This window comes from Dipodomys merriami, unplaced genomic scaffold (genome assembly GCF_024711535.1).
Source record: "Dipodomys merriami isolate MVZ:Mamm:240054 unplaced genomic scaffold, mDipMer1.0.p SCAF_17, whole genome shotgun sequence".
Classification (NCBI taxonomy): Eukaryota; Metazoa; Chordata; class Mammalia; order Rodentia; family Heteromyidae; genus Dipodomys; species Dipodomys merriami.
This window is the reverse complement of record NW_027203048.1, coordinates 25677922-25749491: the sequence shown is the minus strand read 5'-3', so window position 1 is coordinate 25749491 and position 71570 is coordinate 25677922. Positions and strand designations below refer to the sequence as shown.

The window sequence follows — 71570 nt, the reverse complement described above, 5'->3', positions numbered from 1 at the left end:
CAAATGGGAAGAAAATATTTGCAAATTGTGTGTCTAATAAAAGCTTTATAGTCAGAATACAAAACTGTAACAGGCGCTTAAACAGCTGTCACTGAAAAGCACTAACTCCTTATTGGGACCCTTGAAATAACAGGAGTAAAACTTAGCATCCTTGCCTCCATTGTCCATTTTTTTTCTTTCTTTTTTTTTTTTTTTTTTTTTTTTGTCGGTTATGGTGCTTGAACTCTTGGCCTGGGCGCTGTCCCTCAGCTCTTCAGTTCAAGGCTAGCACTCTACTACTTGAGTCAACTTCCAGTTTTCTGAGTGGTTTATTGGAGATAAGAGTCTCACAGCCTTTCTTGTCTGGGCTGGCTTTGAATTGCAATCCTCAGATCTCAGCCTCCTGAGTAGCTAGGATTACAGGTGTGAGCCACTGACACCCAGCTTCCATTTTCCATTTTCTATTCTTTGCTCTGAGACTTTCACCTTCAGGTCTCCTTGGAATCCAGGAAGGACAGGACTGATCCAATAGCATCTAGGAAAACTTCCTGAAAGAAAGGGAAAAGCAGAGCCTTCTCAGGACAGTCCACTCTCCAGGAAGCAATGACTTGTTTATCCTGATAGTGCTCCCCTGAATGCTGGCTGAATCAGAAAATAAGCAACTCATTTTTTTAATGGGTGGAAAATTTAAATAGACACTGCTTCAAAGATAAACAGATGACCAGTGAAAGGTCGTTGGAGAACGTCACTAAGAAATGCAAATTAAAATTATGAAGAGAACTCATTATGGATCTACAAGGATGACACAGATATAAAAGACTGTTCTAAGTGTTAGCAAGTATGGAGAACAACTCAAACTCTCATATACTGTTGCTGGGAGTATGAAATGGTACCATCGCTTTGGAAAACAGCTTGTTAATTTCTTATGAGGTTCAGCATTCATCTACCAAATCATCCAGCATGGAAACAACCACAATGTCCATCAACCAAGGAATGAATAAAGGAATTGTAGTATTTTCATACAATAGAATACTACTCAGCAATGCAAAGGGATGAACTGTTAATACTGACAACAGTATGAATGAATTTCAAAACAATTATGCTAAGACAGGAGTAGTGGGTGCATGTCTATAATTCTAACACTTGGAAGACTAAAATGGGGAAACTGAGCTTGAGGCCACCCTGGGCAACACAATGAGTTTTACCCCATCCTGGGCTGGGCTCTAGAGAAAAACTCTGTCTAAAAACAAACAAACAAAAAAATCATCGCTGTTATTAAGGACAAGATGGACCAACTCCAGATGGAGTTACCTTATCACCTGGTAATTTGACTTGTGGAGGTATTCCCAAGGAAATGAAAACATAAATCCATACAGAAACTTGTTCAAAATAGCCAAAAAGCAGAAACTAGCCAAATGTCTACCAACTGATGAAATGAAAACAAAATATGAGATATCTGCAAGAGAATAGTATTTGGCAGGAAAAAAAGAATGTAGTGGCAATATACACCATGTAATCAAACTGAAAGAGACTACACTAAGCCACAGAACCTGTCACAAAAGACCACATGCCACGTGATTCCATGTGTGATGACATGTCCAGAACTTAAGACTCTATAAGGCCGGGCACCAACAGGCTCACTCCTGTAATATTAGCTACTCAGGAGGCTGAGATCTGAGGATTGAAGTTCAAAGCCAGCCTGGGCAGGAAAGTCCGTGAGACTCTTATCTCCAATAAACCAAGAGAAAACTGGAAGTGGAGCTGTGGCTTAAGTGGTAGAGCGCTTGCCTTGAGCTGAAGAGCGCAGGGACAGCACCCAAGCCCAGAGTTCAAGCCCCATGACCAACCAAAAAGAAAAAAAAAAAGACTCTATAGGGACAGAAAGGCAGAAAGGAGATTACTTGCTGGGCTCTGGTGGCTTATGCTTGTAATCCTAGCTACTCAAGAGGCTGAGATTTGAGAACTGTAGCTCAAAGCCAGCCTGGGCAGGAAAGGCCATGAGACTCATCTCCAATTAACCACCAGAAAACCAGGAGTGGCACTGTGGCTCAATTGGTAGAGCACTCACCTTGAGCTGAAGAGCTCAAAGACAGAGGCCAGGCCCAGAGTTTGGCCCCCATGACCTCCAAGAAGAAAGAAAGAGAGAAAGAGAGGAAGGAAGGAAGGAAGGAAGGAAGGAAGGAAGGAAGGAAGGAAGGAAGGAAGGAAGGAAGGAAGGAAGGAAGGAAGGAAGGAAAGGAGGGAAGATTATTTCAAATTTAGGGATGGATGTATTGATGGGAAGATAGGGAGGTGACAGGTGGAGGGTCTAAGGTTTCTTTGTGGGGTGGTGAAGATGTTCTAAGATCATGACAATGGTTGCACACCTCTGTGAATATACAGAGAACCATTCAATGATACTCTGTAAATGGGTGAATTGTGTAGTGTGTGAATGAGATCTCCACAAAGCTATTTAAAAATAAAGAAGGAGGTGGTGTGCCCAGGAAGGCACAGCTCTGGCTTGGTGTGTGGAGAGGATGGTAGGCGATGGCTCCTTTTCCCTGTTAGGTTACCAGTATGGATAGGACCCTGTCAACTGTGCCCTGAGAATAGGGGTGGCTCCAGCTGTCCTGCAGAGAAGAGGCCAAGGGCTCCGTAAGCACCCTTAGTTTGCGCAGATCACCCTGGACTTGCACAAGCAAAGGAAGGGATGAAAGCAGGTTGCTGTCAAATCCCTGCAGCCCACAGCAGCGGGGGCTCTGGCTGCTGCCTTGAGCTGTACCTAGCGACATGACATCCCCCAATTGCCTCCCAATGATAATACCTTCTATTTATACCAAACACCTCTCCTCCCAGGAGAGCACTGTGTTTTCCCAACATTGATTTAGTCATCCAGACAGACTGAATTGATTCAAAATGCATAGCAGCCACTCACAGCATGTCTACCCTTTTCCCCTGCCCGCCAGCTCCTCTCCCTGTGGTGATGTTCCACAGCAAAGTTGGGGGAACTAGGAATTCTGGACACTTCCACACATGCCCCTGGAGAGACCTCCACCCCAATCTGCTCCAGGCCTGGGGGGAGGCATGGAGAATGGTGCCATGTAGGGCCCCTGTATCTCAGCAGAACTACAGCCAGAAGAGAGGGGTCTCCAAGAGTGACACCCTCCCTCACCTTCCCATGAGCACATCTGTTGGAAACCATTAAAATCCAAAAGTAAAACTTGCCAAAGAAAGGACATCAGGCACACAAGACAGAATTATACTGAGTGACATTGACACCAGTGTGTGTGTGTGTGTGTGTGTGTGTGTGTGTGTGTGTGTCTGTGTGTCTGTGTGTCTGTGTCTGTGTGTGTGTGTCTGTGTGTGTGTCTGTGTGTGCTGGAGCTTGAACTGAGGGCCTGGGTGCTGTCTCTTAGGTTTTTTTCTTTTTGTTGGGTCATAATCTCAGTACCTGATGCTTTTGCTCACTGGAGAGCATTCTATCAACTAAGCCACACCTCCAACCCCTTTCTTAGCTTTTTGCTCAAAGTCAGAGCTCTACGACTTGAGCCACAGTTCTACTTCCAGCTTTATATATATATATATATATATATATAGTTTGTTATTGAGATTAAGTGATTACATAGGCAGAACAGACAACTGTGTTAAGAATTTGAAAAGACAGGAGCAGTGGTAGAGTGCTTGTCTAGCATGTAGGAGTCCCTGGATTTGATCTTCAACATAAGAGAAAGAAAAAGGATACAGAAAAGACTCCAAGGTGGGCTCCCAGTGGGCATGAGTGGAGGGCTCTCCACTGGGTAGAGACTGCCTGGAGCACTGGATGAGCAGGATAGGCTGCTGGGCCCTTGCCCCTTAGTGCAGATCAGGCTGGCCTTGGCAGTCCAATCTATAACCTTAGCCTGAGGGACAGAAAGCTGTGAAGACCCAAGGAGGAACCTGCACTGCTCCCATTGGGTTGTTGATGGATGCTTCCAAATGTCCATCATATTCTCTCTCTCTCTCTCTCTCTCTCTCTCTCTCTCTCTCTCTCTCTCTCTCTCTCTCTCTCTCTCACACACACACACACACACACACACACACACACACACACACACACACACACACAAGAATGCCTGAGGCCACAGGGGTAAGGATAGTGCTGAGGGCAGGGGCCTCCTGCATGTGCCCCATTTGTCACCCTTCAGTGAATCAGCCAAGGATGAGAAGATACTGAGGGTCTGCCTCTCTCCACCTTCTATGGTGGCACCTGCCCTGCCCAGGTGGGGAAACCCAATGTTCCCATATTGAGACTCATCTTGAAACTCATCTAAGAAGCTGTCAGTTTACATCCCTTGGATTTATGAGGTGCAAAATAGTAACAGTATTAATAACAAAATCCCTTACTCTCTTCTAGCACTTTTGCATAGTTATATGTGCCCTAGTGCAGAACGAACATTTGGTTTGAGAGGCCTTCAAAGTGAGTAGTTAGTATGCAAAAGTACATGTTCCATGACAGCAGTTGGTGTCAGAGAGAAAGAGGTCACACCGGTAGCTCAGTCCTGTAATCCTAACTACTCAGAACACTGAGATCTGAAGACCAAGTTTGAAGCCAGCTTGGGCAGGAAAGTCTTGAGTCTCTTAGCTGCAATTAATCACCAAAAAATCTGAAAGTAGATCTGTGGCTCAAATGGTAAAGATCTAGCCTTGAGCAAAACAGCACAGTGACAGTGCCCAGGCCCTGAGTTCAAGCCTCAGGACCACCTGGGGGGGGGAGAAAGAGGGAGAGAGAGAAAGAGGGAAGGAAAGAGAGAGAAACACCCCAGATCCTCAGATCCTGCTCAGTTCCAGCACCCTGGGAGTGGGCATGTGTGTAGGAGTGATGACAACACTGCTGATGGCGTGGGTGAGCCTGATGTGCCCAGGCTTTGTATTTAAACAGGATGCTGACTCCTCCTGCAGTCCCAGGAAGCTCCAGTGTCACTAAGGGCCAATTGTGAGGAGCACATCTCAGCACCCTTCTGCCGATCATCTGTGATGGCCTCTGCTTGTGCACATAAAGCTTCTGGAGGAGCTGCCGCTGGTGATGAAGGCTTCTACAAGCCACGCCCACACAGTACTCAGTGGATGAGATCAGCAACCCCACTGGAAAAAGAGCCGGAAAAGAGGCCAGCCAAGGTGAGCTGGATTAGCCCCAGGCCTCTAACCAGCTGACTCTAACCAGAGTCAGAGAGAGAAAGAAAGCTTGGGATAAAGGCAAAGGGAGAGGCACAGAGCCTTCAGACTGTTAGTGAACTGTGATTAGGCCCTTCTCTTTTCTTCCTGTTTCTTTTTATTCTCTCTGTCTCTGTCTCTGTCTCTCTGTCTCTGTCTCTGTCTCTCTCTCTCTCTGTGTGTATGTGTGTGTATGTGTGTGTATGTGTTGGTACTGGGACTTGAATTCAGGCCTTTAGCTCTTAATTAGCTTTTTATTTTGCTCAAGGCTGGAGCTCTGTCACTTGAGCAATGCCTCCACTTTTAGCTTTTTGCTAGCTCATTGTAGATAACAGTCTCTCAGCTTTGCCTGCTCGGGCTGATTTTGAACTGTGATTCTCAGATCTCAGCCTCCTGAGTAATTAGGATTACAAGCGTGAGCCCAAAACAGTGCTGACTTATCTCTCTCTTTTCACCCTTGAGAAACAGACCTAGAGGCAGGAAGGGAGTTGCTTAGGGTCGTATCCAGGGTAGGTGAGGCAATCCTAGCTACTCAGGAGGCTAAGACCTGGAGGATCAAATTTTAAAGCTCCTCTGGGCAGAAAAGTCCTCAAGACTCTATCTGCAATTAACTAGCAAAATGCAAGACTAGGGGCATGGCTCAAGTAAGTGTACCAGTCATGAGCAAATAAGCCAAGCATGAGTGTAAGGCCCTGAGTTCAAGCCCCAGGATCACACACACAACAACAACAACCTGGGTATAAACCACTCGTCTGTGGACTCCTAGTAAACGGATCCAGGTTCAAGTCAAATCTCACATCCATGGCCTATCTCACTAACAATATATGGGCTCCATTTGTTGAACAGACTCCAGAGCTAGACAGGTTGCATTCAAAGTCTAGCTCCATCTGTGGTTTCCACAATAAGAAAATGATCCCTTGTGTGTGAAGACTTGAAAAACCTATTTAGTCCCAATCTACCTTGACTCTGAAGGCTGACTTCTCTTCTAGCTGGTTTCTTACTAACCCTAGTTGGGTGTCTAGCCATGTGGGTGGATAGATGGATTGGATGACACACAACAGTCTAGCAGCTTCTCCCTTTGGAGTTTCCACCCAAGCAGGAAGAAGACAAACACAAGTAGCAAACCCCACTTACTGAGGCAACTAGTTGCAATGATTTATTGTAGTTCAGATGTGGTGGATGACTGGGTCAGTTCTCCATTTTAATCAAAATGGTGGCCAGTGGAGAACAGTTAGGAAATGGGATTTGGGTCTAGGCTAAAAGCAAATTCAAAACAAGAAAAAGCACTTTATTATTCATTCGTTTCTTTATTACATTTCTTTTTCTTTTTTGGGGAGGGGTCCGGTTGTGGGGCCTGAACTCTGGGCCTGGGCACTGTCCCTCAGCTCTTCAGCTCAAGGCTAGCGCTCTACCACTTGAGCCACAGCGCCACTTCTGGCTTTTTTCTTTTTGCTTAAGTGGTGCTGAGGAATCAAACCCAGGGCCTTGAGCATGCAAGGCAAGCGCTCTACCACTGAGCCATCTTCCAAGCCCTCTTTATTACATTTCTATCAAAAGATAAAATTACATTAAATATGGTTAATTGATCAAACTGTCTTTAATTCTAGATTCCTGAGTTGGGGTAATATCTCCCCTAAAAATATAAAAAGCTGTCCACAGGTTGGTGATACAGGCAAAATGGGCTGAAGAAAGAAGAAACTGGGGGGCTGGGAAGGTGGCTCAGTGGTAGAGCGCTTGCCTTGCATGCCTGAGGCCCTGGGTTCGATTCCTCAGCACCACATAAGCAAAAAGAAAAAAACCGGAAGTGGCGCTGTGGCTCAAGTGGTAGAGCGCTTGCCTTGAGCTGAAGAGCTGAGGGACAGCGCCCAGGCCCAGAGTTCAGGCCCCAGGACCAGACCCCCCCCCCCCAAAAAAAAAGGAAAGAAAAGAAAAGAAAAAAAAGAAAGAAAGAAGAAACTGGTAGAAAAGTAAATCTGTTAGTATCAGGGCTCAGAAAACAGCACCCCAAAGGCTAGCACAGTGGCAAAGCTGTGTTCTTTAAATGAAAGGAAATGGGAGTGAAAGCCTTAGGGGCCTCCTCAGGACTAATTTAGGTACCTTGTTTCTTCCCCAAGTACACAGAGGAACTTGTCTCTGAAATTCCCTGTCTGAGGGAAGGAACTTCTTCTAACAGGAATGTAATGGTCTTAGATTCGCTCCCTGACATCTCATTAACCAGGGAAGATTAATCATGAGGTCATCACCACACCTGCTCAAAGAGACTTCATCTGTTCTTCCGAGGGCCGTTGCCTAAATGACTTTTTATGTAGCAAGACAACATTTGTTCACGGGTAATTCTGCTCCTTACGCACAAAATGTCACCACCTCCTGCAGAGCCCAAGGGAACTTTGTCTCAACCTATTGCCTATTCTTTCATCATATTCATTGTCACTAAAAATCATTTATACTTCCTTTAAGATGGCCTCTAAAATTCCCCCACAGTCCTCTCCCACTATGGAGAAGGCATTAAACCTCAGTCAGTTTACCCTCTGTTTTATATGGCTTCTATGCCTAGCACAGGACTCAGTCTAAATCAATTGCCTCTTATACATTTTATTTAACTTTTTAAAAACAAAACCATCATTAAAACTCATTAACCCAACAGTCACTTTTAATTAAAGCATATAGTTCAGTAGTTTTTCCTGTATATACAATATTGTGAAATTGTTACCACTATCTAATTCCAGAATATTTGTATCACATCTAAAAGAAACTTTGTACCTGCCACCAACCTGCACCCAGATTTCTAACCCCTTACCATCCTATTGTCACCAAGAAGAAGTCTGAAAAGAGAAGAATCCCCAACAATGAGTAGACACTGATTCAGCTCCTCATTTACCCTCTGGTACCGAGGTTTGTGGATTCAATGACAAAAAGAATTTCAAGATGATTCACAAAAGGAACTTATAAAATAAGAAACCAATAAAGATTCAGTTAATAGAGCAAATTAAGACAGGGGAAAAAGAGCACTTCTTAACATGCAGAGCTCCGACATCCAGAGGTTGAAAAATAAGAGACTCAGGCTGGGAATGTGGTTTAGCATGTCTAGCATGCATGAAACCCCAGGTTCAATTCCTCACTACTACATACACAGAAATAGCTTAAAGTGGTACTGTGGCTCAAGTGGTAGAGTACTAGCCTTGAGCAAAAGAAGCTCAGGAACAGTGCCCAGGCCCTAAGTTTAAGCCCCAGGACTGGCAGAGAGAGAGAGAGACAGAGACAGACAGACAGACAGACAGAGAAAGAGAGGCTCATACAGGTGGTCTTCATCCCAAGAATATTGACACCCTCGAAGCAGTAGGATTTCTGTTTAAACATTTTCTAGATAAGAGTGAGCCTGGCAACCTTCAACAATTCTAAGTTCCTGTTTTTCTGTGGTTACCCAAACATGGAGACACTGGGTCCAGGGTGACTTTATAATCAACAGACCTTGTGACATAAGCATCAGCTTCTTGTGACCTTATGCATTCCTCTGTAGACAAAGAATTGCCTTTTATTCTAAGGCAAACTACCCATCTAAGGAAACTATAACTCACTTAACACAGAAGGGAAGGGGGAATGTGATTCCAGGAATGCATGCTGCCGAGTGCTTCAATAATGAATTCAACTTTTGCTGCTCTAGTGATTTTTTTTTAATCTCAGCTTCTGACTCTGGCTTATTTTCAGATGTTTTTGGATTTCTAATTTACCTGACACCTTGCCCTATCCATCCTGCTGTGGCATGAGCTGCGTTTTATAGAAAGATGCTGCTTGTTTGTAAAAGTTAAAGCCAGATACTGATCCCCACAGGCTCCCAACATGGAGGGGTTCTCCAGATTGGCTTCAGGGGCTTCGAAGGCCATATTGACACTCCAGATGACCTTAAACTCATTAAAATCCCCTGGTAATGATTTAAAACACACCCATTGGCACTATGAGAGATCCAACCATGCCCAAATTAGGAAAGAAAAGAGATGGCAGCCTGACTCCTGGAAGCCTCCTCCCTTTTTCATGAAAAACTCTGATAACAGCCTGTGTATAACACCCCCTCATCACCAGATGTAGTAAAAAAAAAAAAAAAGACTACAGAGCTGCTCAGAGACAGTGACCTCTCCTACTCAAGTCTTTGACCAAAAGAATACAATTCCCTGCCTGCTCTAGGAACTACTTGGTTATTTGCCAATAGTATTAAGTAGGAAAGAACCTATAAATTCAGTAACATAGCTTCCAGTCCTCCATCCACCCCTTCTCCCTGGCCTCTGATCTGTAAGGATTTACCTATTCTGGAAATTTCATATAATAGGAATGTATGCTGTGACCTTTCCTGTCATCATTTCTTGAGTACCTGCCATGGGCAGATACTATATGAATGTCTGCCCTTGGAAGGTCAGGGAAAAGGACCAGTAGCAAAGGACCAGAAGTGTTTTGCCTAGGAGAGCTGATGATGTCCTGACAATTTTGTTGCTATGTGGACAATGTAAAAGTCATGTTCTAGGGATGACAAGGAAAGAGCATTCCAGGAAAGAGAAACAGAGATGCCATATGTATTTGGGAAGGTGCAGAAGTTTTCTGGAGTGTAGCATTAAGTGTGGGGTTAAAACATAGCATGTGGGAGGTAGGAACAAGGAGATAAGGCAGTTAGGTCTGGTCAGAAAGAGCAGAGCCTTGGAGGCTCCCATAACAAGACAGAGTTTCTGGGCCCTAGGAGAAGCCAGCAAAGAGATTGAGGCTAGGCACAGATCGGCTATGTGTTTCAAGAAGGATCAGCTGTGGGTTGCTGAGAGAAGACTCTTAAATGTTAGGCTACACTTGTCTTGATGCACAGACCTTGGGATAAGCCAAGGCAGACTTGTCAGTGCAGTGCCCTCTGCATAGTACACATGACTTCCTGTTTGTCCTAGGTATTCCTATGGTGCTTGGAAAGCCCTGGAGGGTCAGGCCTCTACCTATCCCCCTCCCCAGACTCTCAGTGGTCTTCAGCTCTGCCTCTCATTGATGGCATGTGTGGCTTGCTGTGCAAAGTTACTCTCTGATACATACCCTCTTCCTGGCTACCACCTATGCCTATGCATCACCATCAGTGTCCCCAGAGCTAACAGTCTGCCTTCATTGCTATTGTCACTATGATCACTGTGTGTGTGTTTGTGCGTGTGTATATGTGCATGCACATACACTAGTGCTTGTGCCCGTACTGATACTGGAACTTGAACTCAAGCTATGGGCTTTGTCTCTTAGCCTTTTTGCTCGAGGTTGGTGTTCTACTTGAGCCACAGCTCCACTTCTTGTTTTCTGGTGGTTAATTGGATATCAGAGTCTCATGGACCTTCCTGCCTGATCTGTTATTCTCAGCTCTCAGCCTCCTGGGTAACTAGGATTACAAACACCAGCCATCAGTATCTGGCAACTTCCATATACTTACATAATCATCAGGTCTGAAGTTCCTTGATGGCAAGCCATTTTCAGCTCTTGTAACCAGCCTAGAGCAGCATATGTGGCCTGTAATTGGTGTCCCATTTAGAAAAATTAAAAATGAGCAAAGGAAACTGAAATGTTTTCAATAGCGCAGCCTGGGCCTACCACTACATAAAATCTGCTTATGAGGAATGCCAGGGTAGTGGCAGCTCCCAGGGGATCCAGCTAGTGCTTTGCTGGCTTCTGACCCTCAAGTCACAGTATATTATGCTTTCTACATATAACATAATGAGGACGCTTATAATGACAAACACCTCCCACATTGCAATTGTGTCTGAGGAAGAGAATGTATTCAGCACTTTCCTTTTTGCTCAGCATGCTCACAAAGACTTGAGTTTTCCCAGCAAACCTTTGGGGAGTTGGTCCCTCCATTCTCTGTGTGTACGCTCCCTCATCGCTCTACCCAGAAATTCTTCTATGAGGGAGTTGCTGAATGTACTGCACAGGGGGCCCATTCACTCAGAGCCTTAGGGGAAAACAGAGGTGGGAGACAAAATGGAGTCCATCAGCCAGTCCAGTGGGGGTTGGAGACTGCAAATGTGCCAAGGCTGAATGCTTCTCATCCACCTTTGGGTTTTAGCATCCCCAAAGACACTTTCCGCTCTCCCTCCAACCTAGTTATTATGACAGAGGCAACCAAAATTGACTTGGGACCCTGAATAGCACAGTGCTTGGCACAGAGCAGAGATCTGGCGGGAGAAGGAAACAGGGAAGCAGAAGACCATCCGCATATGCTCAGCTTTAAAGTTGACCCTCCATCCTTAGGAATATTCTTGGCCCTAAGAGCCCTAACGGACTTATATATCCCCCGGAAAGGTATATCCAAGGTATATCTCTTCCCCACCCCACCTCCAGCAGTCCTACCCCTGTAGCCATCATCTCCATTGTATACCCCTCCTTCAGCTTCCACACCCTCAAGGTTCAGTTCTGGGCCAGCCCCACTTTTCCTCTCTGTTTTGAAAGCTTAAGATATAAATGTTCTGAGCTATGATCACTCTCAACACAAGAGTTCTTGTTGCCATTGAATGAACTGATCTCTTGTCTTTTCATGTTTCACAACCCACAGCTAAGTTTATCAGATGAAGAATGGTTTGCTTACAAGCACAGTTGCTTTCATAATTTCTGTCCACATGGGGCTGGGATGGTGGCTCAGTGGTAGAGTGCTTGCCTGGCATGCATGAGGTCCTGGGTTCAATTCCTCAGTACCACATAAGCGGAAAAAGCTGGAAGTTGCGCTGTGGCTCAAGTAGTAAAGTGCTAGCCTTGAGCTGAAGAGCTGAAGGATAATGCCCAGGCCCAGAGTTCAGGCCCCATGACTGACAAAAACAAAAACAAACAAATAATTTCTGTCCACAGTCCGTCCCGTCCAGTGCTGCTTCCATTCCTTCTCTTCAAGAGGCCTCACCCCCTTCCCTTTTGAAGAAAAGCTTCCCATCTAAAATAAATGTTCTAACTCCCCTAAAGCATCAGTCCAATATTGCTAGACCTCCAACTCCTTCCAACACTTCAAAGTTAGCTAGAGCAATCCCAGAGCTTCTTTCTCCTGTGCTCAGCACTCTGGCTTTGTTTTTGTTTTAGGATAAAAATAAATAAATAAAAGTTACTGATATTCATTTCTCCCAGTTACAAGAACATGGAGGAATTGAGTGGGGACAAACCACGATAAGATCACAGGGCAGAAAACATCTGAGAGAAGGGAGGTTGGACAATAACGGGAAACTCAAAGCAAATGGAACAGATAGGCTATCTCATACTCATTTCAAGTGAACTTTTGAGCATCCAGAATATTCAATTAGTAAAAGAAACTTGAGCAACAGTGAATCAAATACCTGAGGTTAATTCTCTCCTATAAAAGAAGAATAGATATTATTACATCGTCTTCCTCATTTATGTTGTAGCTTTGATCTCCAAAGAGATCAATATCTCCTGATTCAATATGGTAGCTGGAGCCCTAGCCATCACATTCACATTCTAGGAAGCATATCCAAGGAAGAGAAAGGATAAAAGGACCACTTTTCTAATGGAATTTGGGTTTCTTTTCGTAATCTTCCTGGAGTCTTACACAATATTTTGCCAGATCTTAAAAATACAATCTCCTTTGTTGGAATGACAAATCCTTTGTACAATTACTTAAAGATTTGGGGTGGAAGGGGGGGCCTAGGAAGGTGACTCAGTGGTAGAGTGCTTACCTTGCATGCATGAGGCCTTGGGTTCGATTCCTCAGCACCACATAAGCAGAAAAATCCAGAAGTGGCTCTGTGGCTCAAGTGGTAGAGTGCTAGCCTTGAGCTGAAGCACCCAGGCCCAGAGTTCAGGCCCCATAACTGACAATATTTTTTCATTAAAAAAATAATCTAATGTCTGGGGTGTGACTCAGTGGCAAGGGATGCACCGAGTATGTGCAAAAGCTGGGGTTCAATGCCTAGCACCAAAACAGAAATAAAACAAATACAGTTCCACCTAAGTATGGTGGAGACAGGGAATTAAGGAAGTTGGTTGTTGATTTTTGTGCCACTACTTGGGCTTAAGATCAGGGCACTCTCCCTTAGCTTTTTTGCTCTTGAGTCAAAACTCCACTTCTGGAATTTTGCTGGGTAATAGAGATAGGCATCTCACTGCCCACAACAGGATCTTCAGATCTCACCTCCTGATTAACTAGGATTACAGGTATGAGCCGCTGGCTCCAGATTGAAAATAAGGTTTTTGGTTAGGTCCATTGATATCCAAATAAAATGAGCACTTTCTTGCTGAGAAAGAGGTGGAATGTGTATTGGCATGGGAGTTAGTGGTCTCCTCAAGAAGCCAAACCCATACACTTATTGATATTTTAATGGGAAAGTATAAGGAGAAAAGGACAGGAGGAAGGAAGTGAAGGAAATCTTAAAAAGAAAAATCTAGCAATATCTGCCAAGGAGACTCAGCTAAAACTTCATGTGGGAGGATATCAGGCAAATAGATGATACTTTATATATAATTATTAACATGATCCACCCAAAATCCTTTAAAAGAGTGCTTACATGTAGTAGGCACTCAACTTGTAGTTTTAAATTGAGATATCTGAAAGATCTGTGTAATGCTAAATGTGAAAAAATTGGTGGTACTGGGGTGTAAATCTTGTTCTACAATCTTATTCTCCTTGTTCTACAATTTGTGTCACACCTGCAACCCTTTTTGCTTTATTTATTTCTTAATAGAGTCTTGCTTTTTGCTAAGCCTGTTCTGGACCATGATACTCCTATTTAAACTCCCTGCAGTGCTTTGATGACAGTTTGAAATAGGGTCTCCCTTTTTTCCCAGGATGACCTTGAACTGTGATCCTGCTGACTTCTGCTTCTCAGGTAACTAGGATTATAAGCATGAGTCATGCATTTGGCTTAAAAATAATTTAAATTTTTATTAACATGCATTAGTTGTGTAAGGGGGTTTTCATTGTGATATTTCCATACATTGATTCAATGTACCCCATCCACCACACTCATGCCTGTAATCCTAGCTACTCAGAAGACTGGGATCTGAGCATCATGGTTTGAAGCCAGACTGAGCAAGGAAGTTTGTGAGACTCATCTCCAATTAACTTTAAAAGTAACTTTAAAGCAATATGCGATGAGTTAGCCAGGCACTGGTGGTTCATACCTGCAACCCTAGCTACTCAGGAGACTAGATCTAAGGATTGCAGTTTGAAGCCAGCCTGGGCAGGAAAGTCTGTGAGACTCTTATTTCCAATTAACTACCAAAAAAAAAAAAGGAAGTGGAGCTACTGCTTAAGTAGTAGAGCACTCCTTTAGTAAAAAAGCTCAGAGACAGTATCCAGGTCCTGAGTTCAAGCCCTAGCCCGCGCGCATGCGCGCGCGCGCGCGCGCGCGCGCGCGCACACACACACACACACACACACACACACACACACACATTGATTTCAATCAAGTCAATTCATATGCAACTATATATAGTCAGAGCCATTCAACTGGGCAGAAGAGTCATTAAAATGTTTGATAGTGGTAACTGTGGACAATAGGATAGAATTTGGAATCATTCCTATTTTCTTTTCTGAAATTTCCAATTATTCTAAGTTAATAGTGCATTACTTATATAGCCTTCAAATTTTATAACAAAAGTCCATTTGAGAGCTGGGTATGGTAACTTATACCTATACACCTAGCTACTCAGGATGCAGAGATAAGGTGCAGTTTGAAGGCCAACCTGGGCAAAAAGTTCATGAGGTCCCACCTCTACCAATAAGAAGCTGGGCTCAGTAATGCATCCTTGTGTGGTATGTGAATGGGAAGTGTAAGTAGAGGATCATGGTCCAGGCCAGCCTAGGTAAACAATGAGATCATATTTGAAAAAAAAAACAAACGATGAACCAAGGGGCTGGGAAGGTGGCTCAGTGGTAGAGTGCTTGCCTTACATGCATGAGGCCCTGGGTTCAATTCCTCAGCACCACATAAGCAGAAAAAAGCCGGAAGTGGCACTGTGGCTCAACTGGTAGAGTGCTAGTCTTGAGCTAAAGAGCTGAGGGACAGTGCTCAGGCCCAGAGTTCAGGCCCCATGACAAGCAAAAAAAAAGATGAACCAAGAATTAGGAGGAAGAGGAGGAGGAAGAGGAGGAGGAGGAGAAAGAATGGCAAATAGACACATAGACACTAGAGCAAATGCTTAACAACCCTGGCCATAAAGGAAATGCAAATCAAAACAATTCTGAGATTCTTACTCTTGTTAGATTGGCCAACAGCAAGAATTTGAACAACAGTAAACACAGGCAGGGATGTGGGGAAAAGGAACCTTATTACACTGTTGGTGGGAATATAAATACAACCACTCTGGACAGCAGTTTGGAGGTTCTTCAAAAAACTAAAAAGAACTCAAAGACCCAGCCATACCATTCTTAGGCATCTACCCAGATCATTACAAATCAGGATATAGTAAAGACATGCATCCATGTTCATTGCTGCACTAATTCACAATAGGAAAGATATGGAAACAGCCAGATGAGTGGATCAATAAAATGTGATATATATATATATATACACAATGAAATTTTACTCAGCCATTAGAAAGAGTAAGATTATGTCATTTTTCAGGTAAATGGATGGACCTACCACAAATCATGCTAAGTGAGGTAATCCAACCTCAGAGAGATGAACACCCATTTTCTTTCATATGTGGAAGCTAGACCTAAAATATAACGGATATAATCTAAACCAGACTGTAGTCAGTTACACAAAAACAATGAGAGTAAAGGAGGATTTCTTAGGGAGGAACACAACTTTTCTGTATAGTTAAAATTCCATTTATTGAAACAAATTTCAAGAAATGGAAAAATGAGGTTGTTGTTGTTGTTTTGCTGGTCCTGGCACTTGAACTCTGGGCTTGAATGCTGTCCTTGAGCTCCTTTTGCTCAAGGTTAGCACGCTACCATTTGAGCCACAGTGCCACTTCCAGCTTTCTCTGTAATTGGAGATGAGAGTCTCACAAACTTTCCTGCCTGGGCTGGCTTCAAATGTTGATCCTCAGATCTCAGCCTCCTTAGTAGTTAAGATTATAGGCATGAGCCTCCAGCACCCGGCTTGTTGTTTTTCTTGTTGTTGGTGGTGGGGGTGGTGTTTGTTTTTGCTTTGGGTTGTTTCTTTTAGGGGTGACTGGGAGGGGGAAAGAAAGGGAGGGAGGAAGGGTGAACAAATGCAATCATACAATTCAGTATATACTATGTGAAAAATGACCTATGTAACTTGTGGGCAGGGATGGGAGGGAAAAACTGGGGGAACGTGAAGGAAGGACTGATATTGTCCAAAAGGAGAAATGTACTCATTACCTGACTTATGAAATGGTAATGCCTCTGTACAACACCTTACTAGTAACAATAAAATATTTTTTTAAAAAAGAAGGTAAAAGAGGGCTCCCACGAATACATTTTGACAGGGAGACCACAGCTTTCTGCACAGGAAGATTGGGGAGGTTTTTTGTTGTTGTTGTTGTTGTTGGTTGGTTGGTTGGTTGGTCTTGGGCTTGAACTCAGGGCCTGGGTATTATTCCTGAGCATTTCTAATCAAGGCTAGTGCTCTACCACTTTGAGCCACAGCACCACTTACAGTTTTCTGGTGGCTAATTGGAGATAAGAGTTTCATGGTCTTTCCTGACTGGACAGGCTTTGACTCAAGATCCTCAGATCACAACCTCTTGGGTATCTAAGATTACGGGCATAGGCCACCAGCACCTGGCTAGACAGGAAGACTTGAAGATAAAACTGGTCTCTAGTGGCCTTGAAGCTCCTCTGCACCCTGTGACTCTGCCTTTCACTTCTAAATCCTTGTAAACACAGAGTTATTAGATGCCTCATTAGTTCACAAGCATCATGGCAACATGAAGATATATAGTGCATTCTTCCCACAGACAGATGTGGAAACTGGAGAGATGCTCTTCCTTGGTCCTTCTTCTCTTCTGCAAACACAACTAATGCCTCACCACGTAGAAAAATGCACGTGGAGAAAGTGAAAACCTATCATGAAACTGCCTTCATCAAGTTCAATTCCACTTGTATGTGATATCTGACCCCACCCCCCCCCGAAAGGAAAAAGACCCTCATCTTTCAGTTGTGCAGTTCACATTAATAAAATAATCCATCAAGAAACTGTAATAATGCTAAATAGAAATGTACCAAACAACTGAGTTCCAGATGAATGATGCAACATTGATAGATTTGAAGAGAGCAACAGACAGATTTACCCTAATAGTTGGAGACTTCAATATCCTACTTTCAATAATGTCTAAGTATGAGATAAATGTATGAGATAGAATGTCTAAGTATGAGATAAATAAGAATAAAGACTAACATTCCTCATAAATTTTATTGAATCTAAAGGAGCTCTCCCTTCAAATATCAGTTGAAAGAAAAAGAGTAAGACATATATGTGCTCTTATGCATGCTCTTGTATGTGATGTTGTACCATTTGTGATATTGCTTGTGTCTCTGCTCAGTTGCACTTTTCCATGAAGCTCCACTTTGGGCACCAAGGCTACCCAATTCTATCTCCAAATTTCATACAGTTCCTGGGCAATGGGCCTATAAGACATCTAGTATTCATTATATCTTACACCACCCTGAAGCATTTAGACTCTTGTCTGAGTCCAAAACTCGAGCCAGACTTTCTTTTCTTGGAATAATTTTATTTCAAGGGGCCTACCTCCCATGTCCTGTCTCAAGAGGATCTTGTTATAAAACCCAGGTTGGCCTCAAACTTGAGATCCTCCTGTCTCTGCCTCCCAAGTGCTGGAATTACAGGCATGTGCCACTACACCCATCTTCTTGTGTTTTATAAACGATGGAAAGGCACAGAGAGAAAAAGTGATAAAGAGAAATGCTGCACCTGTTCAAGTGTTTTATGTAATGTGCTTGAATATATGGCAGACTCAAGAATCTTAGATGGAGATGATGGCAAAATGAGTGGGTCAAAATATTCTACAAAGTTTCCTGGAAAATATCTAAGCTGAGTAGAGCTCTCTATGTGAAGAACTGGAGAAGAGATGAAGATATCACTCCAGTATGGGCTACAACACAAGCAAAGTGCTGATGGCTGATTTGAAAATAAGTAAGAGATAGCAGGCAAGGCTGAAGTGATTGGCCTAGAATTGCATCATTAAGGGTTTTGAGTGGCAATTTCAAGGGTTTAAACGCGAAATGCCTGTTATACCCTTAGGGAGCCACTGGAGATTGTGGTTTAAGAGGTATCAATCACAGACTTAGATCAGATGGGATCAAAGCTGGTACAGGCAGGATGGACCAATGTGGAGGAATATTTGCAGCAGCAAGCCTTGTCCTTAGGAGGGCTGAGGTAAAAGCTTTGAGGATGGCCAGCTGGCAGTCAATGGCTTAACTATTGACTTAGCAGGCAAAAGCCACATTCATCATGGGCCTTATTTCCTAGAGGACACATGTCTATGTGCAGGGAACTCATTATTTCCCTATTATATAAATTGATTGGGTCATTCAGAGTTGAAATGGCTGCCAGAGGTTTGCTGCTAATCAAGCCAGAATAACAAGTTGGAGGACAGGCATTCCTTCTTCCAACTGTGCCCGCGAGGAGCTGGCCCCAAAGGCACAGGACACTGCAGCAGAGCACCTTGTCCCTGCTCTGGGATTCTGGGCAAAGAAGCACAGGCCTGGCAGTGTCCTCTAACTGCATCTGGAGGTTTTAGGGCCAACTCCTAAATGACACCTCTCAGCACTTCTTTCTAAGCTGACCAGCCAAATGGAATTCAGCCCCTGAGGTCTATGGCTAAGCTAATCTTGTCAGCGAGGGGTATAGTGTCTGGGTCAACACCTGTGGAGAGCCCAGGACAGGCAAAGGGTGGGAGAGCAGTTGACAAGAAGGGTCTGCACTGACTGTATTTTATGTTTGTATAAGGCTGCCACTCTGCTTCAGAAAGAGAGGAGGGGCTCAGACATCAGTGGATGTTTCTCCCCCTTCCCTCATTCGAAGACTCCCTTGCTTCGTTTCTTTAAAAAAAAAAAAAAATGGCTGCAAAACTAGCCTTCTGTGCCATCCAGTGCAACTCAGTGCAGTTCTGACCCGGGTGGCGGCCTGTCTGCACCAAGAAAGGAGTGCAGTCCGTTCCAATAATTAGTGGACCGGCATTTCTGGAAAGATCAAATTCCCAGCCCCTGGTTTGCCATAATCCACATGCCAAGTCAGGCGCCTCACAGACTTCTGGCTGCTCTCTTGCCCTCAGCCCCTTTGTCAAGTATGGGGTCAGAGGACCCCAATTTCATCGCTGAGAATGGTTCATGAGTGGTGGAGGTTCATTCAGGGAATGCAAGCACCCCGTTGGGGGGGGGGGGAGGCTGGTGTTTGGGACCATCCGTCTGAGGAGAGACCTTAGTTGAGGTTTTTCTGCGTTTGGGCCTGAGGGCTGGAGCGGCGCTAACTTTGGTCACAGTTCGCTCACCCGCCTGGAGGCCTCCTCATCATTATCTTCCATTTGTTTCCCCATCTGTATATATCATGGTCCGGTTCCTCATCCCAAGGCTTGTGGAAGGAGATTAAGAAAAGGAAGGGGCTGGCTCCCCCAAAGGAACATTCGTGACCTCAGAACTTTGTGGCTGCAGCCACTCTGGCTTGTGTCAGACAGAGAAATCGCCGCAGCAGCGCTGAGCACCCGCTGTCTTTCCCCTCGGGTGGTGGGAAGGAGAAGGCCACATTTCTTCCTCCCCCCCCATCCCCCCAGGAGCCCTGAAAGCACACCTTTTCCGTGCCAGCCTCTGGGGGAAACGACCAGCCAGCTTCTCAAGCCACTTCCCTCCCCTCTGCCGCAGGCTCGAGGCCCCCGGATGGGCGATCTGGAGCGGTGAGCGAGCCCCGCAGCCTGCCAGGCCTGGGCGCCTCCTCCCCGGGTGCCCTCAGTCCCCCACCCGCGCCGAGTCCTCCGTCTCGGTTCCGCAGCGTCCCCGCCCTGTCGGCACGCAGCTTTGGCGACCGCACCTGCCTGGGGATGGGGGGGGGGCGGGAGAGGGACACGCGGGAAGGAAAGCAGGAAGGGCTGGCGGGGTACTCCGCCGCGGGGTGATCAGCCTCACCCGGCAGCACCGAGGATCCCCGCAGCCCAGGCGCCGCCTGCCGCGAGGCTGCGGCACCGATGCGCTGTCCGCGGTGCTGACGGTGGCCGCCCGCTCGGCCCGGCGGGCGGGGGCCGCGAATGTCCCGGTTCTCGGGTCGCCCAAAGCCCAGCGACAACCGCTCCTCCCTCCCCAAGCCCAAATGGGTCCCGCCGAATCCCAGCGCTGCAGTTGGATGCAGGACAAAAGAGTGCGCGAGGGGAACTGAAACTTCCAACTGCAGCCGGAGATCCTGGCGAGAGGGATCGCGCTCCGTGGTCCCCCGGCCCCGGAGACCTCGCAGCTCCAAGTTGAACAAAGTTTCCGCGCGGCTGGCTGGTGATAAAGGAGGGATTCCGGAGACGCCGCGCAGGGAGTGGGACGGGACGGGGGTTCCCTGCAGAGGTGGCAGCCTGCTCCGCATTCGGACCCTTGCTCTCGTGCCCCGCCTGGACGCTGCCAGAACCACCTCCCGAGGCATCGCGGCAGCCCAACTCCCTACCCTTCCCTCCTTCCCTTCCTCACCCCTCCCTCCCTCTCTCCCTCACCGCTCCCCAACACCCCGCCCCAGGTTCCGCTGACTCCGCCTCTTGGTGCCAGGCGGCTCTTCGGCTGGAGCTGGGGAAGGGAGTGCTTACCCAGACTCGGAGGCTCGGAAGCCGACGCCGCTAGCTCAGCCCCGGGGGTGGACGCAGGACTGATCGATCGCGCACCCAGCACCCACAAAGCCGCAGGACCCGGAGAGCCTCCTGGGGCACCCCCCCCCCGCCCCGAGGACACTGTCTGCGCCCTTCTACCGCGTCCCAGTCGTAGGCTCCAGAGCCCCACGATTCGTCCCGCCCGCAGCCCAAGGCCTGTCTGGAGGGGAGCATGAGGCCTGGGGCCCCGTGGACGCTGACCACAGGGCGGCAGGGGCCTAGCTTCCGAGTCCCGTGCCCGAGGGCAGGGGGTAAGGAGCTGCGGGAGCCGGCGAGGCGTCGGGGGGTGAAGAGGGGCGCCCCAAGCCGGCCGCCCGCTGGACCACTTGACCCGTGTGTGGCCTAAGCGCCCCGGGAGAAGGCGGAGGCGGCAAAGGGGCTCCTGCGGCGGCCCCCCCGGACCCCTTGGCCACCATTCTTACGCTCCTGCTCCCGCGGGGGGGATGTCGCGGCCCGGGCTTCAAGCGCCACCCCAGCTCCGGGGCTGAGCTCCGGACCATGTCCTCCCGCAGCCCCCGGCCCCCGCCCCGCCGCTGCCGCCGCCGCCTGCCGCGCCCCTCCTGCTGCTGCTGCTGCTGCCGCCGCTCGCACCTCAACGAGGACACCGGTCGCTTCGTGCTGCTGGCGGCGCTCATCGGCCTCTACCTGGTGGCGGGCGCCACCGTCTTTTCGGCGCTCGAAAGCCCCAGCGAGGCGGAGGCGCGGGCGCGCTGGGGCGCCACGCTGCGCAACTTCAGCGCGGCGCACGGCGTGGCCGAACCGGAGCTGCGCGCCTTCCTCCGGCACTACGAGGCCGCGCTGGCCGCCGGGGTCCGCGCCGACGCGCTGCGCCCGCGCTGGGACTTCCCGGGCGCCTTCTACTTCGTGGGCACCGTGGTGTCGACCATAGGTGAGCCGGTGCGCCCCTGGCGCACGCGCGCGCGTTTTCCCTCGGTGCGCCTTGCACGTTCCCCTTTCCACCCTCGCTAGCTCGGGCCGCACTCCCCGGGCCCTTCTGTCTTAATGCCCCAGTGCCTACTTTTAATCAAGCTCAGTCCTCTCTGCGCTTCCCTCTTCCTACCGTCCCCGCTTCTCTTTCCTGCTCAGAAGGTGGCCTGAGGGTGGCCCGTCCCTGGCGCCCACCTAGTGTGTTGATGTCCCGATAGAAATGGGCCTCGCCTAGGACTCCAGCTCCCCAATTACCCATCTGATGCCGCAGGCTCCTTCCTGCTTTCCCACACCATCCTGGCCTCAGTCTTCTCATCACTTGGGCAGCCCTGTCTCCCGCTACTCCCAACATTTTCATTTCCTCTTCCTTCGCACTGTCCTCCTCCTTTACCCAGCATCCCCGTCCCCCCGCCCCCGTGAAGGGGCCACTTTCCTAAGATCTCCTAAGATTCCCCCTCCTCAAAGTAAAGCCCTTTAAATCAGAGGCCAGGTTTGTAGCTTCGTGGTTCTGTATCCACTGCCCCTCACTTTGATTTTTCTCCTCCCTTTATCTCCAGCTTCTCCTATTTCTTTGCTTCCTTGCCACTTTGTTTCCCCCTACCAGCTGTAATACCGAAGTGTACCCAGGAGCAGAGATTATTCCCCTGCACTTTCCATGATCCTTTCTGCCACTGTGTGTGTGCGCGCGCGCGCGCACGCGCGTATACACGCTCATGTAACACTACGAGGGCTTAAACTCAGTGTCTGAGCACTGTCCCTTAGCTTTTTGCTCAAGGCTGGCCCTCTACCACTTGAACCTCCATTTCTGGCTTTTGGCTAGTTAATTGGAGATAAGAATGTCACTTTTCTGCTAAGGCTGGCTTTGAACTGTTATCTCCAAGTCTCAGCCACCTAAGTAAATAGAATGACAGGCATGAGCAACTTCAGCTTGGCTTCTGCCACTTTTGATATATGATACTGTGTAGACACTCTTTCAAGTCCCTTTTTGGCTAGTTTGCAGCCTCCAAGCTCCTCCTGGAGAGAAATTCTGAAGTCCTCAGAGCTATCCACTGCATCTCTTTCCTCTTGGCTTGGCATGCACTCTTCCCAGCACACCCTTTTCCCTGGCTATCATATGAAACACAGTCCCCTCCTCATTTATTCACCTGTACAGAGGGCAGTAGAATTACAAGCTTTGTACTTTGATGGTACTTATTTGAATCTCAGGAAGGGAGAAGCACTTGGCTGGTTAAACTAGTCACTGCAAGGCAGTGTCTTCTCTTGGGGCTGTTTGAATGGGGGAGGGGCCCTGTATTTATAGGGCTGAGAAGTGAAAGAGCTCATAGACACACCTTCCATGGCATAGGGTGGTCCCCTATGCCAGCTGAGGACATGGACTGAACTGACCAGTGGCAGCCATTGCATATGGCTGGCTGCTCAGAGGCTGGGAGAGGGGGTGCATGCATGCGCAGAATATGAGCAACTAGAGATGTCTCTGAGTATATATGTAGAGTCTATGAAAGGGCTTCCTTCTCTTCAGTGATTTTTTTTTCATGTGTCATGCTCCATCTGATTATTTTAAATAGAAAGGCAAATATGGCCCGAGTCCAAAGTATACACAATTGGATAAAAATACCCTTTAAAAGCTATATCACGTTGTTATGGTGATTGAAGATATAAAATGACCCCCTTAAAAAAGCCCCTTTTAAGAGCTGCATCAAGTTGCTATAGCAACTAGAGGGTTTTTTTTTTTTTTGGTAAGTGCTTTAAAAGTACTAAGGATGCTTAGTCCTGGAGGATGACATCATACGTTCATAGCTCATTATTAACTTCAGCTCTTCTTTTTGTAAACACACTCTTGCTTTTTATCACCTAGAGGCACACCTGTGAACATATTAGGTGTCACAGCATCTTTTTCCAAATGATGTGCTCTAGTGGAACCCACAGGCCAAAGGGGAAGCTGCCTGTAGTATCTTCCCATGTGAGCTGTGAGTCCATCCAGATAAATCCCCATTCCAGTGATCTCTGGTCACTATGCCTCTCTGATGAGCTCCCATCAATCTTTCACTCACTGTCCTGTCAGAGATAGTGATTCTGAGTCCAGCCACAGCTTCCAAAGCTTCTCTCTCGGCTCTGTGCACAAAATCAAGTCAGCATGTTGGAAAATTGTTCCAGCCTTTCTTTAATCTACTGGCAGAATGGGCTGTATTTTTGTCAAGCAGAAAAAAAAAAACACTATGCTCTCTTTCTTGATTTGTGTTTTTAAATGTAGGCAAAGCAGTGTGGGAGGACCACATTGAAGCATGTGGCTGTGCTATGAATGACCATGCACGCTGCTTCCAAAATCTATAGAGAAACATTCAAACAAGCCTATGGACAGCACAGGATTAAGCTGTGTGGATACCAAAATTCAAGCCACAGAATAGCAGAGTCTCCACCAGCTACCCACTTGCTGTGGCAGCCTAGGGTAGTGGTTTCAATTGGTCACTTCTGTCAAACAAATGAGTTCTACTGAATCCCTCAATAGCATGATTATCATTTCAGTCTTCTTTTTGAAAATGGCAATTGGATGAGATTTAAGTAAAGACCTATATATGTCAGTTTCTCTTCAGCTTACATAGTTCCTTTCCCTTAAATGTCCTGGCTCTTCAGAGACAATTTTTATTACTCCCTGATGCTTTTATGGATTCAACAGCTCACAGAGCTAAATGGATAGTCCTAAGTGGATAGTCAGGGTTCTTTGCCTGCCACCTTGTCCGTTGAAGAGGAAAATGAGCACATACTGAGCTTTATTTGATCAATGAATATCACAGTGTGTATGGTTTATGTAGCAGGGTAGAATTCAGGGAACCAAAATGATTTGGCTCAACTGTTTATACTGGCTAATCAAACAGGAATCTCTTTTTGGATCATATAAACTTAGCTAAATGATTCATCTAGTCTTCAGTAGAGCTCCTCGCCCTTCTTCATTTCATAAATATGAAGTGTTATGTGTGTCAAGCTGTATTTTGAAAGGTTAAAATTTATTCTACATGGCAAGAGTTAAAACATATTCCAACAGGGGCAGCTAGACTGAAGCCTATTTTGGTCATCCTCAATAAAGATGACTGAAACAAGATCTTTGATCCAAACCTATATGGCACAGTGCTAAGACACTTGTCCAGCCAGGCACCAGTGGCTCACGCCTGTAATTCTAGCTGCTCAGGAGGCTGAGATCTGAGGATCGTGGTTCAAAGCCAGCCTAGGCAGGAAAGTCTGTGAGACTTTTATCTCCAATTAGCCACCAGAAAAGCAGAAGTAGCACTGTGGCTCAAGTGGTAGAGCACATGCCTTGAGCTGGAGAGCTCAAGGACAGTACAGGCAGAGTTCAAGCCCCACGACCAACTAAAAAAAAAAAAAAGGAGAGACTTGGCCAAGTTGACATCATTAATGAGAGTTTAGCTAGGTTCAAAATCCAAGTTACACAGTGCATGTCTCATGAATCACAAATATATAATTGATGGGAACAGTCTTGCCTAAGACTTAAGTATTGATCATGAGAGAGACAGAGACAGAGACAGGGACAGAGTGTGTACCTGACACCAGAACAGGGACTGGTCTGCTAGTCAGGCAAGCAACTGATTCCATCCAGAGAAAACAAAAAATCACACTGATCCTACAGATTGTAAGCAAAGACCAGGATGAAGAAGAGTAGAAACAGGGCTACTCCTAAAGAGTAAACATTTGGTAAACTCTGGTAAAGGACTGAAGCCTCTTGTCTTCTAATCCCCCACCTCTTTGTGGTTCTGAGGTTTGAACATTGCTTGGTTCTTGCTAGGTGGGTGTTTTACTGCTTATGCCACCCAGCAAGCCCTTTTTTCTGTTTTATTATTATTATTATTTGCCAGTCCTGGGGCTTGAATTCAGGGCCTGGGTACTATCTCTGAGCTTCTTTTGCTCAAGGTTAGCACTCTACCACTTGAGCCACAGCGCCACTTCCAGCTTTCTGTTTAGGTAGTACTAAGGAATCGAACCCAGGGCTTCATGCATGCTCGGCAAGCATTCTACCACTAAGACACATGTCCAGCCCCTTTTCTGGTTATTTTGGCATAAGAATGGACTTCAATCTGCCTATTTCACACTTTTCATCATAGCTGGGATGATGGGCACACACCACCTTGTCCAGCTTCTTTCCATTGAGATGGAGTTTCATGAACATTTCTGCTTCAATTGGCCTGCAACTGTGATCTCCCTAATTTCAGTCTGGGATGACAGGTGTGAGTTCAAGTGCCCAGCTATTGGCTGAGAAGGGTCTTGAGTGAGGCTAGCTTCAAACCTTGACCTTCCTGATCTCAGAGCCTCCTAAGTAGCTAGAATTGTAAGTGTGAGCCACTAGCTGTTTTCTGCCTCTTTTTGCACAAGAGTATAGGCAAGTGTACATGCATTCAGCTTCTCAAGAGTGTGAATGCAGAGGAAGGCAAGAAAGGAATAAGCCTTCAATTAGTGGGGGACATAAAGAAAGGTCCAGTCGGGCGCTGGTGGCTCACGCCTATAATCCTAGCTACTCAGGAGGCTGAGATCTGAGGACTGCAGTTTAAAGCTAGACCTTCCCTGGCAGGAAAGTCTGTGCGATTCTTATTTCCAATAAACCACTAGAAAACCAGAAGTGGTGCTGTAGCTCAAGCTGTAGAGTGCTCACTTTGAGCTGAAGAGCTGAGGGACAGAGTCCAGGCCCAGAGTTCAAGCCCCATGACCACCACCAACAACAACAAAAAGAAAGTAAGGTTCAATTTGACTGAATATACTCAGGTCAGATGGAACATCGTAATGAGATAGAACATTTGTCCTGACATATCCAGAGCTGGACAGTTTGCAATTGTGTAAACACAAATGTATACAAACAGGCCCAACAGGACCATCTGTCTGTGATCATCCAGCTACAGTTGAGGCTGTATAGAAAGTCAGTCCCAGTAGCTCAAGCAAAAAAAAAAAAAAATCTACTTTGTGCTCTAAATTATTCATACTGATTGCTTACACAGAACCGAAACTCTGGATAATTATTTCTCCTTTTTATACTCCGTGACATATTCCCTGGGGGTTAAAATGAAGTTTGTTTCAATGTGAATGTATTTGTTTATTCATTTTCCATTTAATAAATATCTAAGACAAATGTAACTTATTGAAGATGCATGAATGTGTGGTCTTTAGCATGCATCTTTGTGTGTGTGTGTGTGTGTACACGCACCAGTACTGGGGTTTGAACTCATAACCTGGACACTTCCCTTAGCTTTTTTGCTCAAGGTTGTGCTCTACCACTTAAACCACACTTCTACTTCTGCCTTTCTTGATGGTTAATTGGAAATAAGAATCTCAAGCACTTTCCTGCCTAAAGTTGCCTTCAACTACTGTTCTCAGATCTTAGTCTCCTGAGTAGCTAGGATTATAGAGGGGAGCCACTGGCACCCAGCTTTTTGCATATCTTCTGGGGTCATATGAACTAAAGATAAATAGTGGCTTGAGTTCTTCTAGTTCTAAATCATATTCCTGGAGGTAACACTCCAGCTCTGAGATATTTAAAATAATCCAAAGAGTATTAATCTATCATTTCACATCCAAAAGGATGTTTTACTCATTTACTTTGAAAAGATTAAAAGGAAATCTCCACTGGGGCTTTAATTATGCATCTGCTGTCAGATTTACACATAGGAAAGAACATATTTAAAAGTCTCTCTCAAATGGCAGCTTGATAGAAACAGAAATATTTTTGCTTCCTTTTATTAGGTTTCCTGGCAGCATTTTTTAGCTGTAAAGCTAAACCCATGCCGGTATCGATGGGATGGTGTAGGTACGAGAGTTGTTGCTTTTGACACTGCATAATTTAGCCTGCTACTTTCAGAATTAGGCGCACTTAATTATTCAGCCACGAGATTAGTAACAAGTCCTAACTTTTCTCCTCTTTTTCAACATTTTTTAAAATGCATTTGCTGCAGAGGATACTCAGACATTGCAAGATGGAAATGTCACTACCAGGTTTCTTCTTACATGTATGCATTGTAGCCGGAGGTGGTACTGACACCTGAAATGAAATACATTTCATTTCCAGAAAGAGGAAAATGTCTTTCCCTGCTTCTTTTTCTCACGAACTGGTTTTTATTAAACACGATGATGTGACAGACTTGAAGGACATTCGATAAAAAGTGTACCGTTGGATTTAAAGGTGGTGATGGAGCTGCGGTCCCATAGTCAGCCTTCAGCACTGGACCTGGCATGTAGTAAACACTTAGTCATTAACTGGCTCAGAGAACAAATTGCTCATAATCCCACTGCCCCAACACAACTCTTCATTTCCACAGGGAACCCCACAGTTCCTTATCGTACCTTTTATATGAAAAGAAAGGGAATCTGGTTGGTACCTTTTATATGAAAAGAAAGGGAATCTGGTTGGTATGGCTTCACTGTTTATCTTCCTTTTGTTAAGGCGTTTTGCTTTTATGTTTTTTTGTGTGTCTGTGCGTCTGTGTATTGGAGGGGGGGATGTCGTGTGAGTGTGTGTGTGTGTGTGTGTGTGTGTGTGTGTGTGTGTGTGTGTGTGTGTGTGTGTGCGTGTATGTGTACTGGTACTGGAACTTGAACTCAGGGCCTTGTGTTCTTGCTTGCCTTTTTCCACTCAAGGCTGGTGCTATGTCACAGCTCCACTTTGTTTTTGTTTTTGTGTTTGTTTTGCTGGTCCATTGGCTAAGAATCTCATGGGCATTCTGCCTGGGTTAGCTTTGAACTTCCATCCTCAGATCTCAGCCTCCTAAGTAGCTAGTGTTTCAAGCAGGAGCCACCAGCACCCAGCCTTGCTAACATTTCATCATTGTTGGTTCTGCATTCCACATGGCCTTCACAGGCTGACTTGAAGGGATGCAGAATCTTCTATCTAGTTGATGCTTCCCCTAGTGTTGGGGTGTGGGTGGTGCCCAGTTTGGGGGCTATTTTGAGTAATGCCACAGTGCTCATATTTTCCCTGGGCTGCATTTCCAGAAATGAAATTGCTGAGTCAGTGAAATTGCTGGGTACTGCTGTCTTCACATGCTGTGCCCAGCCCTTTTAGAGTGAGGAACTGTCTAGTCTCTCCCAAGCAGAGCCTCTGCTTCTACAGAGCAGAGCAGAGACTGACCAGTGCATTATTCCCTGGGAGCAGGCCACACAGTTCCTTGGTTTTCTCCAGGAGCGTGTTCAGATCTGGGGGCTCATTTGACTACTGCACAAGGCTGTGGGTCGGGAAGCCCAGCCCTTCCTTGCTTCCTGTGTTGCCTCCTAGATTGCTTCCCAGTAGAAGTATGGTGTGATGGGAGAAGAGCAAAGAGAAACCGATGGGGTCAAGCAGGGACATAGGCCCTCTTCCCTCCTGTCTCCTGGGCTCATAGGCTCAGTCTGCTGCTATCTCTAAGTCAAACTAGCAGGCATTCTTCCACCCAGTCTCAACTGTGCCCCGGTCTTAAATGGCCTACAATTGCACAAAATAGAGCAAAAGTACATTCCTAGAATATTCCAGCTGGAAGCACCACAAAGATCCTCCAGAACTTTCCCCAAGTGTTTACACCATTTTGTCAACCTGTAATAGAAAGCCATCAGTAGCTAACTTGTTCTGACTGGGAGTAGGCCACAGCCCCAACCATTGGCTCGGCCCTTGAAGACTTTTCTGAGAAGGACTGGAGCTCCTCCAAGACCAGCCTGGAAAGAGAGCACAGGCTCCCCCTCCATCCTCATTTCATACTAGGCCCAGAGAAGGACAAGGGTTGTCCAGGAGACAAGTACAGAATCCAGCCAAGGCCCTGCCAAACATGTAGCGAGGCTTCCAGAGGGCATGAGTGTTCACTGTACGTGAAGAAGAGATGAGCGTGTTTGTGAAAACATCCTGAGCTGGAGGGGGAACAGCTTCAAGCCATGTTGAAGGCAGAGTTCAATAACTACAGTGGCCTAGCTTGGCTACCTCAGATTCAGAGCCACTGGGGGTCAGCCACAGGCTGTCTGCTTCTGTTTTCAGGATCAGTTGGCTCTCTGATGCTCTTCTTGCCTCTGTCCAGCTCTGCTGATGTCCCTAGGATCATCATGTGGAGTAGGAGGGGCCCAGCCTCTGACACCCCCTCCTATAGTAGCAGACTTTCCCTGTGGAGAGGAGGATGGGGGACACGGGGTGAGGGAGACAGTGAAGCCATAGGAGTATCCTGCTTTGAATGGGATTGAGAAAAGCCGAGTCACCGTGCAGAAGAAGTACTACTAGAAGCTACACAGGGCACAGAGGCCCCTGGCTGGCCGCTGGCTGCCACCGCTGTTGTTAGGCTCCAGCCTAGGAAGTTCTATCCTAAACCCTGCCATTTCCTAGCCAACTGCCAGATCTAGTCTTTCCATAGCAACAACTAAGCCTCCTTTGGTAGCCAGTGGCTAGGGTGGAGGATGCTCTGTACCTTGTCTGCAAGCCTTACCTCCCTGCGCTTAGGCAACCTCTCATTCAGGACTAAGGTCACAGCTCATTAGCAGTCATTGATGACAGACATGCCTGGGCTCTGTGGAGGACCTGCACCATCTGCTACCCAGGATCCCAGAGGACTCATCCTGAGGTGACGCCAATGGGGCATCTAGCATCCTGATATTTCAGGTGTGGGTTGTGGCTCAAGTGGAATATATAACATTTGACTAGCAAGGAAAAATTTGTAATTTCAAGTTGTGTAATGTCCCTGAACTCAGGGTAACGTGTGGCAGGTTAGAAAGATGGGTTACAGCGGTGCTCCTCCCGCTCTGCCGTGCAGGTGGGACCTCAGGATCTTGTCACCATGCAGGCTCCTGTTCAGTGTGGTTGTGGTGGGACCTGCCATCCTGAATTCCTCGAAACCTCCTAGCTGCATCAGGACTATAGGTCTGTAGGCCATAGACTTGAGAGCCAGACTATAGAGTCTTGAGTTCAACCCTAAGAAGCAAGGCCCTTCTCTGCCACTCCCTGGCAGTATAAACTTAGGATATATCATCACCTGGCGCCTCATTTCTTCATCCTTTAAAGGTCATTTGGGTCCCTTCCAGTTCTGACACTCTCTTCTCTAGGAGGATAATTCACTCAGAACTGCCAGCGTGGGTTGGTGGAGAAAAGCACAGTAGCTATGCCACCTGCCTGTCAGGATTCCAGGCCCTTCCAAGACCTTCTTCCAAGCTGTGCATTCCTGGTGAGGGGATATATTTCTCCTTGCCTCGGTTTCCCCTCTGTAAAGTAAAGGCTGTCCTGTGCATGGGGAACAGAGCACTCCTCATCCCCTGCAGTTCACAGGACCCGCCACACTCTGAGTAGCTAAGTGGTTGTTCTATGTTCTTACACAACTGCTCTTGAAGGTACATTTTCTTTGTGTTCTCATCTAGGAAGCTGTAATCATCTTTCATATGGGTAGTACTCTTTGATCATTTTAAAGATCTGGTCAATGAGTGATTGAGTGGTAGCTTAGTCTAGTGTCATCAAGTGCTCCTCTGCCCTCTACCCCCCCAGCCCCAGAGCTGAGCCATGGGTAACTTTACTCTCGGCCCTTTGGGGATAGCATGGGATCAGTGGTGAGATGAAGCTGCGAGGCCTGGAAACAAGCAGTTCCCTTGTTTTGGAAGGGAGGAGACTAGCCAAAGGAACACCAGTCTCTTTACCCAACTCCCTTCCCTGTCAAGTAGCATGTGACCAGTTTACTGTGTCTTTCTGTTTTCCTAGAAACCTGCCCACATCCCTCCCGCTTCCCTGGGGGAGCAAAGAACGTGGTATCCCATCTCATAGAGGCAGACAAAGGCTTGTAGAAATGACTCTGGGTATCAAAGAGCCAGTCGGTCCATGGCCAAAGGCTCATAACTTCCCAAGATCTTCTCTGCCATCCCTGGATGGCATACTACCACAGTGGAAAGCACCACAGCCCACTCTGATGTCTGCCAAGTGGTGGGAATGACGGAGCGGGAGGCACCAGCAAAGGCTGAAGCACAGTCTAGGAGCTCGATCTGACTAGAGCCTTCACGGCCACGGTGAAACGAGGCGGCCTGCTTTCCACCTGACACGTCCCAGCACCTCCCTGGGAAAACCAATAAGCAGACCAGCATGATACTGCAACAAAACTCACTAGAACTCTGGGATCTTGTGTTGATAGGACCTTGGGAGGCCCATGGCCCTGAACCCTCTGCCCAAAGAGGCATATCTTCAGGTCAGGCAGGCATGGAGAGGTAGGACAGAAAGAAAATCTTCACTGTAAGAACATCATGTCAGCAAGGAAGGTCTAGTGGCATAACCATTTCAAGCCTTCCACAAGCTGGCTGGTCCAGAGAAGAGTCTGTCCAAGCCAGTGGTTTAACGATCTCTCCCAAGTGGCTGGCAGGTGTGCTGCTCGGTCGCTGGCTCCTTCTGCCTAGGACTCCCCTGCTTCCTGCATGGTTCTGTGAGTCAGCTAAGTCCTTATCCTGACTCTGCCTGGGGTCTCATGGGATGCCTGGCCAATCCAGAATCCCTGGAGTGAAAACCAAACCAGACAATCCCTGTGTTCGATCTTGTCATCCCCAGGAAGAGGCAGGGAAATTCAGTCTGAATAGAGAGTCCTGCCTTCTAGTCCTCTTTCTCTTTCACAGACTTCAATTTCCCTTCAGGCCTAGGTCTTAGCTGCATCCCTCAGTCCTAAGACATCCCCTCCCCCTGCCCCAACTCTACCTTTTGAGGTCACAGTTCCCCCTCACTTCATCTGCCCAGGACACACCCCCTTGGAGACGGGACACTGGTTCACAAATTTGAAGGCTATTTTATCAGTAACACACTGTAATTCCATAAACCAAGAAAAGCCACCCCCGCCCACACAGCCCAGCACCTCCACAATGCCTCCAGAAATACTTGAGGCAGCTTTTATTGGAATCGGGTGTCCCAGCTTTCTGGAAAGTTACAGTTGAGATCAATGCAAACCCTTCCTAATCTACTCCAAATGGCTTGATCTTTTTCCCTGCTGCCAACTATTCTGAATCTGGACTGCCTCCTGTGAGCCTTTTTAGCAGCTAACACCAGGACCTGCCAGCCCTGCTGCAGGGGCAGCCCTGACCTGAGAGGGAAAGGAAAACACACAACTGCTCTTGCTGAGTTGCTGATTTGCTCCATAGACTTCCTTAGAGGTCATGTGATCTGGGTTTGTTGGTTTCTTTCCAAACATGGGAGCCCAGGAGAAGAAGCTGAGGTGTCATGGGAACTAATCCTGAAAGAGGTCTGGTAGCCCCAGTGGCAGGCAGGGAAGAAGGCTCTGCTATTGCCTTCTATTGCCTTCATGTGAGTCTTTAATGTCTGATGCAGCCTAATGTCAATGCAGGCAGCGCCTGGTGCCTATGGGTCGTTCAGAAGCACGTGCAACAAGGCAGAAGTGAACTGAGTACCCTGCACTGGTTATAGTCCCACGGGTGCCTTGCAGTGGTCAGGCAGAGACTGAATTGTAGGGTTTTATGGTTTGCGTTGTTTTTGTGCCCATCTTAGGGCTTGAACGCAGGGCCTGGGTGCTGTCCCTGACCTTTTTAGTTCAAGTCTAGCACTTGGCCACTTGAGACATACCTCCACTTCTGTCTTTTTGGTGGTTAATTGGAGATAAGAGTCTCAAGGACTTTCCCCCCCAGGCTGGCTTTGAACCTTGGTCCTCAGATCTCAGCCTCCTGAGTAGCTAGGATCACAGGCATGAGCCACCAGCTCCTGGCTTGGATTGTAGGTTTAACATATGGAAATTGCCTTGCCAACTCCTCGATGTACATTGTGCCAGTGGGCAGGTATGCATTATTCATGTCTCCATTTTAGGAATGAAGAAACCTGAATTGCCAAGAGACAGTGCAGTGCAAGTAGTGGTTAGGGAGAGGGTGCTGGGAAGCCTGGCCCTGAGTCTGGATTTCACTCTGGCGTTGGGACTCTCAGGACACACTCCTGCTCATTCAACAAGGGCCACTCACCAACTTCGCTCTACACCCCAGCAGTCCCCCACAGATGGCCCTCTCAAGCCCTGGCTCCTTAACCCTGTTGCAAGGTTTTTCTCCATCCTGCTGCATTAGGTAATTCTGTTCTATCTGCATTCTGTTGGTTGTGGGGCTTGAACTCTGGGCCTGGGCACTGTCCCTAAGCTCTTTAGCTCAAGGCAAGTGCTCTAACACTTGAGCCACAACTCTACTTCCGGTTTTCTGGTTGTTTATTGGAGATAATAGTCTCACAGACTTTCCTGCCCAGGCTGGCTTTGAACCACAATTCTCAGATCTCAGCCTCCTGAGTAGCTAGGATTACCGGCATGAGCCACCGGCATCCAGCCTATCTGCATTCTTGTACTGCCTGTATGGCCCAAGACATTTTTTACTCCAAATATCTTATCTTCTGAACTCTACCTCCTGTTCTGCCAGTTCTCACCTTCCACTGCCCCCAGAACAACAGACTTTTGACCACAGACCTAAACTTCATTAACATTCCATTATTTCCTTGGACTCTTCTTCCTTCCTTCCTTCTCCTTCCTTCCTTCCTTCATTTTGCCAGTCCTGGGGCTTGAACTTAGGGCCTGGGCACTCTCACTAAGCTTCTTTTGCTCAAGGCTAACACTCTACCATTAGAGCCACAGCGCCACTTCTGGCTTTTTCTGTTTATGTGGTACTGAGGGATCAAACAGAGGGCCTCATGCCTGCTAAGCAAGTACTCTACCACTAAGCCACTTTCCCAGCCCACTCTTTCTTTCTTTTTTTGTCAGTTGTGGGCCTTGAACTCAGGGCCTGGGTGCTGTCCCTGAGCCTCTGTGCTCAAGGCTAGCTCTCTACAGTTTGAGCCATAGCTCCACTTCCAGTTTTTGAGTGGTTTATTGGAGATTAGGGTCTCACAGGGACTTTTCTACCTGAGCTGGCTTCGAACTCTGATCCTTAGATCTCAGCCTCCTGAGTAGCTAGGGTTACAGGTGTGAGCTACTGTGCCTGTTCCTTCTTTATTTTAATCCAGGGACTTACACATGCCACCAGCCCTTTTTTTTGTATTTTGTTTTTGAGATAAGGTTTTGCTAACTTTGAGCTTGCCTGTAATCCGAGCACTCAAGAAGCTGAGGCAGGATTAAGAGTTCAAGGCCAACCTGGCTACATAGTGAGACTATATCTTAACAAAATAAGCCTTAAGAGACAAGTATAGAACTCTTGTTCCTTGCCCTATTTCCTATTTAACAGTTTCATTCTCTGCTTTCTTCATCTCAGTCAATATCATTAGTACAAGTTGTCCTGATCCCACTTTCTTCCCAACCTTCTCCATCCAATCACCATCAAATGTTGTTGGCTCAACCTATAAAACCCATCCTGATCCCTTCTACTTGTTTCTCGGTCCAGCTGTCATCATGTCTCTCACTGGGGTGACTCAGTTAGGGTCCTAACCCATCCCTGATTTCTTCTCTGCTTCTGTTTAATGTGTTCACCCAATAGCCAATGAGATCTTCAAAGCATAAAATAGGTCATTCCACTTACTTAAATCCTTCAATAGCAAGCATCCCATTACACAAAATACAACTCTTTGCCATGACCTGAAAGGCCTTGGATCTTTTATTAGACTTCAGGACATTTGTACTTGCTTTCTTGCTCCTGGGGGCACTGTTTTGAGTCAATGCATAGTTGACTCCCCAGCTGTAGACTAGCAGTGATGTCTAGAGGTAAAATTTCGCCCTTGGGGAGAATTGCCCCTGGTCTTCCTGACTATGGTAGAATTTTCCACTCACCCCTGGTTGCTGATCGTCCGTCCACCCTGCCATACTAAGTGCATGTGCTGCTTTCAGAAACCATTCTATTCATAGATTTGAAGTCTGGCCTCTGCCCACCTCCTGTACTATTCCCATTGCCTAGCGTAACACCTGGTGTTTGGAAAATGAAGGAATGAACTTCCAAAGCTTTGTTTCACTGTCTATAAAATAAGCCTGACAATGAATGGTGCCTGTCCCACGTGGTTGTTGGAAGAATTCTATGAGATGTTTAATCTGTGCATCTATTGAGTACTAATGTGAGGTCGTGTTTCTATTTATTGATAATTTGAGTTAAGTCACACTGTGAGTGGCAAAGCTAGACTGTGGTCAAGACCCTGGCTCCAGATCTTTTTTTTTCTCTCTCTCTTGCTATGTCTGACAGAGGGGGGATAGGCCTGGGAGCAGGCCAGTAAGGTCGGGACTAGCCGACCTTCCAGAACAGTTTTGCAAAGATTACAGAACAGTTTTGCAGAATTACAGAGGTTGGGCTGGAGGGCCTTGAAGGCTGGGTAGAAATGTTTAGACTTGGAGTGGGAGCAATAGGGAGCCAATGTAAGTTCTAGATGGATATAATGTGATGTCATATTTTTATTTTTTAAACGGTCTTTAAGTGGTTGTACAGAGGGTTTCAATTCAACATGTCAGTTTCTGAGTACAATGTATCTCGCTCGATGTCACTCCTTCCATCTCTCCCCCAGCGATGAGTATTTAGCAGATCATCCTGACTACGCAATCACTATGTGGTTGTGCCATTATGCCGAGCAATTTAGACAGCCTAAATCATTGGCTCTAGACTGCCTAGAAACGACCAGATAATTGTGAAGTCCCTCATCTTGGCTGTTTACCTCCAGCATTTAAATCAGCCCACTGCCAGCTGTCCCCTCACTTTATCAAGAGCTTATGTGTCTCTATCAGGAGTCAGTCCTTTGAGGAATATGCCTTGGTTTGTATATTTAGCTCTGTGATTCCAAACTCATTCAAGAAGATTGTCAGTGTATATTGTTTCTTGTGCTCTAAGTGGCTTATGATCCATGGTGGTTATAATTTGATTTTATAGGTACTGGTATACAGACAGAGTATAACAGATTTAGTGGCTATTGTATACAAGTCACAGTGATGTCCTGAGAGGACTTCCTAGAACTGTAAGGAGGTCCCTTACATCACAGACTCAGGCTCCATAAATGTTTGTCAATTTGCTTATGTGGCTGCCCTGGATGCTGAACCTTACTGTGCAGAGGGCACCAAAGAAAAGGGAAAGGGAATCATATGGCCTTTGGAAAGAAGGAGAGGAAAAGGCATAAAAGACCCTTTCAGGAACTAAATGGCAAGATTTATTGATTGGCATTCAATAGGACACTACTTGAACTCTGCTAGTCATCTGTCTGTTTGTTTTGTTTTGTTTTATGACAGTCTCATTATGTAGTCCAGCCTAGACTCAGACTCTTGACCCTTCTGTTTCAACCTCCTGAGTGTCAGGATTACAGGCATCTGCCACTCTGCCCAGCTCTGCCTCTCTATTCCTCTATTTCTTTTTTTTTAATTCAAATTTACATAACCCTTTATTACATCATATTTATAACAATATTATGATCAACATTATGTAAGTCATTTTATTTCTTCCTTGGACTGCTCTATTCCTCTAGTTTTTGACAGTCAGGTGATATCTAAAGATCCAGGGAAAGGGGCTGGTGGAGGGCCTGGGGATCTCTACAGAGTATGGAGATGTGTGTGTATGTCTAATAATAAGGAGGGCAACAAAGTTCAGCTAAACTTCAAAGTGAGGGGCAACAGAGCCCTCCCCTGCTGAGGGCTGTGTATGGGAAAGGACTGGGGGCGGGGCTGTGATGTGGCACAGAGCTACAGCAATGGCCTTAATTCATCCACTCTTTGTCCCTAGAGTCTCCATTACTTTCATCTCAATCCCTGCTTTGTTTCTTTTTTAATATTATTTTCCATAAAACTGCTTCTTTTATGGCCTTTTATGGCTGAAGGGCACCTTAACTATTGGCTCCAAGCTGGTGCTCTAATTCTGTCCACCTCATGACCCTGCCCCACACAGGGCTGAGCAGGAAGGAAGGAGAGAATACAGGCCTACGCTGAGGCCCACTTCTCCATGCTACAGGAAGCCATGTGCTTCCTCATGCTGCTTCCCGGCTTCCCCTACAAGGCCGCCATAAAGAGACACATATTACTCAGAGATGCTCTCTTTCTCTCTTTGGATCTGTGTACAGGAAGCCTGTAGCTAATGCTGAACCTTAGACCAAGAGTCACTTTCCTCTGTTTTGGCACCAACATTTAATTTTTTTTTTTGTTCCCATACTAGGGCTTGAACTCAGGACTTGGTCACTGTCCCCTTAGCATTTTTGCTCAAGGCTGATGCTCTACCACTCAGCCATAGCTTCACTTACAGCTTGGTACTTAATTGGAAATAAGAACCTCACTCTGCCACCTCAGCTGGCTGGCTTCAAACTCATAATCCTCCTGCCTTAAACTTCCTGAGTGCTGGAATTACAGGTGTGTGTCACCACTCTCAGGCCTGAATTCATGTGTGTGTATGTGTGTGTGTGTGTTGTGTGCCAGTCCTGGGGCTTGAACTCAAGACTGGGGCGCTGTCTCTGAGCTTGTTTTGCGCAAGGCTAGTAGTGCTCTACCACTTGAGCCACAGTGCCACTTCTTGCTTTTTCTGAGGAGATGAGAGTCTCACAGACTTTTCTGCCTGGGCTGGCCTTGAACTACAATCCTCAGATCTCATTCTCCTGAGTAGTAGCTAAGATTATGGCCGTGAGCTCCCAGTGCCCAGCCCAGATCTGAATTATATATTCCTTTGTTTATTCAATGGTGGTAATAGGTTTGAACTCAGAGCCCTACACGTGCTAAGCAGGTGCTCTACCACTTGAGTACTCTTTTGTAAGACTACTTTTTCACATAGGATCTTATTTGTGCCCAGGTAGGTCTCAACCTGAGATCCTCATATCTATGCCTCCCAATAACTAGGACTACATGTGCATGTCACCATTGGCTGGTTCATTAGTTGAGATGGGAACCTCAGTAACATTTTGGACTAGCTGGAGTCTAACCTCCATCTTCTTGATCTCCAGTTCCCAAGCAGTGGGATTACAGGCATGAGACACAGTACACAGCTGTGTCACTGACTTACTATTATTATTATTATTATTGGGGTTTGAATTCAGGGCCTTGTGCTTGCTGGGCAGATGCTCAGCCACTTGAACCACACCCCTCACACTTTGGGCTTTCATCATATTCAAATAGTGTCTCAAATTTATGTCTGGACCAGCCTGGACCATGACCATGATGGAATGAGAGGCATGTATCAGGGTAACTAGCAGAGATGGGGTGTTGAGGACTTTTTTTGCCCAGATAAGCCTCAAACTGTGATCCTCCTGCCAGCTTTCCAAGTGGCAATGGAGCATGAGCAACCATGCCCAGCTTTGAATTTCACTTTTCTGATGCTGGTTATATTGTGCTTTGAAAAGTCTTAGGCTTGATTCTCATTGACAAGTTACAAGTAGAGCTGGGAATGTGGCTTAGTCATAGAGTGCTTGCCTAGCATGCATGAAGCCCTGAGTTTGATTCCTCAGTATCACATAAACAGAAAAAGCAGGAAGTAGCATTGTGGCTCAAGTGGTAGAGCGCTCGCCTTGAGCTGAAGAGCTGAGGGACAGACAGCACCTAGGCCCAGCGTTCAAGCCCCACGACCCACAAAAAAACAAAAACAAAAACAAAAAAAGCTCGGTGACAGTTACCAGGTCCTGAGTTCAAGCCCCCCCAGCACTGGCAAAAAAAAAAAAAAAGCTACAAGTAGACTAGAAATCAGGCTTCTTTTTAGGTTTTTAAAGACAGATTTATGAAAGCTTTTCCTCTAAGGTTATTTCAGCCCTGATGTGAAACACGCCTTTTCTGGGCTTCTATTGATGCCCCAAACCTTCCCACTTTCACATGCTCTGTGAGAGCTCTGGGAATCATTCTTTCCTACACAAAGATCCAAGGGAACCCCTGTAGATTTCTGGAACTTGTTCTCCAGGCACCGCCCCTGCTCTTTGGTCCTTTACCCCCAGGTTATGGCTGCCTTCTCCTCCCTGAGCTCCTCTGTCTCCTCAGTTCCACAGGACTGAAGACAGCTGAGCTCTGGCTGGATCCCTCCTTCTGTCTCTGAAGACTATCTCCAGGTAGAAAATCTGAGTAATCAAAGGCTAACCTTGTTTGTACCCCTTCTCTCTGGACTGTAGTTCTGTGCTACCTTTTTTTCCCAGTGTCTGGAAATAATCGTCTCATACATCTTGTCCACTGTTCTCACTGATGAGGGCAGGAGAAAAGTGTTTATTCAGCTGCTCTCCCCTGGACTGAAGCAAAAGTCAGTGATTAGATTCTGAATTAAAAGTAGAGTGTTAGCTGGGTACTGGTGGCTCACATCCAAAACCCTACCTACTCAGGAAGCTGAGATCTGAGGATCAACAGTTCAAAGCCAGTCCAGACAGGAAAGTCCATGAGACTCTTATCTCTAATTAATTACCAGAGAACCAGAAGTGGAGCTGTGGCTCGAAAATGGTAGAGCGTTAACCTTGAGCAGAAAAGCTCAGGGACATCACCCAAGCCCTGAGTTCAAGCTTCATGACAAACAAACAAACACAAAGTAGAGTGTCAAGGCTTGCCAATGGATCAGATACAGAAATAAGACAAGAGTCTAAGACTTCTGATCTGAACAACTAGAAGGATGGATTTGCAATTTGTGGAAGTAGAAAATGCTGAAGGAGAAGCTAGGAGTGAGGAGTAGAAAGAATCAACAGTTCAGTTTGGAACATTTTGACTCAAGATGATTCTTCTATGCCAGTTACAATGTTAGAGATATGAGTCAGGAACTCAAGGAATGGAGTGGGACTGAGTGGGACTTAATTCTGGTTATGACAATACTAAAATCACCCAAAGGATGTATATCCAAGCAATGTTTGGACCTAATCCTAGGCCAGTTCAACTAGAATCCTTGAGGGTCAGGCCTGGCACTGACATTTTAAAAAGTGTCCTAAGATAATTCTAATGTAGAACAGGGGTGTGTTATTTGTGTTATTTGAAGCCCTGGACGGTGGATCTCACCGAGTTTGGGAATTTGGGGCATTGTGGTTTGGTTGGTTTGGTTTGGTTTACAGGGTGCTATGGATTGAATTTGAGGCTTTGCACATGCTGAGTAAGCATCCTACCACTGAGCTATTCCCCTAGGCCTCACCTAAGAACGTTTTACAAGTCCTAGTTTACAAGCTGTACCTTGAATCCCTCCAGCCAATCGCCATCTCCCTAATGGTAGGGCTTGGGAATCAGTATTGTGCTCAAAACCACAAGCAGTTCCAACTGTGGCCAGTGTTCATCCCTCTGAGCCATGATGCAAAAGACAAGACCTGAAGGGGGAGCTTCCAAGCTCTTGAAGATGAAGGTGGGTAAGCCAGGAAGAGAACCATGAAGGATGGGTTACACAGTCCTTGCTTAGTGTATCTGAACTGAAGCTGTGGACTTCCATTTAGGAATTAAAAAATAAGGTGTCAGCCGGGAGTCGGTGGCTCACACCTATAATCCTAGCTACTCAGGAGGCTGAGATCTGAGGATTGTGATTCAAAGCCAGCCCAGGCAGGAAAGTCCGTGAGACTCTTATCTCCAATAAACCCCCAGAAAACCAGAAGTGGCGTTGTGGCTCAAGTGATAGAACACTCACCTGGAGCTGAAGAGCTGAGGGACAGCGCCCAAGCTCAGAGTTCAAGTCCCACAACCGACAAAAAAATAAATAAATAAATAAAATAAGGTGTCTAGCTGGGAGCCAGCGGCTCACACCTATAATCCTAGCTACTCAAGAGACTGAGATAGGAGGATCACAGTTCAAAGCCAGCCTGGGCAGGAAAGTCCATGAGATTCTTTTCTCCAACTAACCACCAGAAAACCAGAAGTGGCTCTGTGGCCCAAGTGGTAGAGCATTCACCTTGAGCTGAAGAGCTGAGAGACAGCACCCAGGCCCAAAATTCAAGCCCCAATACCAACAAAAAAGAAAAAAGAAAAATAAGGTGTCTAGCTGGCTGCCGATGACTGACACCTATAATCTTAGCTGCTCAAGAGATTGAGATCTGAGGATCACAATTCAAAGCTAGCCCAGGAAGAAAAATTCCATGAGACTCTTTTAAGCACACACACACACACACACACACACACACACACACACACACACACAGAGCTCAAGAGACTTGAGAAAAGAAGAAGAAAGCTCAAGGACAGCACTCAGGCCTTGATGTTAAGCCCCAAGACACACACACACACACACACACACACACATGGGTCTGTGCATGCTTGAAAGTTTGGTATGCACAGGCAGTGTTTGCAAGCTGCCAGTCTTTTCTCTGGGTCAGCAAGGGGAGGCAGCCAACCACTAGAGCTCACATTTCTTGTCCTGTTATCTATGCTATTGCTGATTCATACCTTTATGTCCTCTTCTATCACTTTAATAGGGTCATAAGAGGAAGACTAGATAGAATTGGGTAGTGAGATGATCATTGTAACCAGAAGTTTCTCCAGCTTTTTGTAACATTACTGGCAGGAGTGAGGCGCATCCAGCCTCTGGGTCATATAAGACCTGCAAAATCATTTGATGGGACAGATATATACACATCTGGTTCATTCTCATGAGCCACCTGTGGCCTTCTGCCTGTATTGATAGTTTTGCTTTCGTCATGAATGGTGTTATGAATATCCAAATGTCCCTTGACAGAGAAAAGGCTCTCTGGTCCTGCAAGGCTAAGAAACAGGATTAGGATGCAGTTTAACAGTAGAGTACTTGCTTAGCTTGTGTGAGGCCCTGGGTTCATTCCCTACCTCTGAAAAAAGAAAAAAAAAAGTCTAGATATATTTTCACAGTATCCAGATGGTAGAAGTTAATATGTTTCCACTATCCATTAATTAATAGGGAAATGCATACTGGCCTACAAAGTCTTCTGAATTAATTTAATAGCACTTTTAAGTGCATCTTTTCCTCATCATGAAACATTTACATAATTTGGAATTAATAGCTCAGGCATGCAGGAGAAATGTAAGGCTTTGGAGAATGCTGGCAAACAAGTAAATTACAACCACATGACTCCCCTTCAGATCTCTGTAATCCACAGGTCCAGGCCCTAGGAAACTACTGGCAGTTCTCAAGTGGGAGCAGGAATGCCCTGGGTACTGAAGCTGAGAACCAAGGGTGCAGTTTCCCAAGGGAGCAAGTAGATGATGACTGTGGCCTCAGCCCTGAGTGACTGATTTACTCAAAGAAAACAAAGAACATTAAGTTAAATTCTGCCACTGCTTCTTCTCCATTCCTATCCCTTTTGGGGAGATGTTATTCCTAGTTCTCTATAGTCAGCACAGTGGTCGCTGCTTGGGTGTTTGTGCTGTTGGCTCTGTTGGAAACGCCGTGTGTGCTGTAGTCACTTTGTCCTCACCACTGTCCTATGAGGGAAGGTACAGCTCATGCCATCATCTACAGAGCAGGAAATGGAGGGAAAGAAATGTTGTGGCTTTCTGAGCTAGCAAGTAACAGAACTGTGATTCTAATCCAGGTGTCCTCAACTCCATGGCCAGCCCCTGAGACTCCAGGTGCTGCCTGAACTAGGAGGAAACATATTGCTACTTATTAATGATTGAATTGGGGAAAGACATAAGCTAGGTCAGAAATGGACACACTAATGTCTTTCCATAACGTCAGATTTTATTAAATATAAATCCACAAGTAACCCCAACTTACTTATTTTTATTTTGCTGCTCCTGGTACTTAAACTCAGGGCCTGGGCACTGTCCCTGGGCACTGTCTTTGTGCTCAAGGCTAGCGTTCTACCATTTGAACCACAGTGCCACTTCCAGCTGTTTCTAAGTAGTTCATTGGACATAAGAAAGTCATGGACTTTCTTGGCCAGGCTGGCTTCAAACCATGGTCCTCAGATTTCAGCCTCCTGAGTAGCCTTATAGGCATGAGCCACCAGTGCCCAGCTGCAACCTCAATTTTATTGGCTTTATTGCACCAGATACAACTGAATTCATTCTGTAGCTATAGCTATTGGCAATCACAGGTCCTTTTATTCTACTCTTAATTATTAACATTAACTCTCAGATCACACATTACACTTCACAGTGTATGTTTGTGTGTGAGAGAGAGGGAGAGATGGGGGGAGAGGGAGGGAGAGAGAGAGACAGAGACAGAGAGATAGACACAGAGACAGAGAGAGAGAGAGAGAGTGTGTGTGTGTGTGTCTATTAAAGAAGCTGCAGAGTTCAAGGGTCATTACCAAGGCACAGGCAAAGAGCTGATACAGATACAAAAAAAGCCTTTGTAGGAAACCAGATAAAAACAGCAGGTGCAAAGCTGTTCAGTAGCAAAGTTGTCAAATGCAGGGCCAGGTGGTAGGTCATGTCAAGTGTCCACCGGAAGTATGACGTGTGTCATGAGCAGGAGAAACTTAGCTTAAGCTTGATGGCAGAAGCAGAGGGACTTCACCATCCTCTCATTGAACAAGGCTCATGTAGGTGACCAGGTGGCCATCAGTGTGCCTGCCACATCTCAGTCTTCTCTTATAGACTCAGGTAAGGGAGATACATCTGGGATGTCTGGTGTCTCTGACATGATCGGATATATTTATTGTAAAATTATTCATCAACAGTAATAAGTTACGTATGAGTCCACTAAATAATTATTTACTAGCTTGTACCTTGGGATGTGCTAGTAAGTTGTTTACTTGTATAAAACAAGATGTAGAATTATTACATTTTTGGCATTTATATTCAAAAGATCTGGGTACTGATTGCTGGAAGGATGCCTGTAATCTTACCTACTCAGGAGTCTGAGATCTGAGATAGAGATTTAAACTTAGCCTAGGCTGAAAAGTCTACGAGACTTATCCTCAGTTAACTAGCAGAAAGTCAAAAGTGAACGTGCGGCTCAAATGTTAGAGAGTAGAGCAGCAGCCTTGAGCAAGAAAAGCCAATTGAGAATGTGAGGCCCTGAGTTCTAGCCCCAGTGCAGGAGCATGTGTGTGTGTGCGCACACACACACACACACACACACACACACACACACACACACACACACGAAAGTAGGTAAAGTCCTAACTGAAGTCCAGCATACCTGAAAGCTGCTATTCTACACAACAGAGAGTAATTCAGAGCAAGCCCCGCCTGTCCTCAGACATGGCTCTAGGGCCACCCTGCTTTGAAGGCAGCGGTCTTGTCTCCTCCAAGGGAAGCTACCTTACATTTCACGTCCTCATCTACTATCCCCATCCCTTTCAAGGCCTAAGTGCCCTTATAGCTGTCTCATCTCTAGCCAAGGGCAACAGACTTCATGCATCCACACTGGGGTCCTTCCTCCCAGCTCAAAAATCCACACAGCAGATCAAGGGCTACTTCCTGTGCAGCCCCCACCCCACCCCGAGCATCTGAGCTTTGCTGCCTCTCCATCTTTATTTTGCCTCTGCCAGTGGTTATCCAGCCTCCCACCACCTTTCTCCCTTGTGCCTGTACAACTTCCTCCCTACAGGACTTAAGCCCTGCCCTTAAAAAAAATAAGTGACAAAGAGAGTTGTCTTTATTAATTTTGGGGGAGGTTATAGGACATTTAAAGTAAAAAGAAGCCAAAAAGGAAAAGGAGGGGGGGAAACTACCATGTTTTCACCACTAAAATACTACTACCAAGATTTGCCTCTGAGTCTCTTTTCCAAATAAAGACTTTAGGTCTTGCTTCTCATGTATAGACACTGTGTAGAAATCTCTGTTGTTGGGTACATAGTATTCCTTGGAGAGGCTGTCAGAAGCATGAGTATGCCCTCCATAAGACCTCGCTCTGGCACCACCCATGAGGGCGCTGGTGAAGACTGTGTGTGTGACTAATTGGGTTGTCTGGTGGGGGTGGAAAGAGGGTGGGATATGTTTGGTGCATGGTAGGTGTTAGCTACAGGGGGAGCATTTAGGAGGCTGGAAAATTATAGAGTGCTCATACTGAGCCCACATCTGCCAACAAAGGGCACTTAAAACAAATCCCAGAAAATTATAGCTTTTGCAGTCTGAGTTACTCAGACAGGAAAGTACACAGGCCCCTGTATTCTACTAAGAACATAGGAACAATGGCAGCCATCACTAGGCCTAGGAGGAAAGAGCTGAGGGAAAAGGGCTTTCCCAGATGTCTTTCCCAGAAGGCAGCCCTACATTGTGGAGCATCCAGTCTCCCTCGGCTGAGGCTTTCCAGAGGGCACCGCTTTTCAAAAGGGAGTCCCAGGCCAAGATAGCACATGAGGAGAATTGCTTTGGTGTACCTTTGGCCCTGGACACCAGCATCTGTGGAGGAGTGGTAGGTACAGGACAGCTGGAGAGGGAGAGGGCAGATGTCTGAGCCGCATGTCACAGGAGAGCTCTGTGTCTGTGCAGTGCTCTCTGAGGCAGTGGAGCTAATCAGCTAGAAAGGAAGTGAGAGTGGGGTGTGTTTCTAGGAAGTCAGTGCTTGCACTGGGGAGGCTGCAGCCCGAGAGTCCTTTCTCCCAGCAGCAGTGACTGGTGTCCTGCCACCTCAGAGGAACAAACCTTCTCCTCCCCGCAGCAGGAGCCATCATGAGAACCATAGCAGGGTTCATGGTGTTTCCCTTTAAAAATACTAAATGTCCCTCGCCACAGCTCCAGAGTCAGGCTCAGTGAGAATGAGGAAGTGACTCACTACTCACATCAGCTCCCAGCTCAGTCCAAGGCAATGTCCAGTCCCTCTGTTCTTTCTCCTCATGAGCCAACAAAGGGCCAGTTGGGGTGGTGTATGCATGCTTGTAATCTCAGCTACTTGGGAGGCAGAGATGAGAAAACTTGAGGTATAAAGCCAAAAAAGTGATCCCTATCTCAAATAACAAAGCCAGGAATTAGGGTTCACAGCCATAATCCCCAGCCACTCAAGAGGCAGAGGTGAGAGTAACTCAGACTGAAGTCAGCCCAAGCAAAAATGCATGATGCCTTTCTGAAAGACAAACTAAAAGGCTGAGGACTGTGGTTCAAATGATAGAGCACTTGTATCACAAGTATGAGGCCTTATGTTTAAGCCCCAGGACCACTAATAAAGGAAAAGGAAAAAAGCTGTTTGCTGATGGCTTACACCCCAAATCCTAACTACTCAGGAGGCTGTTCAAAGCCAGCCCAGGAAGGAAGGGCTGTGAGACTTTATCTCCCATTAACCTCCAGAAAGCCTGAAGTGGTGCTGTGGCTCAAAGTGGTAGAGCATTAGCCTTGAGCAAAAGAGCTCAGGGACAGCATCCAGGCCCTGAGTTCAAACCCCAGGACAGGGAAAATAAACAAAACAAAATATTCACATGCCAGTGTGTGGACTGACCTGTGTATTTATTCACTCAGAAGAAAAAGTCTTTCCACAAGCCAGCATAGGAACCCTGGAAGCTTTGGCCTGTGCATTCTTGCCTGTCACTGGACAAGCATTGACTTCCTGGACAGGTACAGCCCAGGTGTCTTTACTGGGCACTGGTCCTTTAACCTCATGCATCCCTGCTGAATCTCAAGGTTTATAGCACAGCAGTGACTCTTCTGATAAGACAAAAGTCAATACAGGCCCAGCTAAAACCTCTTATTGGATCTGGAAAGCCCATCCTAGCTACAAGACCCCCAAGTAAACCTAGGGTGGATGGAACACACCTGTGATCCTTCCCAGGTAGGTGCAGACACATTTTACAGTTTATCAAGCTAGAAGTAAGATACTTTTTTAAGCAAAATCTTTTGTTACTCTATTTATTAAGCATCTATTAAGTACCAAGCATCACGCTGACTGTGAGAGAAACATGTCTGCAGTCACTCGTTCTCATGTAGTGCTGCAGTGAGCAGCAGCCTGACCCATGCCATCCTCATGTCTCTGGGAAGACTGAACTCTGGTCCTGGACCCTGAGCCCAAAGTAGGGGCAAGAAGACCACATTCGAGCGAGCCTAGGGGAGGCTCCACGTGAGTCTGGAGTTTCCCAGCAGGCCTGATGGAAGCAGCTGGCCCCTTGGCTGCCCCCACCTTTCAGGGGAGGCTGTTTCTCTGGGTATAAACAGTCCCCTGCAGTTAGCAGGATAAATATAAACACTAGCTCCGATCAGGGCTCCTGAGCAAAGCTTTGTATCCTGGGCTCCTGCTGCCTCGGCTGCTGCCAGAAATAGTGAGCCAGGGCACGGCCACACTGGGCTTCCACAGCCAGGCAAGTGAGCCACAGACCTGGCAGGTTCGCCTCCAGACTTACCTTCTCCAGGCTTCAGAGGCTACAGATCTGAGGTCAAGGGCCCTGCAGGTTGGCTCCTTCCTGAGCGCTGCTCCTTGACGTGTAGATGGCCACGTTGCCTCTTCTCTGATCATCTTTTCGTATGTCCCTGTCTCCTCATCTCTTCTCACAAGGACATTAATCAGATTGGATTTAGGACCTCTCTCCCCTTTGGCCTCCTTTACCTTAGTTATCTCCTTTTATTTTTAAAATTTGTTCTTTATTTTTGGTTTTTGAGACAGAGTCTCACCATGTGGCCCAGGCTGACCTCGAACTCATGCTCCTCCTGTCTCTGGTTCCTGAGTAGAGAGATTACAAAGTGTGTGCTTTCACACTCAGCTCCGTAGTTACTTCTAGAAGGATCTGTCTACCAATTCCGTGACATTCAGAGTATTGAAACCTCAGCCTGTGAACTTTAGGGGGCATAATCCCACATGCCTCGAGATCCCAGGAATCAGTGACCCCTGCTGAAGAGAACCTGTCTGAATTTAAAGATCACCTCAGAAGAAGGCATTCCATCTCTTTGGTCCTAAGACTTGAAACTTTTCAGAAATTGTTGTCACTGTAAGTAAGAGCTGTCTGATTTCCACAAAAGGTATGATTATATGTGACAGACCTAGAAGGAGCTGGCCTGGCCACATTCTAGCCCAGTGCCTACACACACAGCAGCTCTGGTGGGCAAGAGGAAGAGGAGGATGAAGGCTAAGACATGAGCAAGAAGAGGAGAGAAATGCATCAAGTCTGGGATACAACATGGCAGAAATCCATCCAGTGCTGTACTGCCTCTGACCTTCCTTTTGGAATGGTTTACCTGAGCAATAGGAAGCATGGGTAGACCAAAAGTGAATAGTGTCCTAAAGCCCAGCACTGCAGATGCTGTGCCTAGGATGAAGGAATCGCACAGGTTTCCATAAAAGACATGGACATTGGGCTCAAAATGTGGCTTAGTGGTAGAGTGCTTGCCTAGCCATACATAAGGGCCTAGGTTCAATAACTCAGTACCACAAAATCAAAAACTAAATGAACTTAATTTTAAAAGACATGGACATTGATGGTTCTGATTTGTTGTTGTTTTGTTTTGCAGAAGACAGAAATAATCTTTTTTTTCTTTTTTTTTTTGCCAGTCCTGGGGCTTGAACTCAGGGCCTGGGCACTGTCCCTGAGCTTCTTTTTGCTCAAGGCTAACACTCTACCACTTGAGCCACAGTGCCATTTCTGGCTTTTTCTGTTTATGTGGTACTGAGGAATCAAATCCAGGACTTCATGCATGCTAGGCCAACACTCTACCACTAAGCCACATTACCAGCCCCTAGAAATAATCTTTTTTTTTTTTTTTTGGTCACATGGCTTGAACTCTGAGCTGGGCACTGTCCTTGAGCTCTTCATCTCAAGGAGAGTACTCTACCACTTGAGCCACAGTGCCACTTCCGGTTTTTAGGTGGTTAATTGGGGATAGAGTCTCACATACTTTCCTGCCCAGGCTGTCTTTGAACTGCGATCCTCAGATCTCAGCCTCCTGAGTAGCTAGTATTACAGGCATGAGCCACCAGCACCTGGCTCCTAGAAATAATCTCAAAGCAGATGTTCCTGCTATCCCTTACAAAGGCAGAGAGATATCATTATTTCCATTTCTGTGAGAGGAAGGGCACTATAGTCTGTGGTTGCTGTTTTCAAATGACCCATGGGAATTTAGAAGTGGCATTTGGAACTCCCAGCAGAGGGGACTCACTGCTAACAGACACCAGACCCTGGTGCAGACCCTGAGGGGTGAGCCTGTGCCTCAGGTACCCTCCCAGGCCAGATACTAAAGCCCCTTGGTATGGCAGCCTCCTTTTATGGCTGGTGCTAGGTAGGCTTTTCATAATCTTAGGCAAGTCAGTAGCAGGTGATGAGTGAGGGATACATGGAGAGAGAGGGAAGAAGGGATGTTAACATCAATCACCGCACTGTGTTGTATTTATGATGATCACTTTGCACTAAGCACTCACAGCTGCCCTGTCAGGTAATACTGTCTCCACCTGGTAAGACAAGGAAACTGAAGTATAGTAGGTAGCTTGGTGAAGGCCCCAGTGAGTAATGGGGGAATGGGACCCAATCCCCAACTCCAGGGCCTGTGGTTCAGCCACTGTGCTCTGCTGCATGGAGACATCCATCTCCCTAAAGGTAAGGTAAGCAAAGCATCCATCCTTGTCCTCGGCACATACCACATGCTTGTGCCCTGTGCCTCCCCCGCAGGTGGCTTCCACAGTCACACCTCTACCTGTATTTTGCCCATGTCTTTCCCTAGCAGCATCTTCCACAGCCTAAGCTACTTGGCATCGCAAGCTGTAATGCTTAGGCTCACAGCAGGCTGCCTGTGGTTGCAAAATCCCAGCAACAGTTAGGGTTGCATCCTACTAGGCACTTCTAGAAGTTTCTGCCCCTTCTCCATTCACTTCTTCATTCTTGGACCGCCTGCCTCCAGGTTCATTGAGTTCATTGCCTCTGCTTTTGTGACACTGTTTTGGCTCCTTGCTGTAGCCCCCTTGGCTTACTACTCTACCCTTGGCCATCACCATCTTTTACCCCTGCAGCCATGGAGCTGAAGCACATTGGTTTTTTTAACTATCACTTAAAATTTTTAACAGAAGCCAGGCACCGGTGGCTCACATCTGTAATCCTAGCTACTCAGGAGGCTGAGGATGGTGGTCCAAAGCCAGCCAGGGCAGAAAGTCCGTGAGACTCTCGTCTCCAATAAACCACCAGAAAGCTGGAAGTGGCACTGTGGCTCAAGTGGTAGAGAGCTCGCCTTGAGCTAAAGAGCTCAGGGACAGCGCCCAGGCCCTGAGTTCAAGCACCAAGACCAACAAAAGAAAAAGGTTTTTTTAACAGATAAAAGAGAGTAACTAGATACAAAATGCAAACATATTCTCTTATGATAAAAGAAAACTTTGTAAGAGAGGTGATTAAGAAAGAGGAGATGGCTGATGGCTCAGACTCGAGGAAGTCAGATGTCCTGTGAGCCATGTTACTTCCATGGATTCATTTCCACATCTCCCAAATGGGAACAATCGTGACATCTTCTTTATGGCTTACAGTGATAACCACTTTGCTCTCCAGTGTCCAGAGTGGCTATTGTGGTCATCTAATTTCCTTCTAGAATTGCAAGGGTTTCTCCTGATAGAGAAGAGGAACAGTTATTAAATACAGTCAGCATCTCCACTGCACTTAATGTCTACTTGCATATATACTGCATTTCCTTCTCTTTTTTGTGAAGCCATTGGTTTGTCTGTTTATCCTTTATGCTAAAATCAAAGACAATGACAGGTTTCCTCATGTGTCACTTGAGCTTTGACTTAAGAATGTGTAAGGGATTTGCTGGCTCCTCTCTTCGGTTTTTTTTTTTTTTTTTTTTTTTTTTTTGCCAGTCATGGTACCTGAACTCTGGGCCTGGGCACTGTCCCTCAGCTCTTCAGCTCAAGGCTAGTGCTCTACCACTTGAGCCACAGCACCACTTCCAGCTTTTTCTGCTTATGTGGTGCTGAGGAATCGAGCCCAGGGCCTCATGCATGCAAGGGCAAGCACTCTACCACTGAGCTACCTTCCCAGCCCCTCTTCGGTTTTTTTTTTTCCCCCTTTATTCAGCCTTCTTTCTGTCCAGCCCTCCTGCCCCAGGGCCTTTGCCTGGAACAATTTTACAAAGTTTTCTCCAGTGCTTGATCATTTGTTACTTCTTAAATACCAGAACCTTCCTCCTCCCACTCCTTGGCACTCCCCACCCCCTTCACCTGTTATGTTCTTCATTTCTGCTTTTCTGTAGCCATATAATCTATGTGTGCATTGTTTGTTTTTTTTGTTTCTTTGTTTTTTTTGGTCCTGTTGTGGGGCCTGAACTCTGGGCCTGGGCACTATCCCTCAGCTCTTCAGCTCAAGGCTAGCGCTCTACCACTTGAGCCACAGCACCACTTCCGGCTTTTTTTTTTCTGCTTATGTGGTGCTGAGGAATCGAACCCAGGGCCTCACGCATGCAAGGCAAGCGCTCTACCACTGAGCCACCCTCCCAGCCCTGTTTGGTATTTATTATCCATCTGCCATGTGGCAACTTTAGCCTCTCAGGGTTTGGACTGATGATGGATCCCAAGAGCCTAGTACAGTGCCTGGCACACAGAAAGCCCTCAGTATATGATAAATGAATGACATCTCCTTCATAGGCTGAAGGTTTTAATGCTGAGGTTTCCCATAGGCCCTCATTCTCATACTATAAGCGCCCCCTAAAAGACTTCCTATAGGACCTCTGTGGATGTCCCAACACAGATGACCCAGATCCTGACCCCATCACCTCTACTTTCTTTGCTAAGGAATTTTTGCCACTCAGATCCAGCAGCACCTCCTCTCGGAAGCCCTCCCAGTTTTGTATCTTGTTGCCTGGCATCAATTACCCTTTGTTGTCATTTTCATAGGATGTTTTGGTCATTGTCTGTCATCAGGTCAGGATTAAAAAAAAAATCTTACTGGGGGTTGATTTCAGGGCCTTCAACTTGCTAGGCAAGCACTCTACCACTTGAGCCATACCCCCAGCCAAAAAGTTTTTCTTATCAACTTTTTTTTTTTTAAACACAGTATTTATTGAAAGTAATGTTTTCAAAAATAGAAACTATCCCATTTGTACCCAGAAAATGTAAAATATTTCCAACAGTACCCAGAAGAAAAACTAAAAATCATTTTCCCACCACCACCACCAAGAGAATCAAGTTCATGTGTGTGCATGCACACATGCACCAAACAAATTGAGCAGACAAGACATCATTTCTTTTACAAAAATAATGAATAGCATCTGAAAGGATGCTGTCCTGGGAGACAGAGGGAAAAACCATTTGGAGATGGAAAACGGCAGCTGCTGAGAACCAGGGGCTAGCCAATGGAGTGAACGGGTTGGCTAGGGGGCACAAGCAGTAGCTTACTCCATCGTGAAAACAGGACTACTCACCCCATCAAGTCCATCACAGTCCAAAACAAGAACATCACCAAACCGCACAAATGACCCAATACCCTTTCAGTGGGGAATATGAGTGGCTGGTGCTATGCTGAACACATCTTCCAGCTAAGTATTGCGCGCGTGTGTGTGTGTGTGTGTGTGTGTGTGTGTGTGTGTGTGTGTGTGTGTGTGTGTGTGTGCGTGTGCGTGTGTGTGTGTGTGTGTGTGCTGGTCCTGGGGCTTGAACTCAGGGCTTGGATACTCCCTGGGCTTTTATGCTCCAGGCTAGCATTCTACCATGTGAGCTACAGCTCCACTTCTGGCTTTTTGGGTGCTTAATTGCAGATAAGAATCTTATAGATTTTCATCCCTAGTTGGCTTCAAACTTCAATCCTCAAATCTCAGCCTCCTGAGTAGCTAGGATTACAGCTAAGCATTATGTTTCTGTAGTTTTTGTTTTGTTTTGTTTTGCCAGTCTTCAGGCTTGAACTCAGGACCTGGGCACTGTCCCTCAGCTTCTTTTGCTCAAGGCTAATGCTCTACCACTTGAGCCACAGCGCCACTTCCAGCTTTTTCTGTGTATGTGGCACTGAGGAATTGAACCCAGGGCTTCACGCATGCAAGTCAAGCACTCTACCACTGAGCCACATTCCCAGTCCCCAGCTGAGCATTATGAAAGTACCCACCAGAGAATCACTTCCATTCCTATTCCCTGCCAGTGTCCAATCCAGAGTAAAGCCTGCTACCTTGAGCTCTCCCTTAGTTCACTAACTTAAGCCCCAATCCCAGAATTGGACCTTTCTGAGGCCCTGTGCAGAGCTGCCCCACCACAGCGAGCCCTTGTCACAATGAGACAGTTTGATAATTTGTTCCTCTTGGCTGTGGGGCATGGACATTATTACCCATCATTATATCCCTTCCCTGCCCCCATGTCTCAAAGCCATGGAATGCTTGATCTTAGCCAAAAGACTAAGAAATGCTAAAGGAGTGAAACTCAAACTGAGATGGAAGCCAAAGATGATTGAGACAAAGAATCCATTCGCAGAGAACCATCGCCACTACTCTCAGAGCCCCTGCACGTCCCAGCCAGGAAGAAACCTAGAACGTGGCTTGTATGCTCATTGACAAGGCAATGTAACAAATCACAAAGGATTAAATAATCCTCTGGGACACCAGTGGACAGGTCAAGGGCCATCACAAGGCAGCAAATCAGGCCAAAATGCCTGGTGCGCTGAAAGTGCTATGATGAATCAGATTCACACAGGTGAGAGGCAAAGAGTCACTGCTCAGTGTGGAAGATGTCTCTGACAACTAGAGAACGAGATTCATGGTATCAGGGCACAGAATGGGCCCAAAGGTGCTCCTAAGACACCAGGGACTCTGGGGCGGGGAGGGGCTCACGGTTGCTGGCGTCGTGGATTTGAACGGCAGACCTGAAGTTGCAGTCCTGGCACTGCCATTTTCTGTTACCTTAGTCTTTAACATCTGAACCTCAGCTCCCTTCCCTCCTTTCTTTCTTTATTTGGCACTACTGGGATATGAACTCAGAGCCTGCCAGGCCCTTTCATCATGCAAGAGATAACACAAACTCCTACCACAGGCCCACATCAGGCATTTGGACCACAGCAAGTACTCCTATGTGAGTACTTGAGTACTTGGCATCTGTTTCAGAGCAAAATCACATTCTCTGAACAGAAAGCTGAGTTGGGCCTCTGAGGAGGTGTGGACAGAGCTGGGCCCTATGTTCTGATTTTGATCTTACTTCACTCCTGTTGCTTCCATCCCTGAGCCTTAGAAGATGACGCATTTACACAGAGCCATCTTATCCCCTACCCTCCCACCTCACCCCAGTGAATGGTTTCTGCTCTGGAGACTGCAGCTCTGGAGACTAGGACTGAGAATAGAGCTCCATCTTCTGTTTCTCCCATCCTTCTCCTCACTTCCTGTGTGCCAGCCATCAGCCTCCCCAACCACAGAGTTAAGCCAGAGAGTTAAAACCAGCCCTGCCTCATCCACCCAATGGTCATGGTCCATGATGGTCTCCACCAAGACCTCACTAAGGCTACTATGCTGAGGCGCTGTGGGCAGCCCCTTTAGACTGTCTGCCAGCCCTTAGGTTGGGTAGGTCAATGGCTAGCAGGACAAGCCCTCCTGAGTAGTTCTCTGACTTCAGCTCTAATTCATGGGTTTCTTCTCTTTGTGTTTTCCTTTGGAACAGCCTTCCAGAGTACCTACTGTGGAGAGAGCCAGGTACAGGTGAGGGAGAAAGAAAGAAGGCTAAGTGTGGGGACACCTTAAAAAGAGCCAGACCAGAGGGACACTGATGGTCACGCCTAGAATCCTAACTACTCAAGAGGCTAAGAGCTGAGGATTGCAGTTCAAAGCCAGCATGGGCAGGAAAGTCCTTGAGATGCTTATCTCCAATTAACCATGAGAAAACCAGAAGGAGAGCTGTAGCTCAAAGTGGTAAAGCGTTAGCTAGCCTTGAGCAGAAAACCTTAGGGACATCACCCAGGCCCTGAGTTCAAGCCCCACAACACTCTCTCTCTCTCTCTCTCTCTCTCTCTCTCTCTCTCTCTCTCTCTCTCTCTCTCTCTCTCTCTCTCTCTCTCTCTCTCTCTCTCTCTCTGTCACACACACACACACACACACACACACACACACACACACACACAGCCTTACCTTCAAAGACTGGCCTCTGTGCTCCTCAGAGGCTTCTGTCTAGCTCCTGGGGTTCTGCTTCTCGACATACCCCCTCTGCATAGGCACAGAGGTCCTCCAGGGTGCCTGTGGGTATATGGACTGGGCAAAGGGGATGCTGCTTCAGGAACATAAAAAACTGAAGAGTTGAACGGAGAGTGGAAACCCCAGTATCCTTAAAGTCTTGCTCCTTTTTGATGGAGACTTCGAAGTAAAATGGGATGGAACTGACATTATGCCCTGTGGGCACTCTTTAATGAAAAGAACTACAAGCAGAGCTTGGAAGCTTTAATACCAGTCCAGCTCTGCTTGGCCAGGCCTTGGCCCCAGCTAAGGCCTTCTCTGGTTTTGAATTCAGTCTGCTCCCAAGGTCCTGGACAGAGGCTAAGACTCTGCTCTTTTGGGGGAAGGGGACAGGTGGGGCAATGATCTCATCCAAAAGAGGATTAGTCATCAGAGATGCAGGGACAGATCTGGGGGGCAGGATGGAGCCGGGCTATATGTAAATGAGTCATCTTCCAGCCAGTTCCACAGGGCCTGCTTGTCAACTGCTCCCCAGGAGAGGTTGTTAAGCGGGAGCTACCCGGAGGCAGGAGTAGTTAACCAGCTTTTAATAACTCATTTTGCTGAATGATTTCTGGTGAGGAAAAAAAGAGCTTAATCTCCAAGCTGAAGCACAGAGTGGGGGTGGACGTCAGTCCTACCGGCAGGGAAGCAGCGTGAGGCTCACAGACTTCAGGGAGGCATTTGCTCACAGTTCATCCAAACCTTTCTCATGTTAAGAATTGCTGTGGGGGCTGGGCTAGCTCATGGGTGTCTTGGTCAATGCCAAGAAAGAAAAACTACTGGCCTGCACTCCTAAGAGCCCTGTTTGCCCAGCTCTCCTCCCAACCAGGCATCGCAGGCTACTGCCCTTAAAAAGCAAATGATCTCAGAGGTTTCCCCCCTCCCCAAAGTAAGCCAAAGGTAGACAAAGGAACTGGGGTGATGGTACTTTCTGATTCCATGTGTCTCAACTCCATCCTGAGCTGCTGAGCATCAGTGTGAAACAGACACGCCACTACCACACGTACACACACAACCCTCTCAGCACACACGTGTGCATGCACACACACCGGGGAGGGAAGGAAGCCAGGGGCTGCCTCCTCATGAGAGCTGACCATCTAATTCTGCAGATTAGACAACTCCACAAGCACTCACAAATACAGCCACCCACAACAGTACCTTTTTAAATATCATATTCGGGCTGGGTACCAGGGGCTCACGCCTGTAATCCTAGCTACCCAGGAGGCTGAGATCTGAGATTTGTAGTTCAAAGCTAGCCTGGGAAAGTAAAGTCTATGAGACTCTTGTCTCCACTAAAACTACCAAACAAAAAACAAAAAAAAACCCTAAAAAGCCAAAAGTAGATCTGTAAATACTGGCCTTGAGCACAAAAGCTCAGAGACAACTCCCAGGACCATTACAAAAAAAAAAAGGGGGAGAAAGGAGGTGGTGCTGGGAATGTGGCTTAGTGTTAGAGTGCTTGCCTAATATGAAGCCCTGGTACCACATAAACAGAAAAAGTGACACCGTGGTTCAAGTGGCAGAGTGTTAGCCTTGAGCAAAAAGAAGTTCAGGACAGTGTCCAGGCCCTGAGTTCAAGCCCTAAGACTGGCAAAAAAAAAAAAAAGAAAAACAAATCAATTTTGAGACTGGAAAATATGGTGTGCTGCCTGGGCTCCTTGTACAGCAATGCAGGGCTGGAGCTGGAGTGAACCCAGAGGTGGAGAAACAGGCTGGCGAGGTGAAAGGGTCAGGAGGCCGTGGGGGAGGCAGGCCTGAGAGCATGTGGGGCTTTTCCAGCTGCTGAGATGGCTCAAGCTGTGATGATGCTCCCTATCTCCCATGCATCCCCAGGGCCACTTGGTTATGATAGATACACCGTACCTCACCCATGCTGGTGCTTTAGGGACCGCTCATCATGTTCTAGGCACTGTGGGAAGCCTATGGCTCCACCCCCAACCTCCTTCCAGCCTCAGAACAACATTTGAAGTAGGCACCGGCCCTGGGAGTCTTAGAGGGAGAAGCTAGGGGTAGAGAGAGGAAATATGGTGTCCATGCGGCCCCGTTATGGGGTGTCCGCACCCAGCCTGTGGTCACAGTGCCTGTTCCTCCCTGTGCCCCCAGCTTGCTGAGGAAGGTGTTGGTGGCTTTGTCCTCGCTTGAGGAAGGACACTGGCCTCAGCTTCTCTTCTGCGCCATGAGGATCCCTGAGTGTCCACAGAGCAGGGCAGGCTGCTGGAGAAGCAAGGCAGACAGAAACCTCCCCAGCGCTTCCTGCCCCTTCACACTCACTGCAGCCAGAGGAACTGAACACAGCTGTAATGGGGCTGCCAGAAGACTGAACCCATGTGTGCCCAAGGCTCCAGGCACAGCACTTCCCGCAGGGGATGCTTTTGTCAACGCTGGGCCTCCGTTCCCTTGTGCTTGAAACCCCACCTGTCTTCTAGACTGAGCACAAACACCTGCTCTACCACTCCAGCAGAAGAACCTCAGCCTGTAGCTCTCTGGACTGGACCTGAGACACCTGGGGACCGGGCCAGGTGGTTTTGTTGTCAATAGAGGTTGAACACTACTCAAAACAACCCTTCCTTTGCCTTCCAATCCCCGATACATTTGCCTCCCTCTCTCCTGTCACATCAGAACCTTCCTCTTGCTCCAAAGGCAGGTTCTGCCACTAGCTTGCTCCATGATTTAAGGCAAGCTATGTAACTTCAGCAGCTTTATCTTTTAACCTGGCTCAGCTTATGAATCTCACCCAATGTTGGACACCAGTGGCTCACTCCTGTAATCCTAGCTACTCAGGAGGCTGAGATCTGAGGATCTCAGTTCAAAGCCAGCCCTGGCAGGAAAATAGGTGATTCTCTTATCTCCCATTAACCACCAGAAAACTGGAAGTAGTACTGCGGCTCAATGTGGTAGAGCACTAGCCTTGAGCACAAAAGCTCAAGGATAGTGCCAAGGCCCTGAGTTCAAGCCCCATGACTGACAACAACTATAATAATACCACCCATTTCAGTTCCCTTTCTCCCCTCAGTCTTCTTTAGTGTCATCTGTTTTCTAAGGCTCCCTCTTCTGTGTTCTGATGACTGCCAATCACACTCAGAAAACCCTCAGAAAAGCTCTCCTCTCATTGGTCTGAATAGGGATCATGTATCAATTCCGGAACCAATCTCTGTAGTCATGGAAATGTCCTGCATTGACTGGCTTAGTTCTTCCTCACCTGGAGCCAATCACGATTAAGAAACTGGATAAACCTGATTGGTTTAGAGACTAATGGCGAACACTCCCAGTGTTGGGTGGGTTTGGCTATTGCTCAGCGCAGGGCTCAGGGAATGGCTGGTAAGGAGACAACTAAAAGTCAACTACCAGAGTCTAATCAAGAAGATAATCTCAAATTGTTTATTAACAGTTATTTACAGATCACATTGAAACCCCTTATATTAAAAATGTATACTACTTCAAATTTATTTATTCATTTATTTGCCAGTACTGTGGCTTTCTCACTTGACTTTCATGTAAGGCTGGCACTCTACCACTTGAGCCATGTTTCCACTGCTGACCTTTTTCTGGTTAATTGGAGATAGATTCTTGAGCTTTTCTGCCCAGGCTGGCTTCTAACTGAGATCCTCTCAGCCTTCTAAACAGATAGGATTTATAGGTGTAAGTTACCAGGGCCCAACATGTTTTTTTAAATGTAAAAAACCCAAAAACTTTAGTGTGTGTGTGTGTGTGTGTGTGTGTGTGTGTGTGTGTGTGTGTGTGCGCGTGTGCGTGCGCGCGCGCGTGTGTGTCTGGGTGTGTGTGTCTGTGCACATGTGTGCGTGTGTCTGTGTGTGTGTGTCTGTGTCTGTGTGTGTGTCTGTGTCTGTGTGTGTGTATGTGCGCGTGTGTGTGTGTGTGTGTGTCTGTGTATATGCGCATGTGTGTTGCATGCATGTCCTGGGGCTTGAATTCGGGGCCTGGACACTGTCCCTGAGCTATTTTGCTTGAGGTTGTGCTCTGCCACTTAGGCCACAGTTCCACTTCTGGCTTTTTGCAAGCTCTTTAGAGACAAGAGTCTCACAGACTTTCCTGCTCAGGCTGGCTTCAAACCTTCATCCTCAGATCTCAGCCTCCTAAGCAGCTAGAATTATCGGCTGAGCCACTAGCATGGGGGCTAACCTCATTGTATCTTAATAACTTCATTCATTTACAACACATGGAGAAATCTTTGTTACGATGCAGATTCCTAGGTCCATTTCCCAACTTTCTAAAGAAACCCTCTGAAGTGGGACCTGCCCTGGAATCTGCATTTTAATCTCATAGCCCAGTTAGTTAGAAGCTCCGGATCATGCATGCTGACCTGAGGTCATGACTGGTAGTGCCAGTTTTTCTCCCAAAAGAATAGCAGGTTGAACTATACATTGTGTTTGTTTCCTTCAGAGCTGACGATACAGTGCCCGGCAGGAAAAGGTCCCAGAGGGTAATGAGCCAAGGCCACTCATCTTTCTGGCATAATGGAAAGGGCACAGGCTTCAGGCTGTCTCAACCTCTTACAAATTCCCATGGCGAGAATCTTCATCTCCCGGAGCCACTTCCTTGCCTGCCTTGTTGGGATGGCAGTGCCTCCCTCACTGGCTGGAGGGGAGGAGTATGTCTAGTGCCCAGCAGAGGTTGCCACCCAGGAGTGCACAATGCAGAGCAGCACTGCCTCCCATCTCCCAGCCAGGCTCTGGGAGCTGAACTCTTGCAGGCCCTGTCACCAGGGCCCCATGTGCGCAGGAGGCACCAGACAGGCTGTAGGAATGAGCTTCGCAGCTTTTGTCAGAGTGACATAATAAAGCCCCCAGTGTCTGCTCCTTGCAAACCAGAATGGCAGATCAATTGTGGCATAAACAAAACAGCAGGCTTGGTGTGAGCCTGGGGACAGATTACGCCTCTGCAGGGTGTGACGCGGGTGGGGAGCGGATTCTCAGGATGGCAAAGTTTGCCTTTTCCCTAGCTGGAGCTTCAAGGCTCCTTTCCACAGTCAGCCTGAATTCCTACATGTTGCCAGAGATCGGGGTCTGATCCCCTAGACTGGGGACCAAGCAGTGGTGCAAGACATAGATCAGATCCAGAACCTTGACATACCCCATCACCTAGAGCTCATTATGTTGAGGGTAAAAACAGATGGACACTGCATTCTCCCCTCCCCCAACCCCCCAGGAGCTGAGCTAACTGTGGTATTCAGCAAAGTAGAGGAAGAAAAGCAGATCCAAGGAGCCAGACCTGAGAAATCAGGCAAGAAGGAGAGATACTTTCACTGACTGCTGTCTGCGATCAGAGAACCTACAGACCAGCCTGCCTGAAACTTGTGTGCTCGGCAGAGAAATTCCAGCTTTGTTTAGGGACTGCAGTTACCAGCTGACTGAGTGGTTGTGATGAATAAAAGCTAAGACAGAGACACAAGAAGATGCTAGGACAAATGCCAGCCCAGATTCTGGATAGGGGCAGCAGAGAAGAGCTGTGCTGTCTCTATAGGGCATGCTCGTTGTAGAGGAAGACATACTGCACAAAATCCTCTGCAAGGGGTCCTAGAGGTTCCACTGTTTCCCAATAGCACCACCCCGGTGACCATGTCTTCAATAACACATAGACCTCTCAGAGATACAAGTCAGATACAAGATACAAGTCAGGGGTAGTGGTGCATGCCTGTAGTTCCAGCTACCAGGGAGACTGAGGCAGGAGGATGGCTTGAGCCCAGGAATTTGAGGTCAGCCTGAACAACACAGTGAGATTCCATCTCAAAAGAAGAAAGGAAAAGGTCTGAATTCTACGATCCTAGAAGGGTGGACTGCTTGCATTCTGCCTTCTTCCTCCACTGTCTGTGTGAGCAGCCCCTGTCAGCAGCCCACGGAGACAATTTGCTAGTATAGCTTCCGACTCTGGAGGACATACTTCAGACGCTGCTTCTCCTGGAACTCTCCTCACATTCCACTCAAGCTCATGGGTGTATCTGAGCCCTAGCCAGCGTCCAGCTAGAAGTAAGCTGCCCAGCTCTCCTCTTGCTGCAGGGAGAGATTCTCTTACCTAACCCCCAATAATCATTGTGCAGTTTGGAGATGGGTGAAGGATGCCTAAGCACTTCTCACCACCACAAATCTCCTACCTTGTGCCCACCTTCCACCCATCCCTGGGTAATTCTGAGCCTTTCAGACAGCCTGGGAGGGGAGAGGGAGGGGATGTGCTGTTAGTTGCCAGGCCCAATTTGCCAATTTAGTTAAGTCTAGCATAGCTTTGTCTAGAACTTCTCTTTAAAACCTGGAATTACATACCACAAATTATTCTCAGCTTTAAAGACTTCAGCTGAAAATCTTAAAGTATAGGAAAATCCAATTCAATATTCCCTTAACTAAACAAAGCATCAATTCTCCAGGCTTAGGCTTTTCCATTTCCATTTCCACTAATGAAATGACCCCCATTACTAGTGGTTTTGTATTCCTGAATGAGTAGAAGCATTGGGTACATTGGTCTAGTCAGCAGGCTTCAGTCAGGACAAATGGATGTCAGTCTGTCCCCAAATAAACTGAACAAGCTATAGGTCATATCCCTTCTGCTGTTCCTTCCTCTCCTATCCAAATAAAGTTTTCTTATTTAAAAGGTCTTGTTTTATTTCTTATTATGATTTTATTGTCTTTAAGTAGTTGTTCAGGGGAGTTGCCATTAAACAAAACAGTTTATGAATACCATTCACGTTGATCAGTGTCACCTCTTTCAACCTCTTTCATCCTCAAAGGATGAGAGTCTTATGAGAGTGCAAGAATTCATAAAACACACAAACCTCATACGCTATCACTTAAGTAATCACTATCTCTGTCAGTAGATCATTTCAAGGTCCCCTATATCCCTACCCAGTCACACTCTGCCTACCCTGAAAGGAAATCCCATCTCTGACCAAAAGCAATTTCCTTTCCATCTGAGGGTGATCTGGCTGTGATATCAGTCACCCCACTGATCAACTTATGAAGGGCTGCTTTCCCACTGGCAAACTTATGAAGGGTTGATTTGGCTGAGCTGGCAGGCCAAGCAGGCATCCCTGTCCCTGCAGATTCACTCAATGAGGACAACTTTCCCTAGAAAGAGAATGTTCTTCATTCAAGGGTACACTAGAGACTGTGTTCTTCTAGAAGCTCCAATACATTCTCCAAGCACTTATTCCTTATAATTTGACCAACCAAATGTGCATCCCTGAAAAGTACCATAACTTGTTTTTACCTGATTTTGTATTAATATTATTTTGTAGATAGCTTCTTTTGTCCAATATCGTTTGTTTTAGTAGCATCTGTCAGTTGTACAAAAAGGAGCTCCATTGTGACATCTCCATGTATGTATACAATGTATTCAAATCAACCTAACCCTCTCTATTACTCCCCTAACCCTCCTACCCCTTCCAATTCCAACAGGTTTCATCATCATGTTTGCATGCATGTTCAACATTCTTTTTCATGAGACTCACTCTTGTTGAAATAGCTGTGGTTCATTTCTTTTCATGTGTAGCATTTCTTTATCGTGAACAGGCTGATGTACTTCTGTTTCTGGACATCTGGACTATTAATCTACGATGCTTTACAAACACATATGCATTCCATTCCACATATAGCTACGTAAATTCAGAGCTGCTGATTTGTTTATGAACTCAAGAACTTGAACTTCACTTGCTTTGAAGTATAGCAAAATCATTCCATCAAGTTCTTAGGTAAACTGCAGCTTGTTCAGTTCACTCTTTTGTGGTCAAATTCTGAATATAAGAAACCGACTGGGGCTAGGAAGATGGCTCAGTGGTAGAATGCTTACCTTGCATGCCTGAGGCCCTGGGTTCAATTCTTCAGCACCACATAAGCAGAAAAAGCTGGAAGTGGCACTGTGGCTCAAGTGGTAGAGTGCTTGTCATGAGCTGAAGAGCTGAGGGACAGCGCCCAAGCCCAGAGTTCAGGCCCCATGACCGACAAAAAGAAAAAAAAAAAAAAAGAAAGAAAGAAAAGAAAAAGAACCCAACTAAACTTTTGCAACATGAATACTGTGTTAGGATTTTCCTTAAGTCACTAAGCATATTCAGGCATATGCTTGGATATTTCCTCTGGGAAATCTAGAAAACCCTCTGTGAGGATTATAAGAAATATTTACTCTGGCCTTTTTAGGGAGACAGTAAGTTAATGAGACCAATTATTGTCCATCTCTTTCCCAGGATTGGTCCCACTACCTTGGCAGTGCACAGGCTGTTGTTGGACATGAATTAAGTAGGAATGCCTCTGTTTTGCAGCCAGAGGTGCTCAGATGTGTCACAGAGTTGCTCAAAGGGTCCATTTTCAGCTCAGACTCCAGGAAGTAAGTGAATCTTCCTATCAAGAGATTAAAGCCCGCCCCCCTCCACTCACACACAGCAGACAGGCAAGTCTGGGCTTTACAAGGAGAGCAGATCAGGATGGAGAGGCAAAGCAGCCCCCGCTGTGCTGCCCTGAATGGCAGGCGGCAGAAATCAATGGATAAAAACTCTTTTAAAGCCTGTGCTTTGAACAAGTGATGAGGCTAAGACATAAAAAGTATCAAGCAATAAGCAGCTACCCATACACAGGGAAGATCTCTGAGGACAAAATCCCAGACACACACCAGCAGCACAGCCCCTAGCTGGCCCAAAACCTCCTCCTTGACCAGAGTGAATGACAGTGATCAGAAAAAAGAGTGCTGGAATTTTCTGTGGCTGGGCCTTGCTCACACTCTGAAGGCGTGGGTTTATACTCGATCTCTTCCCTCCTCCTTAAAAGTACTAAGGATTGAATTCAGGGCCTCACCCTTGCTAGACCACTTGAGCCATGCCTCCAGTCTCTTTTTGCATGGGTTATGTTCCATAGTGTGTCCACTTATGCTGTGCTTCCCCTTGTCATAGAAGGTGACATGCCTTTAGTCTTCCTCCATAGCTAGGATAGCAGGCCCACACCAGTCTCATTGGTTGATACAATCTCCTGAATTTTTTTTTGCCCACACTGGCTTCAAACTCCAATCTTTACCTCCGAGTGGTTAGGATTACAGGCTTGAGCCACCATGTATTACTCCAGACAATCCTTTTTTTTTTTTTTTTTTTTTTCAGGTCATGGGGCTTGAACTCAAGGCCTAGGAGCTGTCCCTGAGCAATTTCACTCAAGGCTAACGCTCTACCACTTTGAACCACAGCACCACTTCTGGCTTTTTCTGTTTATGTGGCACTAAGGAATCAAACCCACAGTTTCATGCAAGCTAGGCAAATACTCTACCACTAAATCACATTCCCAGCTCCCCAAACAATCTTTTTGTGAGTTTCATAAAGTCCTTTTCAGCCAGGCACTGGTAGCACACACTTGGAATCCTAGCCACTGAAGAGGCTAAGATTAGAGAATCTTGGTTTGAAGCCAGCCTGGACAGGAAAGCATGTGAAATTCTTATCTCCAATTAACTACTAAAAAGCCCAAAGTGGAGCTGCGGCTCAAGTGGTATAGTGCCAGCCTTAAGCAAAAGAGCTAAGGGGCACAGGCCCTAAATTCAAACTCCAATACCGGCACAAATAAACAAATCCCTTTTCTGGGACCTTACACTCTATTTGGTCCCAGAGTGCACAATCCTAATTAAAGTGACGTCTTTATGGAATTCTGGCTTTGCAAGGCTGTCTGTCCAGGTGTGCATAAAAAAACGCTGTTGGGGCTGGAGGCAGGGTGTGCAGTAGTAGAACAGATGTCACTTGTTGGCTTTGTGGGGTATTTCCATGGTTTGCACCTTTGCCCTCTGCTTTATAGCCTGAGGGTCCTTCCCATCCTGCCCTACCCATGTGGGTGTATACAGCGGCCCGGGTAAGGGCATGTCACCTCCACCAATTTAGGGATTGAGAAGATCAGGAACCACATCTAGTCACATCAAGGGAGGGAAATGTGTAGGTGCCACTCAGGTAAGGAGCCGGGCCAGCACTGTGGTTTAGCCTGCCCCACACCCACGCCCCCCCCCACTTCCCAAGGACCCCCTGCTCTGGCTGATCCTCCTTATGCCTCCCCCAGGTTTCGGCATGACCACTCCTGCCACTGTGGGTGGGAAGGCCTTCCTCATCGCCTACGGCCTGTTCGGCTGCGCGGGCACCATCCTGTTCTTCAACCTCTTCCTGGAGCGGATCATCTCGCTGCTGGCCTTCATCATGCGCGCGTGCCGGGAGCGCCAGCTGCGCCGCAGCGGCCTGCTGCCGGCCACCTTCCGCCGGGGCTCGGCGCTGTCGGAGGCCGACAGCCTGGCGGGCTGGAAGCCCTCGGTGTACCACGTGCTGCTCATCCTGGGCCTGTTCGCCGTGCTGCTGTCGTGCTGCGCCTCGGCCATGTACACCAGCGTGGAGGGCTGGGACTACGTGGATTCGCTCTACTTCTGCTTCGTCACCTTCAGCACCATCGGCTTCGGGGACCTGGTGAGCAGCCAGCAAGCCGCCTACCGGAACCAGGGACTCTACCGCCTGGGCAACTTCCTCTTCATCCTGCTCGGCGTGTGCTGCATTTATTCGCTCTTCAACGTCATCTCCATCCTCATCAAGCAGGTGCTGAACTGGATGCTGCGCAAGCTGAGCTGCCGCTGCTGCGCGCGCTGCTGCCCGACGCCCGGTGCGCCCCTGGCCCGGCGCAACGCCATCACCCCGGGATCGCGGCTGCGCCGCCGCCTGGCCGCGCTGGGCGCCGATCCCGGGGCTCGCGACAGCGACACCGAGGGCCGCCGCCTGTCGGGCGAGCTCATCTCCATGCGCGACCTCACCGCCTCCAACAAGGTGTCGCTGGCGCTGCTGCAGAAGCAGCTGTCCGAGACGGCCAATGGCTACCCGCGCGGCGTGTGCGTCAACACGCGCCAGAACGGCTTCTCGGGCGGCGTGGGCGCGCTGGGCATCATGAACAACAGGCTGGCCGAGACCAGCGCCTCCAGGTAGACCAGCGCCGCCGGGCGCGTTTGCTTCTCTTCTCTCAGAGCTGGCGCGTTCTTAATCCTTATCCAATAAAGTGAAACCAAAAAGAAAACTTTTTTTTTCTAAAAAAAAAAAAAAAAAAGAAAAGGAAGAAATACAATTTGGCCAGGCCTGATGTTATCAAGGGCAGAATTTGGGGGCGCCTGTGTTCCTTGGGGGAACTCTTTTGGGGGAACCACCGCCCTCATCCGATCCTCCTCCAGGGAGAAAAAAAATGGCACCCCAGACCCGACCCATTTTCCCACACACACCCCCTCCCCTGCCCACCGGGTGCGCACACCACAGTAAGGAGAGTGGCATTCCTGGGCTTTGTAGACTGGCACCAAACCCTTCCCCATGCACATAAGCAGCTGGCAACCTCAAAGCATATGGTGCAGCTTTTCATGGCTCTGAATTACCTCCTCAGCATTTAGAATCCTGGCCCGGCCTAGCAGCTTCCTTCTGGTCGTCAGAAGCGATGTAGTCACAGTTTTGACAGGTGGGGGTGGGGAGAGCCATATGTTGCCTCCCGGTGTATATATATATAGAACAGCCACTACACACAGAGAATGCTGTAGTATTATGCAATGAGATGAAACACAGCACCCACTTGGACTGTGGCATTTCCCCCAGATTTGGAAATTGCAAATGGTGAGGGGCTTGGCTGGCCTTTCTCAGCCTGCGTTTAGTCCACTCAGCACAGCACACAGAGCAGCAACCCTGGGTGGCCGGCAGGAAGGAGCAGCTCAGGTTGCAGGGGTCTTGTTTTCATCTCCAGGTAACAAGCACCATCTTGGACCCCCCCCAACACCCCCCACTTCATTCCCAAACTTTGTGCACACACAGGAATGCTTTTCACCATTAACCAGGAATAGCTGACTCTTCTCAACAAGATATTGTTGTAGTGTTTTCTTTTTCTTAACTACTGGTGTTTAACGGTTCCCATTTTTAGAGATCTTGGGTGTATAGAACCCAGCCCCTGCCCCCCAACCCCTCACCTCTCCTCCAACTGAGTCAGAGTTGTATCAGCTGCTAGCCTGGGGGGGGGGACCTAGGGCCTACAGCACCAGGAACCCAAAGCTGCCATTCCACAAATGTCAGTGCATTTGGCTCCCGTGCCTGTAAAGTGTTTGGGGAATTAGAACTCCATTCTAAATCCTGTGTATCCTCCCCAGCAATCTGGTGAGCTTGTTTTCTCCATGCAATCTGTATTGGAGGTGGAGAAAAGCAGGAGGGAGGGAACTGGTGGAACCCGGAGATGGAAGTAATTTTAGGATTAAAGTTATGCTCTGGATGCTCAAGCTGAAGGACAGATTCTCGCAGACTCCTCCTCTGCAGCTTGTAGGTCCTTAACTGGGAGGAAGGCCAGATACCCAGGCTTCATTGAAAATATGAAGATCTAGGGCTGTAAAGGAGCAATCCTTTGCCCTTTTTCTCATCAAAAGAAATGTCAACCTGAAAGACAGGTACCAGAGTTAATAGGTGTGTGGTGTGACCCAATGCATACTGCTTTTGTTGGAAGTCTTATCTAGCAATGTGAGACATCCCCTCCCTGCAAATGTACCCGAAGCTTGAGGACACATACATACACACCCCAACATGCACACATGCACATTCACACTCAGCTTTAAGAGTCAGGCTGAATGGCAAACTCCTCTTTCCTCTTCTAGTTTATGGTAGGAAAGAAACAAATGATCTGAGATCTTAGTGATTCTCAATGACTTGGGAGTCATTTCTTATCTTTGTTGGGGTTGTCTTCTAAACTCAGACCCTAATGTGGGGTGAAATGAGCAAGGCAGCACTGGCCAGGTCAGTCTTGCTAAATCCCCCCAAATAAGCTCTTCCTAGAGTTCTACTTCTTGATCTACTATGACTCCCCATCTGAACAATGGCTGTGACCACAAGATGGGACAGGATACTTGGAAAAGCACATGTATGTAGGACAGGACTTCTGACAAAACTGTAAAATAAAGTACCAGTTTTATCCTTTTAAAAGGAACCATTAAAAAGCCTTCAATTAGAAATGTCACCTAGGCAACAGGAAATAACTTGGGATCTGAGCCATCCAGAGCGGGGAAGCACAGATCCCCATGGCAGAGGTATCTGGACCATGAGGACTTAGTCTGAAAAGTAGCAGCCTGTATATGGGAAGGGAGCCCTAGCAAGAGCACAGCTAAGGCCTAGCCACTGAGCCACTTGGGTTGTATGAGTCTGAGGCATCCAGGCCATGCCACACCAACTAGTGCATAACACTGCATGAAATCCTATCTGTGGGAGAGACCAGGATCTACCTCCAGAGAAAATAAACCATCATGGGTTTTTGTTGTTGCTGTTGTTGTTGATTTGTTTTGTCCTAGGATTTGAACCAGGGCTTTGATGCTGTCCCTGAGCTTTTTTGTTCAAGGCTAGTGCTCTACCACTTGGAGCCACAGAGCCACTTTCTGCTTTTCTGGTGGTCATTTGGAGATAAGAGTCTCATGGACTTTCCTGCCTGAGCTGGCTTCTAACCGTGATCCTCAGATCTCAGCTTCCTGGGTTGCTACGATCACAGTCATAAGCCATCAGGACCTGGCTCTATTCCTTAGCAGCCTGGTCCATTTCTAGTGCTTCCTAGAGTCAATCCTTTCCTACACTTTGGCTTTAGAAAGAAGTGATGGGGGAGGGCAGTTTGAGCAAGTAATTTCAGAAGCATGGTCTGAGGGGCCAGACAAGGAAAGGCCTGCTCATAACTTCCCAGAGAAACACCAGTCCTCTAAAGTATCAGACTAACTTGGCATCCTGTGGCACATGTCCATTTTTGTCCTAATTCCCCAGGTCCCCATCATCCAGCCCCAATCTCAGTGCTACTGCATGCTACAACACATCATCATCCTTCCTGTCCAGCCAAAGGGCTCAGTGCCCCTGATGCCTGGGTCTTCTTCCTTGAAAAACTAGAGCTTCCTCAGGCAGAAGACTTGATGGAACATTAGACCCATCCCTAAGGGATATATGGGCTTTCAGCTGGTTTGCTTGCTTGGTTGTTGTTTTATTTTGTTCTTTTTTGTTTTCTTATTTTTGTTGTTGTTGTTTTCAGTCACAGCGGGGGACCAGGGCACTGTCCCTGAGCTTTTTTGCTCAAGGCTAGTGGTCTACCACTTTGACCCATAGCTCCATTTATGGTTTTCTGGTGGTTAATTGGAGATAAGAGTCTCATAGACTTTCTTGCCCAGGCTGGCTTTGAAACGTGATCCTTAGATCTCAGCCTCCTAAGTAGCTAGGATTACATGGGTGAGCCACCAGAGCCTGGCTCTTTTTGTTGTTGTTGTTGTTGTTGTTGTTGTGATGCTGGGGCTAGAACTCAGAATCTTACGCATGCTAGGCAAGCACTCTACCACTGAGCTACACCCCCAGCCCAGGACATGTGGTTTGACAACTTGTTTGATGGTGAACACTGAGAAGCAAAAATAGGCCATCCTATATCATTTCAGGAGCAAGTAAAGGAATATCTATGACATTGATAGAAACCACTTTCTCTTCTGTAGGTTCTCTTGAACCTCAGGCTAAGGAAATATCCATTCCCTCAGATGCCAAGCCTCTTCCACCCATCATGGGAGTCTCTAGCCTGCCCTACTGCTGGCAGCTCACTGCAATCTACAACTCAGGCCCAGGAGCTGCCTTTTAACCTCAGGCCCACACTTGTCTGTTTCATGCTGGGCTGTAGGCTCTAATACAGATGCATGACTCCAAGAAACACTTGTCCTCTAGCTGTGGCAACGCAGAAGCCCTGGGCCAGGTACCAGGCCTTCTTCACATTGAAGGCAGGTAAAGAAGCCATTCTTGGTATCCTGGTTTATTAAAGCCAGATGGTCTGGCCTCTAAGTTGCCTGAGGCCCCACTTCCTGCTGGGGCAGTCTCTGTCCTCAGCAAGTTGGGAACAGCCCTGGACATTTGCCCAATAGGTACACACACACACACACACACACACACACACACACACACACACACACACACACACACACACACACACACACACACACACACACACACACACACACACACACACACACACACACACACACACACACACACAGAGAGCAGCCTTACCGAGAGCTACTTTTCCCCAAGGAAAATCCAGGCTGGGCCACTTGAAGAAAGGTTTCCCATATTTAACTCATTAGTGATCTACAGGGCCTGGAGGGCGTTTTTGTACAATATGCATGGGTTTCTGTTTTATCTACGCAGAAGCTAGCGTCCAACCCTAAACGTACCCCTGGAAAACAGCTGCTCACGTGACCAGGGAGTCTCTAGCCCTCATACAGGTACCCCCAGCAGACCCTTTTCCCGGTAGGTTCTGGGGTGGTGGGTAGCTGAGCCCCCATGACTAGATGAGATACTTCTGGGAGGCTGAGACTGAAGGAAGCCGCTGAGGTGGCAGCCACAAGAGCTGTGGGCCATATGGGTCCATCTTACTGTAACTTCTTCCTCCTTTAGGAAAAATAAAAAGCACAATTCTACATCACTGTCTGGGAAGCACAGCCAGACAGCCAGCTTAGGGCACTTCTGTGTCCAGAAGAGGCACTGGGGCTTGGTTGCATGGTTGTGTGACATCACAGTGACTGACGGATCCTCCTCTGGGGTGGGAAGAAGGGAAGGACCCACTAAAGCCATTCCTGACCCTGGACAGGCTCACATGGACTCATGGCCTGGACTCTTCTCCCTGGAGCAGATCTGGCACACTCAGTCACCAGAGTATGACCTTTGGAGCAATCGCATCCTCACGTACTTTGAGGAGAAGCCAAGAGCTTTCTGCACTAACCCAGCCTGAGACCCCTTCCCTTTCTCCTTCAGGAAGCCCCTTGCTTCACAACTCATTTTTGATGCTGTGCATTCTCTCAGGAGGGGTTAGAGCATGCGGGCGAGCCTGCAAGCCTTCTTAAACAACACATTTCTTGCAACTGGAGGGAGGACTTGAAGGGTATTTCAATTAATGATGAATAAAATGTAGCCTGCCACCCTTTGAGCTGTTTGCTTTCTGTCTGTCCGAGCCGCCTGCCTCCCCACTGCCCTGCTCA

The 71570-nt window shown here is 47.1% G+C and overlaps 1 protein-coding gene across 1 annotated transcript; it reads left to right on the top strand.

The window, feature by feature from the left end:
- Nucleotides 1-20871: 20871 nt before the first annotated feature.
- Nucleotides 20872-71082, top strand: Kcnk12 (potassium two pore domain channel subfamily K member 12). Its single transcript, XM_070025543.1, has 2 exons — nt 20872-21811; nt 65603-71082. Exons 1-2 carry the CDS (start codon nt 21421-21423, stop codon nt 66502-66504), a joined length of 1293 nt encoding a protein of 430 aa, XP_069881644.1. The 5' UTR covers nt 20872-21420; the 3' UTR covers nt 66505-71082.
- Nucleotides 71083-71570: the final 488 nt, after the last annotated feature.

Excerpts from the sequence above, each read along its gene's own strand:
- Kcnk12 (XM_070025543.1), top strand. The coding sequence starts at position 21,421 with ATGTCCTCCCGCAGCCCCCGGCCCCCGCCCCGCCGCTGCCGCCGCCGC. Across the intron at positions 21,812-65,602 it reads CACCGTGGTGTCGACCATAG|GTTTCGGCATGACCACTCCT; the intron begins GTGAGCCGGTGC and ends TGCCTCCCCCAG.